Source organism: Piliocolobus tephrosceles, chromosome 10 (assembly GCF_002776525.5).
Source record: "Piliocolobus tephrosceles isolate RC106 chromosome 10, ASM277652v3, whole genome shotgun sequence".
Lineage (NCBI taxonomy): Eukaryota > Metazoa > Chordata > Mammalia > Primates > Cercopithecidae > Piliocolobus > Piliocolobus tephrosceles.
This window is the reverse complement of record NC_045443.1, coordinates 60,831,268-60,903,356: the sequence shown is the minus strand read 5'-3', so window position 1 is coordinate 60,903,356 and position 72,089 is coordinate 60,831,268. Positions and strand designations below refer to the sequence as shown.

The 72,089-nt window shown below is 40.1% G+C and overlaps 2 protein-coding genes and 1 pseudogene across 9 annotated transcripts in view; 1 reads left to right on the top strand and 2 right to left on the bottom strand.

The window, feature by feature from the left end:
* Window positions 1–393, top strand: part of LOC111551241 (histone H3.3-like) — a 516-nt gene extending 123 nt beyond the window's left edge. The window contains exon 1 of the mRNA XM_023225116.2: window positions 1–393. This exon is cut by the window's left edge and continues 123 nt beyond it. Within this exon, the coding sequence (XP_023080884.1) occupies window positions 1–306 (306 nt within the window). The 3' untranslated portion in view covers window positions 307–393.
* Window positions 394–19,850: 19,457 nt separating this feature from the next.
* Window positions 19,851–22,082, bottom strand: LOC111551236 (annotated as a pseudogene).
* Window positions 22,083–37,907: 15,825 nt separating this feature from the next.
* RXYLT1 (ribitol xylosyltransferase 1) lies at window positions 37,908–70,349 on the bottom strand. 8 transcript variants are annotated; one of them, XM_031936346.1, is made up of 8 exons: window positions 70,026–70,301; window positions 68,978–69,133; window positions 67,462–67,625; window positions 65,071–65,173; window positions 45,397–45,711; window positions 44,490–44,522; window positions 41,611–41,781; window positions 37,908–38,350 (listed from the first exon to the last, which is right to left on the bottom strand). In XM_031936346.1, the coding sequence occupies exons 3-8, from the start codon at window positions 67,475–67,477 to the stop codon at window positions 37,933–37,935; spliced, it is 1,056 nt and encodes a 351-aa protein (XP_031792206.1). In that variant the 5' UTR covers window positions 67,478–67,625; window positions 68,978–69,133; window positions 70,026–70,301; the 3' UTR covers window positions 37,908–37,932. The 8 variants fall into 8 exon arrangements, with proteins under 8 accessions (XP_031792206.1, XP_031792204.1, XP_023080879.1 ...); XM_031936344.1 differs by lacking the exon at window positions 67,462–67,625 and having other exon boundaries at window positions 70,026–70,349; XM_023225111.1 differs by lacking the exon at window positions 44,490–44,522.
* Between the last annotated feature and the right edge of the window lie 1,740 nt (window positions 70,350–72,089).

Here is a 72,089-nt window from a genome sequence, read left to right as displayed (position 1 = left end):
GTGAAGAAACCTCATCGCTACAGGCCTGGTACTGTGGCGCTCCGCGAAATGAGACGTTATCAGAAGTCCACTGAACTTCTGATTCGCAGACTTCCCTTCCAGTGTCTGGTGCGAGAAATTGCTCAGGACTTTAAAACAGATCTGCGCTTCCAGAGCGCAGCTATCGGTGCTTTGCAGGAGGCAAGTGAGGCCCATCTGGTTGGCCTTTTTGAAGACACCAACCTGTGTGCTATCCATGCCAAACGTGTAACAATTATGCCAAAAGACATCCAGCTAGCACGCCGCATACGTGGAGAACGTGCTTAAGAATCTACTATGATGGGAAACATTTCATTCTCAAAAAAAAAAAAAAAAAAAAAATTTTCTCTTCTTCCTGTTATTGGTAGTTCTGAACGTTAGATATTTTTTTTCCATGGGATCAAAAGGTACCTAAGTATATGATTGCGAGTGGAAAAATAGGGGACAGAAATCAGGTATTGGCAGTTTTTCCATTTTCGTTTGTGTGTGAATTTTTAATATAAATTCAGAGGTGTAAAGCATTAATGCAAGTTAAAATGTTTCAGTGAACAAGTTTCAGCGGTCCAACTTTATAGTAATTATAAATAAACCTGTTACATTTTTCTGGACAATGCCAGCATTTGGATTTTTTTAAAACAAGTAAATTTCTTATTGACGGCAACTAAATGGTGTTTGTAGCATTTTATCATACAGTAGATTCCATCCATTCACTATACTTTTCTAACTGAGTTGTCCTACATGCAAGTACATGTTTTTAATGTTGTCTGTCTTCTGTGCTGTTCCTGTAAGTTTGCTATTAAAATACATTAAACTAAAAAAAAAAAAAAAAAAAAAAAAAAAACCTGACTTGATCAGTTTTTTCTAATTTTTGAGAATTGTGGAATTGTAAATACATATAACATAAAATTTACCATTGTCAATTTATCATTGTCAAGACCAGTGTCAAGAAACATTTACTCCATGTTTTCTTCTAGGAGTTTTATGTTTTAGATCTTACACTTAAGTCTTTAACCCATTTTGAGTTAGGTTTTTGTAAGTGATGTAAGATGAGGTAGACAGATTCTGCCAGTGCCATTGTTGTGTAGGAAAAAAGACAGATTCTTGGTGCTTCTGCTCTGCCATCTTCTCAGAGTCCTTCCCTTAACTAATTTTGATGAGGTTAATATAGCAAAATGAAGAATGATGAACGAAAGTAAAAGACAAAGAGCTATGACATGCAGGATGAAGGTAAGATGGATTGCATCTACTGAAATGCCTTTAGCTGAAGTCTCTGAGAGTGAGATCTGTGATGTGCTAGGCAACTGTGGTGTAGGAGAAAGACCCCCTCATTGGAAAGCAGAAGATCTGAGCTTCGCTTCCAGCTCTGTCGCTTTACTCTTTGACCCTTTGTATTCTCGCCTATGAAATAGGGAAAGAATATGTAATTTAAGAGCTATAGACAGAGAAAATGTATTTGAAATGGCACTGTAAACTTCAGAGCACTGTACAGAGTGTGAAGTGATTTGTGAAAGCAGCACAGGAGAACTTGATTTAACCAGACACAGAAGTACCCATCTTTCCAGGCAGTGGAAGCATTTTCTGTGAAGGTGCCTGGGGAGACATCAAGCCCTTCGGTAGTTCACTTGCTGGGAATGCACTCTTACTTGTTTTTTTCTTCTTTTTTTAAAATTTCAATAGGTTTTTTGGGAAAACTGATGTTTGGTTACATGGATAAGTTCTTTAGTGGTGATTTCTGAGATTTTGACCCACCTATCACCTGAACAGAGTGCAGTGTACCCAATGTGTAGTCTTTTATCCCTCACCTGCCTCCCACCATTCCCCCTGAATCCCCAAAGTTGCGTCCTCATAGCTTAGCTCTCACTTATGAATGAGAACATATGACGTTTGGTTTTCCATTCCTGAGTTACTTCACTTAGAATCATGGTCTCCAATTCTATCCAGGTTGCTGCAAAAGGCATGATTTTGCTCCTTTTTATGGCTGAGTGGTATTCCATGGTATATACATATACCACATTTTCTTTATCCACTCGTTGATTCATGGCATTCTTGGGCTGGTTCTATATTTTTGCAATTGGGAGTTGGGAATGCACTCTTTCAATTTAAATTGGAATCACTGGTTTGCTGCAAGTTCTAGCTGAGTTGCATAAACCCAGGACAAGCAAGCTGTCTGAGTGAAACTGGGGTTTCCAGTTCCATTTGTTTTCTGCGTATAGGCACAGCCACAAGCTGTGTATTAGTACCTGAGATCGCAGTGGAGTATGAGGAGGTAGAGCAAGTAACTGCCAAAGTGGCATGACTCAAGGGTCGCTGAGGGGCTCTTCCACCAAAATGGCTCTCCTATTGGCCTTTCTTCAGTGCTTGGAATCCCTACATTGCTCAATCTCTTTGGTAGGATCCAGCATCCAATTTGGAATAAGAAATCTGGGGCTGTTTTCTACAGAAATTTTCTTATTTTTATTTTTTAGAGACAGGGTCTTACTCTGTCACCCTGGCTGGAGTAGTGGCACAACCATAGTTCACTGCAGCCTCGAACTCCTGGCCTCAAACAATCCTTCTGCCTCAGCCTCCCAAGTAGTTGGGCCTGCAGGTGTACATCACCACATCCAGCCTACAATTCTTAACTAAGGCTCCACAAGAATCTGTCCTTTCTGTCACAGAACAACAAAAATAATAACAGTGAAGATTCATATAGATGTACAGAAGTGTACCTGTGCAGTTCCAAGTAGTTTATATACATTAACCCATTTCATCTTCATTACAGCCCCATGAGTTCAGTGTTACCTTTGTCACCCCATTTCAGGGAGGAAGACATAAAATATGGATTTTATTCATCCATCATTTAGGTCAGGGTCTGCGGGCAAACCCCCGCAGCTAATGCCCTCTTGTGAGGAACAATACCTCAACTGGTGCGCCGTTGAGGAGCAATACCTCAGTATGGAATGTGACAAGTCTTTCCAAAGAACATATAGCTAGTAAGTAGCAAAGCTGGAATCAGAACCAGCTCTTGAGTCTAATACCTAACCACTAATACAATTGTGAGAATGGAACAGAATACGTAACTGTTTGTTAATTTCCTGTGAACAGTTGGTCCGTGCTTCCCCACGCTCCTTCTTATTTAAGAAACTGTGTTTGCTTGCTTTTTAATGTTTCTGTTACAGAGTGAGGGGAACTAAACATTTCCCTCCAAGCTCCCCGTGATTAGATTGTAATTAGATGTCACTATTAGCCCACAAAGTCTCCTCTGAAGGAAGAAAAAAAAAATAGACCAGAACATCTCCCTTCCTCTGCAATGCCCAACAGTTTGCTCCCTTTTTAGTAGTTACCCATTTGTGTGGCAGTGGCTCAGCAGAAGGTACAGGGCAGTCCCTCTGTCATCCACCCCCAAAGACCCCATGAGTGGAGCCAGTCCTGAGCCCTGGGCCATTTGACTCACTGGAGGCAGAGGACAAGAACAGAGCAGACAATAGTCACGATTTTGGCTACTCTTGTTTCAAGAAGTAAAGGGAGGTTCAAACCTTTATCTAATCTGCGCATTTCTGTATCTCTTAATCTGTATCTAGTTGCAATTTAAAAAAATCAAAGCAAAGCCTGGCTCAGAGTGGAAAGGCAGCCCTAAGTGTGGCAGATCCTGAAATACTTAGATTAAAGCATAAGAGATCGTTTTTAAAATAGAAGTGTCATTACATAGGAGCAAGATACTAAGCCATGACAGCTATTCATAGTTACTAGAGCTTAGCTATAATTCTTTTATCATACTGCAAAGTCTTTGGGGTGAGGACAGATCTGGGGGGCAGTGCCCTTTGCCTGGAGAGCAGCTGTGGGTAGACTCTTGGCTTGGTTTTTGCTAGGCAGGGGCAGCAGGCTGGTTCCACCCACGAAGAAGACATGTACTCAGGACAGCAGGAGGTGCTGTTAGCCTTCTTATCCTGCAAGGGCTTAGGTGGGCCTGCCTAGAAGTCATTTTGGCTAAAATAAACCAAATTAAATGAGATAATGTACATGTAACCCTTTGGAAATTTAAGTTCTGGTCATCATCATCATTAGATAAGACACGATAGATAGATCCACAACAACATAAAAGGGAGATTCTGATATAGACACACACACACAAATTGGAAATTTGATTTAGACAGAATTAAAATTTTATTCTCTCACTCTTGCAAATGTGATGTTTTAAAATGTGGGCTTAGGATGACAGTGCATACTAGAGAAACTTACGTAGGGAGACAAAGAGGTGCTTATTCTAACAAGATTTCAGGAAAACCTAAGACCAGGGGCAGTCAGAAAAGCCATTTGTCTGCTTGGCATTTTTCTTGAGAGGCACATTGTTGATCCTGTGTTTCATTTCAGGTCGTTGGTTTGTCTGGCTTGCTGTCTTATACCAGAGGAATTGATGACAATGTATCTTGGCTATTGATTGCTGTGCAATCCTGACAGTCAAACAGAGCTGCCCGCTGGAGGGGCAGGAAAACAAAAGAGGAATGTTCTTCTTTCACTTACAACATTGCCAAATTTACCCATTTTCTTAGAATTGAATCTATTACTGAGATAGTAAGGGAAAGGATTTCTAAGAGAAGCAAGAAAGGGAATAAAAAGAGTAGGAGTTGGGGGAATTTGAATGGGGATCTAGAATTTTTTCTTTTTTTTTTAGACAAAGTCTCACTCTGTTGCCCAGGCTACAGAGTTCAGTGGCATGATCTTGGCTCACTGCAACCTCCACCTCCTGGGTTCAAGCAATTCTCATGCCTCAGCCTCCCAGTTTAGCTGGGATTACAGGTGTGTGCCACCACAACTGGCTAATTTTTGTGATTTTAGTAGAGACAGGGTTTTGCCATGTTGACCAGGCTGGTCTCAAACTCCTGAATCTCCTCGGCCTCCCAAAGTGCTGGGATTACAGCTATGAGCCACCACACCCAACCGTAGAATTCTTTTCTACTAGTCAGGGTGGAAATGAAGTATAAAAGCATGAATAACCTTTTTATTCCTGGAAACACTTGTCACATCTTGTTCCAAGTTACCATTGACTGGATGAATGAGGGTGTCTTTTTACAGGCTGAAGAAAATTCACTCATCTATTCATTTATTTAGTAGATATTTATGGATATCTTGCTGAATATGTCCCAGCATTTAATATCAGGCACTACATTAAATGCTGGAGCATATGTAGGTGAATAAAACAGATCACTTCCTGCCTTCAAGGAGCTTACAGTCAAGTGCAGGAGATAATCTATGAGCAAGGAAATCCATTCCAATGAACTTTACAGGGTTCTGTGATGGAGAATTAGGAAGCCTTAGATAGGATAGTTGCTGAAGGCCTTTGAGAGGAAATGACATTTGAGCTGAGGTCAGAGCATGGAGTGATTACTGGGTGGGGGTTCAGTGGATGGTGACATCCGAGTCAGAGGGAATGATGTACACAAAAGCTGAGATGTTGAAAACATCTGATGAATCTATGAAGGTCTACATTTGATTAGGGTCTTGCTTTTGGCACTAACCAAGGAGCGGGACTCCAAGAACACTAAAATCGTAGTGACAAATAGAAACCTTTCCTACTTTTGGGAAATTCAGCTAGCACATTAGAAAATTCAAGTGATGCGCCAGGTGCAGTGGCTCACGTCTGTAATTCCAGCACTTTGGGAGGCCAAGACTGGTAGATAGCTTGAGCCCGGGAGTTCAAGACCAGCCTGGGCAACATGGTAAGACCCTGTCTCTATAAAAAATACAAAAATTAGCTGGACATGGTGGTTCACATCTGTAGTCTTAGGTACTTGGGAGGCTAAGGTGGGAGGATCACTGGAGTCCAGGAGGTCGAGGCTACAGTGAGCCATAATTGCACCTCTGCACTCCAGCTTGAGCGACAGAGTGCCACCATGCTCAGTCTTCTTCAGATGATTTTTATTTTTTTCTAAAATACAATAGGAGTTAGCATCAATTCTCTTTCTATTTTTCTTTTGCTTCTGACAAGTTTAAGAGCTAAAAAATCTTTTTCACCTAAATAAGCGTAAGGGGAATGGAATGGCTTTCAGTTCTTTGAATTCATTATGAATTAACTGTATGACAGCTTTGTAATTGGACAGACTTAATAGTCTGTCAACTGAAAACCAACTTTGATCCTCAGTCAATAAGAGTAATCTACGTTCTCAACCCTGGCACTAGTACTTCCGGTTGCCTCGTTTTTGGAAGAGGTTTTTACACTGGTGGCCAAGGCACCAGAGGAAGATTCTGGATGGAGAGCAGTGCACCTTTGGCTGAAAGGTGACTGTGAAAAGCTCAGTGGTAAAGGTGAGCCTGAAGCTCCAGCACTGGCATACGCTTCAGGCAAATGACTATAGGAAAGAGTGTATGTGGAAACTGAGAATATGAACGTTGATTTCCTTAAAATTCTCTGATGACACCCACAGAGGTACCTGTGGCCCAGCATGAAGACCACTGTCCAGAAAAACCTTTGCTCATGAGTGTCATGGTTAGGAATATTCTCAGCATCCCTGTTTGTACCAGCGCCAGACTAGAAACAAGCCAAATACTCCTTGTCAGGAGAGAGCAAAAATACATTTTAATCTGTTCATATAATGCAATTAAATATAAATACTGCAGTGAAAAACAAATGGATGTCTGGGTGTGGTGGCTCATACCTGTAATCCCAGCACTTTGGGAGGCTGAGGTAGATGGATCACCTGAGGTCAGGAGTTCAAGACCAGCCTGGTTCACATGGTGAAACCCCGTCTCTACAAAAATACAAAACTTAGCCAGGCATGGTGGTGTGTGCCTATAATCCCAGCTACTCAGGAGGCTGAGGCAAGAGAATCACTTGAGCTGAGATTGTGCCATTGCACTCCAGCCTGGGTGACAGAGCAAGAGACTCTATCTCCAAAAAAAAAGAAAAGAAAAGAAAAACAAATTAACTATATTTATATTCAATGATATGATAACTCAACAAGATGAATCTTGGAGACATGATGTTGAGAAAAAAACAAACAAACAAAAACCAACTAACCAACCAAAACCCAGCCACACGAGTCCTAGAAGACTATGACCTGACCTTGTCTGACCTTCAGAGCATTTCTGGAAACCATCCTTAGAAAGCCCGAAAACATGGTGACTCATGCCTGTAATCCTAGCACTTTGGGAGGCCAAGGTGGGTGGATTGCCTGCCTCTACCATAAAATACAAAAACTTAGCCAGGCGTGGTGGTGCATACCTGTAGTCCCAGCTACTTGGGAGACTGAGACTTGAACCTTGGAGGAGGAGGTTGCAGTGAGCTGAGATCTTGCCACTGTACTCCAACCTGGACAACAGAGTGAGACTCTGTCTCCAAAAAATCACCCCACAAAAAAACAAAAAAAGAAAGCTCAAAAAAAAAAAATGTAAAATCAACAATATGTGTTTAGGCATACATGCGTTAAAAAAAAATTTTTTTTTTTGAGACAGAGTTTCACTCTTGTCGCCCAGGCTGGAATGCAATAGTGCAATCTTGGCTCACTGCAACCTCCACCTCCTGGGTTCAAGCGATTCTTCTGCCTCAGCCTCCCAAGTAGCTGGGATTACAAGGCCCCACGCCCACACTTGGCTAATTTTTTGTGTTTAGTAGAGATGGGGTTTCACCACATTGGTCAGGCTGGTCTCGAACTCTCGACCTCAGGTGATCCACCTGCCTTGGCCTCCCAAAGTTCTGGGATTACAGGCATGAGCCACCACTTCCAGCCTAAAAAAATTTTAAAGACAACAAAATGATAAAATTTGGAATATTGCTTGCTTCTGAAAAGGGGAAACAAGTATCAGGAAAAAGGAGAAACGTATTGGTAGATGCAGCCTATGCCATCCCAAAATATGCTACTTTGGCTTAAGGATTACCTTGAGCTAGAGGCACTTGTAAAACAGTAGGTACAAGGAGGACACTCTCACCTCCCTGTTTTTTCGTGAAAGGTGATAAAAATCTCATGTGAAAGATGCCCTCCCTACATCAGGAGGAAGGAAACATCACCAAGAAATGGGGAGTCTAGGCCGAAAGATATCTAGACAAACACGATGTTAAAGTAACTCTCATCTTCCTTTGGTCTTCTTGTATATGGTAGGTACTTTTCTACAATTGTCTCTCTTTGTTCAACCAAGGATGTAAGCACTTAGTTTTTGCTATTTCTTTGGGTTTTTGTTTTTCTATGGGGATTCCCAAGTACATGTAAAAATCTGTATGCTTTTCTCCTATAAATCTGTCTTATGTCAATTCAATTCTCAGGTCCAGCCAGAAACAGTAAGAGGATGAAGATGAAGTTTTGCCTTCTCTATGCAAAAATTATTCAGGCGGGCAGATCACGAGGTAAGGAGATTGAGATCATCCTGGCTAACACAGTGAAACCCCATTTCTACTAAAAATACAAAAAATTAGCCAGGAGTGGTGGCGGGAGCCTGTAGTCCCAGCTACTCCGGAGGCTGAGGCAGGAGAATGGCATGAACTTGCAGTGAGCAGAGATCAGCCTGGGTGACAGAGCAAGACTCTGTCTCAAAAAAAAAAAAAAAAAAAAAAAAAAAAAAGTATTCATGGGGTGATTAGTTTGCAAATGATAATTATAGTATTATGCATTATAATTTAAATATAAGTTACATATGTACTACATATATATGACCTGTATTTATCTTTAAACACAAATGAGGAAAAGTTTTAAAAAAAGAAAGGGGAATACATGAAGTTAGACTTGATTTAAAAACAAAAAGAAATGCAAAGGAGTAGATTTGACTTCTTTTTCCTGTTTCTTTATTCTCTGAGGCAAGAGCAAGTTAGGTAGATACATTCTTATCCCTTTATCTTTGCTATTTATGTATGTATTTATTTAGAGAGAAAGTCTCACTCTGTCTCCCAGGCTGGAGTACAGTGGTGCCATCTCAGCTCACTGCAAACTTTGCTTACTGGGTTCAAGCGATTCTCCTGCCTCAGCCTCCCAAGTAGCTGGGATTACAGTTGCCCGCCACTAGGCCCAGCTAATTTTTGTATTTCTAGGCAAGACAGAGTTTCTCCAAGACAGAGTTCAGTTGAACTGCTGACCTCAGGTGATCCACACCCCCCTCAGCCTCCCAAGGTGCTGGGATTACAGGCGTGAGCCACTGTGCCTGGCTTATCTTTGCTATTAAAAAAGAAAGAAAAGTTAACAGTGATTCAGGGTGCTCAGTGAAAGACTTTAGCCATAAGAGAGAAAACAGACTTTATATTGTAGGTGCTCAAAACATTTTTATATAACAGATTGCATTAGAAACCCCATTTTCCTGCTATGTCGACACTAATCACATATATACATGCCATGTTGTAAGTAAAATATAGTCAAACTTTATGGGAACTTGAATTATGCAAATTTGAAACAGTATAAAACAAATTATTGAGTTTTATTTTATATGCACGATTTAAAATAATGCAAATCTTTCCCCCTCCAAAAATATTATCAAGAATCACATACTGTAATTCCAAAGCCAACAGGCAAAGGCAGCCAGAGATAGGAAAAGTGAATTGGAAACCATTTACATTATATGTTGCTGTCACATGGAAATATTACTTTATTACAAAACAAATATATCAATTTTTTTTAACTTTAAGTTTGGGATGCATGTGCAGAGTGTGCAGGTTTGTTACACAGGTATACGTGTGCCATGGTGGTTTGCTGCACTATCAACCCGTCATCTAGGTTTTAAACCCCGACTGCATTAGGTATTTGTCCTAAAGCTCTCCTTCCCATTGCCCCTGACAGGCCCCAGTATGTAATGTTCCCCTCCCTGTGCCCATGTGTTCTCATTGTTCAGCTCCCACTTATGAGTGAGAACATGCGGTGTTTGGTTTTCTGTTTCTGTGTTAGTTTGCTGAGGATGATGGTTTCCAGCTTCATCCATGTCCCTGCAAAGGACATGAACTCATTTTTTTTATGGTTGCATAGTATTCCATGGTGTATATGAGCCACATTTTCTTCATCCACTCTATCCTTGTGGGCATTTGGGTTAGTTCCAAGTCTTTGCTATTGTAAATAGTGCTGCAATAAACATACGTGTGCATATGTCTTTATAGTAGAATGATTTATAATCCTTTGGGTATATATCCCGTAATGGGATGGCTGGGTCAAATGGTATTGCTGGTTCTAGATTGTTGAGGAATCACCATACTGTTCCATAGTGGATGAACTAATTTACACTCCCAGCAACAGTGTAAAAGCATTCCTATTTCTCCAAAGCCTCGCCAGCATCTGTTGTTTCCTGACTTTTTAATAATTGCCATTCTAACTGATGTGAGATGGTATCTCATTGTGGTTTTGATTTGCATTTCTCTAATGACCAGTGATGATGAACTTTTTTTCATATGTGTGTTGGCCACATAAATGCCTTCTTTTGAGAAGTGTCTGTTCATACCACTTTTGATGGGGTTGTTTGTCTTTTTCTTGCAAATTGGTTTAAGTTCCTTGTAGATTCTGGATATTAGAGCTTTGTCAGATGGGTAGATTGCAAAAATTTTCTCCCATTCTGTAGGTTTCCTGTTCATTCTGATGGTAGTTTCCTTTGCTGTGCAGAAGCTCTTTAGTTTGATTAGATCCCATTTGTCAATTTTGGCTTTTGGCAATTGCTTTTGGTGTTTTAGTCATGAAGTCTTTGCCCAAGCCTATGTCCTGAAAGGTATTGTCTAGGTTTTCTTCTAGAGTTTTTATAGTTTTGGGTTTTACATTTAAGTCCTTAGTCCATCTTGAGTTAATTTTTGTATAAGGTATTAGGAAGGGGTCCAGTTTCTGTTTTCTGCATATGTCTAGCCAGTTTTCCCAGCACTATTTATTGAATAGGGAATACTTTCTTCCCCATTGCTTGTTTTTGTTAAGTTTGTCGAATATCAGATGGTTGTAGATGTGTGGTGTTATTTCTCAGGCCTCTGTTCTGTTCCATTGGTCTATATATCTGTTTTGATACTAGTACCATGCTCTTTTGGTTACTGCTGCCTTGTGGTATAGTTTGAAGTCAGGTGATGCCTCCAGCTTTGTTCTTTTTGCTTAGGATTGTCTTGGCTTTACGGACTCTTTTTTGGTTTCATATGAAATTTAAAGTAGTTTTTTTCTAATTCTGCGAAGAAAGTCACTGGTAGCTTGATGGGAATAACATTGAATCTGTAAAGTACTTTGGGCAGTATTGCCATTTTCAAGATATTGATTCTTCCTATCCATGAGAATGGAATGTTTTTCCATTTGTTTGTGTCCTCTCTTATTTCCTTGAGCAGTGGTTTGTAGTTCTCCTGGAAGAGGTCCTTCACATCCTTTGTAAGTTGTATTCCTAGGTATATTCACTTTGTAGCAATTTGTATTCTCTTCGTAGCAATTGTGAATCAGAGTTCACTCCTGATTTGGCTCTCTGCTTATCTGTTGGTATATAGGGATGCTTGTGATTTTTGCACATTAATTTTGTATTCTGAGACTTTGCTGAAGTTGCTTATCAGCTTAAGGAGATTTTGGGCTGAGACAATGGGGTTTTCTAAATATACAATCATATCATCTGCAAACAGAGACAATTTGACTTTCTCCCTTCCTATGTGAATACCCTTTATTTCTTTCTCCTACCTTATTGCTCTGGGCAGAACTTCCAATACTGTGTTGAATAGGAGTAGTGAGAGAGGGGATCCTTGTCTTCTGCTGATTTTCAAAGAGAGTGCTTCCAGCTTTTGCCCATTCAGTGTGATACTGGCTATTGGTTTGTCATAAATTACTCTTATTATTTTGAGATATGTTCCATCAATACCTTTTATTGATAGTTTTTTGCATGAAGGGGTGTTGAATTTTATCAAAGGCCTTTTCTGCATCTATTGAGATAATCATGTGGTTTTTGTCATTGGTTCTGTTTATGTGATAGATTACATTTATTGATTTGCGTATGTTGAACCAGCCTTGCATCCCAGGGTAAAGCTGACCTGAATGTGGTGGATAAGCTTTTTGATTTGCTACTGGATCCAGTTTACCAGTATTTTATTGAGGATTTTTGCATTGATGTTTATCAGGGATATTGGCCTGAAGTTTTCTTTTTCTGTTGTGTCTTTTTGGTTTTCGTATCAGGATGATGCTGGCCTCATAAAAAGAGTTATGGAGGAGGCCCTGTTTTTCGATTGTTTGGAGTAGTTTCAGAAGGAATCATACCAGCTCCTCTTTGTATTCCTGGTAGAATTCAGCTGTGAATCTGTCTGGTCCTGGACTTTTTTTGGTTGGTAAGCTATTAATTACTGCCTCAATTTCAGAACTTGTTATTGGTCTATTCAGGGATTTGACTTCTACCTGGTTTAGTCTTGGGAGGGTGGGTTTATGTGTCCAGAAATTTATCCATTTCTTCTAGATTTTCTAGTTTCTTTGCATAGAGGTTTTTTTTTTTTTTTTTTTTTTTTTTTTTTATTGAGACAGATTCTCTGTTGCCCAGGTGGAGTGCAGTGGTGCAATATTGGCTCACTGCAACCACTGCCTCCCAGGTTTAAGCGATTCTGTTGCCTCAGCCTCCCGAGTATCTGGGACTACAGGCATGTACCACCATGCCTGGCTAATTTTTGTTTTTTTGAATAGAGATGGGGTTTCACCATGTTGGTCAGGCTGGTCTCGAACTCCTGACCTCAGGTCATCCATCCACCTCAGCCTCCCGAAGTGCTGGGATTACAGGCATGAGCTACCACGCCCAGCTGAGGCTTTTATAGTATTCTCTGATGGTAGTTTATATTTCTGTAGGATAAGTGGTGATATCCACGTTATCATTTTTTATTGTGTGTATTTGATTCCCCTTTATTAGTTTAGCTAGTGGTCTATCTATTTTGTTAATCTTTTCAAAAAAACCCAGCTTCTAGGCTTATTGATTTTTTGAAGACTTTTTTGCATTTCTATCTCTTTCAGTTCTGCTCTGATCTTAGTTATTTCTTGTCTTCTGCTAGCTTTTGAATTTGTTTGTTCTTGCCTTTCTACTTCTTTTGTGATGTTAGGGTGTTGATTTTAGATCTTTCCAGATTTCTGTTGTCAGCATTTAATGCTATGAATTTTTCGTCCCCAGCTAATCAGCAGCACCCATTCCCTATCCACATGCACACCAAATTATCCTTAAAAACTCTAGCCTCTGAATTACTGGGGAGCAGATTTGAGAAATATCTCCTGTCCTTCTGCTCAGCTACCTTGTGATAATTAACCTCTTTCTCTATGGCAACTTCTGCTGTTCTCTGTATCATCTTTTTTCGGCAGCAGAAAAGAAAAATCCATCAGACAGTTACACCCTTTTACCCCCCATCCTGCAAAAAAAGTTAACATCCTAATCCCTTGAATCTGTTGTAGGGGATCAGAATTTTCCACCCCCAAATATTCTACCCTGACGTAAGTATTATTTCAAGTTGAAGACAATTGAGAAAAAGTTCACTGCCCTCCTTCCATCTTCCTAAAAACAGGGTATAAATTTTCCTTGTGAAGGTATCCCTCCCTGTCCTGTAGTAGAGAGAACAACCCTCAGTGCCATAGACAGAAATGGTACCAGAAGAGTCACATAAAGAAACCTTACTGGCTAACCCTGGGGGGCTAACATTAATGATTCTCCTACATTTACCTTTTCACAAGTTATCACTGCTAGAACATTTAGAAACCTCTTTCCTTTGTCTTGTCATTTCTCTATACATTTGTCATCCTTGAAGTGGTAAAAAAGCCTCCAAGTCTGGCTACTTCTTTGGGGCGGGTTGAGAGGGTTCTCTTTTCCATAATTTCCCCTTCCCATTTAAAACTTTTAAGATCAAATAAAATGTGTATGCTTTTCTCTTCTTAATACGTCTTTTATCAGTTTATTTCACAGACTCAGCCACTGACCCTAAGAGGGTAGAGGGAAATTATTATTATTATTTTTGCCCTGCATTGTGAATATGTTACCTTATATGGCAAAGGGGAATTAAGGTTGCAGATGGAATTGCTGGCTTTGAAGATGAAAGGAGAAGCCACAAGCCCAGCAAGGCAGGTAGCATCTAGAAGTTGAATAAAACAAAGATATGAATTATCCCGTATAGCCCTCAGGAAGAAACACAGCTGTCTTAGTCCATTTTGTGTTGCTATAACAGAGTAGCACAGATCGCGTAATATATAAAGAAAAGAAATTTATTTCTCATAGTCATGGAGGCTGGGAAGTCCAAGATCAAGAGACCTGGCATCTGGCAAGGGCCTCTGGCTGTGTCATGCCATGATGGGATGTGAGAGGGCATGAGGGGTGAAAGACAGAGAGACAGAGTGAGAGAGAGAGAGTGCAAATTCACAGCCTCAAGTCCTTTTCTAATCTGCATTACCCTATTCATGAGGGTGGAGCCCTCATGATCTAAACATTTCCTATTAGGCCCCACCTCCTGACACTATTGCATTGGAGATTGAGTTTCTAACACTTACTTCTTGAGGGACACATTAACAACACAACAATCCTTCTGACATCTTGATTTTAGCTCAGTGACTGCCATTTGGGATTTCGAATCTCTAGAAAGGTAAGAGAATAAATTTGTATTGTTTCAAGCCGTTAAGTTTTCAGTGATTGTTTTTGAGACAGGGTCTTGCTCGGTTGCCCAGGCTGGAGTGCAGTGGTGTGAACATGGCTCACTGTAGCCTTGAATTCCTGGACTCCAGCAATCCTTCCACCTCAGCTTCCTGAGTAGCTGGGACTACAGGCATGCACCACCATGCCTAGCTAGTTTTTTCCTTTTGGTAGAAACAAGGTCTTGCCATGTTGCCCAGGCTGGTCTTAAAGACCTGGGCTCAAGTGATCCTCCTACCTTGGCCTTCCAAAGTGCTGGAATTACAAATGTGAGCCACTGCCTCGGCCTATGGTAACTTTTTTTTTCTTTCTTTGAGATGGCGTTTTGCTCTTGTCACCCAGGCTGGAGTGCAATGATGCAATCTCAGCTCACGGCAACCTCCACCTCCTGGGTTCAAGTAATTCTCCTGCTTCAGCTTCCCGAGTAGCTGGGATTACTGGCACCCACAACCATGCCCAGCTAATTTTTATATTTTTAGTAGAGATGGTTTCTAGTAGTAGTAGGTTTTTAGTAGTAGTAGGTTTCACCATGTTGGCCATGCTGGTCTCAAACTCCTGACCTTAGGTTATCCACCTGCCTTGGCCTCCCAAAGTGCTGGGATTACAGGCATCAGCCACCGTGCCTGGCCTGGTACCTTTTTAAATAGAAGCTGTAGAAAACTAGCACAGGATTTATTTATAGGTTTAGTTTATTCATTTTAATTGCTATCTAGAATCCCACTGTATGTGTCCTTTGCCTATTACTTCTCAAAATTGTATTTGAGAGATTCAATCACGCTGCATGTGCCTGTATTTTCTATAGTTTTATTAGTTTTCTGTTGAATGACTATACAACATTTTATTTCTTTATACTCCTGTTGATGGACATTATTTCCATTTTTTTGTTATAAGCAATGCTATGAAAATTTTTGAATTTGTTTTCTATGTATATGTACAAGAATTTCTCATAGGGGCTGGGCACAGTGGCTCACACCTGCAATCCCACATTTGAGAGGCCAAGCTGGGAGTATCACTGGAGCCCAGGAGTTCAAGACCAGCCTGGACAACATAGCGAGACCTCATCTCTACAAAAAATTTCAAAGCTAGCCAGGCATAGTGACATGCACCTGCAGTCTTAGCTACTTAGGAGGTTGAAATGGAAAGATCTCTTGAGCTCAGGAGGTCAAGGCTTCAGTGGGTGTTGATTGTGCCACTATACTCCAGCCTGGGCAACAGGGCAAGACCCTGCCTCAAAAGAAACAAAAAGATTTTCTTAATAGGCCGATGGGTTGATAGCCCACTGGGATAATGAATCTAATGTGCAGCCAGGTTTTTAACTGAAGGGGAGTGGAACTGCTGGATTGTAGGGAGTGTGCATCATTAACTTCATTATATGGACTAAATTGCTCTCCAAAGTGCTTCTACCAATTTAACCTCCTCTGGCAATGCATAAAGGCATCCATTTTCCTATAAATTCAAATTTGACTTTAAACTTTTTGCCAATATGATGAACATAAATGGCTTCTCCTTTTTATTTTAATGTGCATTTCCCTGATTACTAGAAAGGATGAACATGTTTACATATGTTTATTGGCCATCTGCCTTTCCTGTTCCTTGAATTGTCTGGATAATGTGGAACAATATAAGAGACAGACCCGACATGCAGGACAACGCCAATGTGAAAATGCAATTGAACTTCCACAGGCCTTGATGGTTATTTAAGTAGTATTTATTAAATTTAAGTAACTTTAAGTGAAATTTATATGAGGAACTCATGAATGTATTATTTAATAAAATGTATCATGAATGTATCACTTAATAAAATCTAAGTAATAATATTTGTCTTTTCACGTGAAGAGTAATTTAAAGCTATTGAAACTCTGAGAAACTTTAATATGGCTCTTTTGACAAACACTTCCTACTTTTTTATTTTTTATTTTTTGAGATGGAGTCTCACTCTGTTGCCCAGACTGAAGTGCAGGGGCGTGACCTCGGCTCACCGCAACCTCTGCTTTCTGGGTTCAAGCAATTCTCCTGTCTCAGCCTCCTGAGTAGCTGGGATTACAGGTGCCTGCCCCCATGCCCAGCTAAGTTTTGTATTTTTAGAAGAGACAGTGTTTCACTGTGTTGGCCAGGATGGTCTCAATCTCCTGATGTCAAGTCATCCTCCCGCCTTGATCTTCCAAAGTGCTGAGATTGCAGGCGTGTGCCACCGCATTCGGCCAACATGTCCTACTTTTTGTTTCTGATTTAGCACTCAAATGTCAAGAACAGGAACCCATTTTTCATTAAATAATGAACACATTTTAGATTCTAACCAGTTTATTTAACGATGAACACATTTTAGACTCTAACCAGTTCATTTAAGCAGAATTAAAAACTTCTAGAAACAAGGATATCATCTTGATAATTATTGAATGTTTAAAAGTATTTAATTCTTAGGTTAAAGGAAAGAACTTAGGAAATCACAGAGGGGCATTGGTGGCTGGGTGTTCTGCTCAATGGCTCTAAAGCTGCAGTGTGCGAGACAACCGCTTACTCCAAAGATTTGTTCATCCAACTGGTGATACTCTCCTTTCCCAGTTCCCTACTCTCCTCTGGTTCTTAAGTTGAGAAATATCAGAAGCAAAAAGTCAGAAAAACCATGATGCTATCTGTGATTTCACTGCTCCCTCTTTCGGACATAGACTGCACCTGCATCATGAGAGTCATCCACTTTCCACTGCATAATAAAATAAGTGACTTTCGTTTCTGTATTTCTACTTTGTAACCAAAACTATCAAAAGGTATTTAGCACATAAAGACCTCAAATTGATATCTTTTTATATATTTACCTATTTAATTTAGATATATCTCTCTGCCATAGCTATATAAATATAGACAGGTAGATGGATGATAGAGAGATGGAGATATAGCTAGAGATATAGATAGATATAGGTGACAGGCTTGTTTTCCTTCTGTTTGTTCTTTCTAAGTCTTTGTGACATGGAATTTCCCTCCACGAAGCATTTAAAAATATTGTTATCAATTGACAATTTACCCTTGACTTGATGTCTTTTTATCAAATTCTATTTCATACTTTTTTATTTGTTATTTTTTATTTATTTATTTATTTTTGAGACGGAGTCTTGCTCTGTCGCCCAGACTGGAGTGCAGTGGCCGGATCTCAGCTCACTGCAAGCTCCGCCTTCCCAGTTCACGCCATTCTCCTGCCTCAGCCTCCCCAGTAGCTGGAACTTCAGGCGCCCGCCACCTCGCCCGGCTATTTTTTTGTATTTTTTAGTAGAGACGCGGTTTCACCGTGTTAGCCAGGATGGTCTCGGTCTCTTGACCTCATGAATCGCCCGTCTCGGCCTCCCAAAGTGCTGGGATTACAGGCATGAGCCACCGCGCCCGGCCAATACCTTTTAGTCATAATATTTATCTAGTTTTCTGATGTGATGCCCTAAAAGAGAAATTGGCTCAGCACAAATCACCGACTTTGTATGACTATTCTTTTAATTTTATTATTATTTATTATTATTATTATTTTGGACAGAGTTTTGCTCTGTAGCCCAGGCTGCAGTGCAGTGGCATGATCTCAACTCACTGTAACCTCTACCTCCTGGGTCCAAGCAATTCTCCTGCCTCAGCCTACTGAGTAGCTGGTATTACAGGCACATGCCACCACTCTCAGCTAATTTTTTGTATTTTTAGTAGAAACAGGGTTTCACTATGCTGGTCAGGCTGGTCTTGAACTCCTGACCCCAAATGATATACCCGTCTCGGCCTCCCAAAGTGCTGGGATTACAGGCATGAGCCACCACGCCCAGCCATATTATTATTATTTTTGAGACAGGCTCTGTTTCAAAGGGCTGGAGCTGCAATCACGGCTCACTGCAGCCTTAACGTCTTGTGCTCAAGTGATCCTCCCACCTCAGCCTCCTGAGTAGCTGGGACTGCAGGTGTGTGCCACCATGCCCAGCTAATTTTTGTAATTTTGCAGAGATGGGGTTTCTCCATGTTACCCAGGCTGGTCTCAGAACTCCTGGGCTCAAGTGATCTGCCCGCTTTGACCTCCCAAGGTGTTGTGATTACAGGTGTGAGCCACCACGCTCAGCACCAACTTTATTATACCAGCCTATATTTTATTCCTTTCCTTTCTATTCTTCCCTCCCTCTCTTCCTACCTTTCCTGCTTTCTCCACTATTTTCTGTGATCTTCTGTAACTGCTGAAATGATCACAAGTATTCTTTGCTACAGTGCAAGGTATATTGGGATAACAAAATATATGGGGAAGATAATAGCCATATATAAGTCAGAGGGTCCCTCTATTACTTTTGTTATTCATTAAGTTGAGCCAAGGTTTTGTTGGCTTTACAATTAATTGGGAGATACAAGCATATGATGCAAAATTCATGTGGTATCAAAATGTACACAGTGAGGGAAAAGTCTGTTTTACACATCAGCTTCCTGCCTAAGGGACAATCTCCGTTGTCTGTTCCTTAACACATGTATTTTAAAGGCGAAATTCTCTGCACATGGTTAACAAAATGAAGTGGAATTTCAGAGTGATATTATGTTCCTCATTTAATGGAGAGAAAAAAGAATATGCCCTCAAATGCCCTTCTGCCTCCCCTCCCCTCTCTCCCTTCCTTTCTTCTTTTTTGAGATGGAGTCTCGCTCTGTCGCCCCATCCCTCCCCTCCCTTTCCCTCCCTCCCTCCCTTCTTTTTTGAGATATTTATTTATTTATTTATTTATTATTATTATTTTTTTGAGTCTTGCTCTGTCGCCTAGGCTGGAGCACAATGACGCGATCTCAGCTCACTGCAACCTCTGCCTCCTGGGTTCAAGCAATTCTCCTGCCTCAGTCTCCCAAGTAGCTGGGATTACAGGCACAGGCCACTATGCCTGGCTAATTTTTGTGTTTTATTTTTTATTTTTTTTCACTGTTTAAGGAATTTTTATTAAAGCAATAATTTTATAATCCAAATTAGGTTTCCTTGCTCAGTTATCATTTCTGTTACTTAAAACAGAACTGGCCGGGCGCGGTGGCTCAAGCCTGTAATCCCAGCACTCTGGGAGGCCAAGATGGGCGGATCACAAGGTCAGGAGATCGAGACCATCCTGGCTAATACGGTGAAACCGTGTCTCTACTAAAAATACAAAAAACTAGCCGGGCAAGGTGGCGGGCGCCTGTAGTCCCAGCTACTCAGAAGGCTGAGGCAGGAGAATGGCTTAAACCTGGGAGGTGGAGCTTGCAGTGAGCTGAGATCCGGCCACTGCACTCCAGCCTGGGTGACAGAGCGAGACTCCGTCTAAAAAAAAAAAAAAAAACAGAACTGACATTTTGAGCTATTCCACAGTAAAGAATTACAAAATTAAAGAAAGGAATGCTTTAAATTGTTGTACTTTACTGAAAATTCTTTTTCCCAGAGTCTGTAAAACATTAATGTGTTTTCACATTTTACTATTTGTGTGTGTGTGTGAGTGTGTTTTAATTTTTAAATCAGTAAGTAGTCTAGGACTAGCGTTGTTTGCTAGACCTGGCATTTGCTTGGTACATAAGGTTCAAAGTTTCTTTTCAAATTTATTTTATAATTTGCAATGTTTTTTCCATAATGTTTACATTTTTTGATATTTAGATATTTTTCTTCTGTGAAGTAAAAGTTTCTTTTCGTGGTCCCTGATCAATTTTAAACTGTTGGAACACAGGTGGCACTGTTAACTGCATTCTGGGCAGCCTCTTTAGCTTGGTGGGCTTGTAGTACAGCTACAGCTTCATCAGCCTTAGAACAGAGTGACTCAGGAGACTCCAGCATATGAAGAAGTTCTGAATTACCAATCTCCAACAACATGCCAGTGATTTTACCAGCGAGAGAAGGGTGCATGGCTTGAATAAGAGGAAACAGCTGTTCACCCAACATTTGCTTTTGCTCTTGAGGATGGGCAGACACCAACATGGAAGCAGTCAAAAGGTTCCTGACCTTGTACATGGACAGCAGGCTGTTGCATTCTAACTTGTGGCTGTGCATTACGATGTTTCTGAGGATTTCGAACTCCCGCAGCATAGTTATAATGTGGAGTTGCACAGCAGCAGCTGCAGAACATGGACAAATTGTCTGTGTTAATGTGTTAGCAACACGCTGTGTTGACATGATTCGTGTAACCTGTGAAGAAGCTGGTCTCATAGTACCAAATGGTGGTCTAGGGGCAGCTGGGTGGATAGCACTGGGCATATTTTGGAATGGATGAGGTCTGGCCCCCTAGGCAATCCAGCGAGGACTTGGTCTTAGTTAAGCAATTTGGCTAGAAGGATGGTATGCAGCACCGTTCTGAGTCTGTGGGAGAGCTCCATGAAGTAACCTGAAGGAGGTGCTGGCTGGTAGGGGTTGATTACAGGGTTGGGCGTAGCTCATACACTTGCCATTCTCTGCATATACTGGTTAGTGAGGTGAGCCTGGCACTCTTCTTTGCGCTGAGCTAAATCTACATACAATGGCTTTGTGGCCACAATTCTACCATTCATTTCTGTAACTGCTTTAGTGGCTTCTTCTGGTGAAGAGAAACATACAAAACCAAACCTTTTGCTGCAACCACCCTCCATCATAACCTTTGCACTAGTGATTGTACCAAATGGAGAAAACTCTTTCCGGAGACGTTCATCATCACTGCCATCATCAAGATTTTTCACATAAAGATTAACACCCTGGTATCTGGTGATTCCATCTTGCTTCATCTGTTCAAACTTGCGCTTAAGTTCTGTCTGCCGTTTCACTTTTTTCTGAGCTCTACCAACATAAATTTGTTTTCCATTGAGCTCCTTTCCATTCATTTCATCCACAGCTTTCTGTGCATCTTCAAGCCTTTCAAAGCTTACAAATTCAAATCCTTTGGATTTTCCACTTTCATCAGTCATTACTTTCACATTTAAGGTAGGCCCAAACTTGCCAAAGAGATCCTTAATGCGCTCATCATCCATGTCTTCTCCAAAATTCTTAAGGTAAACATTGGGGAACTCTTTTGCCCTAGCTCCAAGTTCAGCTTCTCCTTCTTTACGAGACGTAAATCATGCAACAACTACTTTGCTATCATTTAGGAGCATTCCATTCATTTTTTCCATAGCTCTTTCAGCTGCTTCCTGTGTCTCAAAGTGTACAAATCCACTTTGTCCTTGGAATCATTCTCATCACAGACCACCTTACATGAAAGGATGTTACCAAAAGGAGAAAATGTATCATACAGTGTTTATTATCAATGGATTTGTCCAGATTTTTAATATATGTAGCCCACTCCACTTCTGCAAAGTGATGGATCACGCTGAGACCACACGATGCCTACTGCCTTGCCCTTTATAACATCAAAATTCACAGTGTTCACAGCATGCTCCGCGTCCGCCGGCTGCTGGAAGTTCACATACGGGCAGCCCAAAGAGCAGCGGGTGTTCATGTCCCTGCAGACCCCGATGGAGAGGATGCGCCAGGCCGGGCTGAACTCCTAGAGCATGGCGTGGGTCACGTCGGGATGGAGGTCCTGCAGGTAGAGCGAGGACGTGGGGTAGCTGGGGGCACCGGGGTTCATCTCGGCAGGGCTGCCCGCAGGGCCACGGGCCGCGACCTTTCCATGAGAGGAGGAGAGGGAGTGCCGGGGCTGGGAGCCGGAGATGGGAGGAGGTGAGCGGGGGCAAGCACAGAGGGCCAAAAATCACCCGGAATCGAAAACTACTCAACCGCCCAAGAGCGGTGTTGATCCGCTGCCGCTGGCTGCGGGCGAGGGTGGCGGTGTCAGTCCGGGCAGCGGGAAGGCCTCGGTCTCTTGGTTTCTCCTTGGAGCTGCTGCGGGCGGGCGGGTCGGCCTCGGCTGCTTCAAGGCGTTATTTTATAAAAGAGGAAGAAATAAAAATAAAAGTCTACGGCGGGGGAGAGGCAGATTTTTTGTACATTTTGGGGAAGTTTTAAAAACTTTTTTAGTTTTTTTTTTTTTTTTTTAAATAATAAGTGTATGTTCCGAGCCTGGAGCACATACTCCGCACTCTCACCACTAACCGCCCGGGAGAAGGGGCTAACTTTGTATTTTCAGTACAGACGGGGTTTCGCCATATTGGCCAGGCTGGTATGGAACTCCTGACCTCAGGTGATCCGTCCGCCTAGGCCTCCCAAAGTGCTGAGATTACAGGCGTGAGCCGCCACACCCGGCCAGTTTTTCTTTTTTTCTGATGTAGGCGCTTGTAGCTATAAAATTCCCTCAGTACTTACTGCTTTTGCTGTATCCCATAGATTTTGGTATGTTGTGTTTCCATTATCATTTGATTCAATAAATATTTCAATTTCCTTTTTAATTACTTCATTGATCCACTGGTTGTTCAAGAGTATATTGTTTCATTTCCATGTGTTTATATAGTTTCCAAAATTCCTCTTGTTATTAATTTCTAGGTTTGTTTCAATGTGATCAGAGAAAATGTTTGATATTATTTCAGTTTTTTTTGTTTTTTTTAGACCAAGTCTTGCTCTGTCACCCAGGCTGGAGTGCAGTGGCGTGATCTTGACTCATTGCAACCTCTGCCTCCTGGGTTCAAATGATTCCCTTGCTTCAGCCTCCCAAGTAGCGGAAAATACAGGCTTGCGCCACCATGCCTGGCTAATTTTTGAATTTTTAGTAGAGATGGGGTTTCACTATGTTGGCCAGGCTGGTCTCAAACTCCTGACCTTGTGATCTTCCTGCCTTGGCCTCCCAAAGTGTTGGGATTACAGGTGTGAGCCACCACACCCGGCCCAGTATTTTTTTTTTTTTTTTAATGTTTTAAGACTTGTTTTGTGACCTAAGAGATGGTCTATTCTTGAGAATAATCTATGTGCTGAGGAAAATAATGTGTATTCTGCAGCCATTGGATGAAGTGTTCTGTAAATACCTATTGGATCCGTTTGTTTTATAATGCAAATTAGGTCCAATTTGTTAATTTTCTATCTGGAAGATCTGTCCAGTGCTGAAAGTGGGGTGTTGAAGTCTTCAGGTATTATCATATTGGGACCTATCTCTCTCTTCAGCTCTAATAATATTTACTTTATATATCTGAGTGCTCCAGTGTTGGGTACATATACATTTAAAATTGTTGTATCCTCTTGCTGACTGAACTGACTCCTTTATCCTTATATAGTGACCTTCTTTGTCTCTTCTTATAGATTTGTCTTGAAATCGATATTGTCTGTTACAAGTATAGCTACTCCTGCTCTTTTTTGTTTTTTATTGGCAGGGAATATCTTTCTATCCTTTTATTTTCAGTCTATGTGTGTCTTTGTAGGTGAAGTGTCTTTCTTGTAAGCAACAGATCATGGGTCTTATTTTTTTTTTTTTTTTATCCATTTAGCCACTCTGTGTCTTTTGATTGGAGAGGTTAGTCCATTGGGGAGTTTGCATTCAATGTTATTATTGATAAGTAAGAACTTAACTTTTGCAATTTTGGGACTTGTTTTCTGGCTGTTTTGTGGTCTTCTTTCTTTCTTTTCTTCCTGTTCTCCCTCAGTAAATGTTATTTTCTCTGGTGATATGATTTAGTTCCTTGCTTTTTGTTTTTTGTGTATTCATGGTATGTTTTTTGGTTTGAGATTACCATGAGGCTTGCAAATACTCTTATAACCCATTATTTTAAGCTGATGAAAACTTATCACTGTTTGTATAAACAAACAAGCAAAAAGAAAGCTAATAAAAAGTTTACACCCTAACTTCATCCCCCCTTTTTAATTTTTTGTTGTTTCTATTTGTATCTTATTGTACTGTTCATGTCTTAAAAAGTTGTCATAGTTATTATTTTTGATTGATTCATCATTTAATCTTTCTGCTTATGATAAGAATAGTTTACCCACCACAGTTACAGTGTTATCATAGTCTGTGTTTCTCTGTGTCCTTACTATTACCAGTGAGTTTTGTACATTTTCTTTCAAATTGAAGAACTCTCTTTAGCATTTCTTGTAGGACAGGTCTGGTATTGATGAAATCCCTCAGTTTTTGTTTGTCTGGGCAAGTCTTTATTTTTCCTCCATATTTGAAGGATGTTTGCACTGGATATACTATTCTAGGGTAAAAGTTTTTTTTTTTTTAATTCAGCATTTTAAATATGTCATGCCACTCTCCCTTGGCCTATAAGATTTTCACTGAAAAATCTGCTGCCAGATGTATTGAAGCTCCATTGTATGTTATTTGTTTCTTTTCTCTTGCTGTTTTTAGGATCCTTTCTTTATCCTTGACCTGTGGGAGTTTGATTATTAAATGTCTTAAGGTAGTCATCTTTGGGTTAAATCAGCTTGGTGTTCTTTAATCTTCTTGTCCTTGGATATTTATATCTTTCTTAATGTTTGGGAAGTTCTCTGTTACCCCTTTGAATAAACTTCCTACCCCTGTCTCTCTACCTCCTTCTTAAGGCCAATAACTCTTAGATTTTCCCTTTTGAGGCTATTTTCTATATCCTTTAGGGATGCTTCATTGTTTTTCTTTTTCTTTTGTCTCTTCTGACTGTGTATTTTCAAATAGTCTGTCTTCATGCTAATTCTTTCTTCTGCTTGATTCATTCTGCTATTAAAGGCCTCTAATGTATTCTTCAATATGCCAATTGCATTTTTCAGCTCCACAATTTCTGCTTGATTCTTCTTATTTCAATCTCTTTGTTAAATTTTTCTTATAGAATTGAATTCTGAATTCCTTCTCTGTGTTATCTTGAATTTCTTTGAGCTTCTTCAACACAGTGATTTCGAATTTTTCATCTGAACATTCACGTATCTCTGTTTTTCCAGAATTGGTCCCCAGTGCCTTATTTAGTTTATTTGGTGAAGTCACATTTTGCTAGAGTGTCTTGATACTTAAGGATGTTTGCTGTGTGTGGGCATTGAAGAGTTAAGTGTTTATTGTCTCACCTGAAGCCAGCAAGTCCCAGAGGTTCACTGTCTGGGCCAGACTACTGCAAATGTTCCCTTAAGGCTCGAGGGCTCTTAAGTCAGCTTTTTTTTTTTTTTTCTGATAGTTCCTGGCCTGGGACTTGTCCTTCATGGCGATGTTCTCCCTTTGGCCCAAGGCAGGTCCAGAAATGCCCACCAAGAGTCAAGTCCTAGAATTGGGGACCTCATGAGCCAACTTGGTGCTCTACCCAGCTGTGGCTGTGCTGTTATCTAAGGCACAAGACAATGTCCCCTTCACGTTTTCCTTTGCTTTTCACAAGCAGAAGGAGTTTTCCCTGTAGCTACCACAGCTGGTAATATGCTGAGTCTCACCTGAAGCCAGCAAGTCCCAGAGGTTCACCAAGGCCCTTGATGTAGTACCTGGGTATAACTGGTGGTTATTCAGAGCCCAAGGGCTCTTCAGTTAGCAGGTGATGAATGCTACCAGGACTGGATCCTTCCCTTCAAAACAGTAGGCTCCCTTCTGGCCCAGGGCATGTCTAGAAATGTTGTCCAGGAGCTATGGCCTGGAACAGGGGCCTCATGACCCTGATGCTTTGTCCTGCTGTGGCTGACCTGGCATCCAAGATTCAAGACAAAGTCCTCGTGGTTCTTCCCTCTCCTCAAGTGGAAGGAAGGGGTCTTTTTGGAGCTGCAAGCTGTGCATCCTGGAGTTAGGGGAGGGGCGATGCCAGCACTCCCTTTGCTATGCCAGCTAATGTCTCAGTAGGTCATGTGCCCCCGAAGTCCACTGTCTCTGGGCCTAGTTCAGCCCTAGGACTCACCCAAGAATTGCAATCCTGTGGCCAAGACTACCTTTCAAGTTTATTTAGAGACCTAGAGCACTTTAGCCCTCAGTGGCAAGGTTTGTGGGAACTCAAGTTCAGACTCCTGGGGTTGGCAATTCGCCTCTGGCTAGGGCTAGTTGAAAGGCTCCCTCTGTGGGTGGATGCCAGCTGAGTTTGGTCCGGTTTTCCTTTCTGCTCCAACAGGAGAGCACGGAGTTTAGTGCCTCATAATTGCTGAGTTTTCCCTCCCCCAGCACTCATAGATGCTCTTTGCACCATGCCACCAATGCCACGGAATGAGGAGGGGTGGCACTGATGATTCAGAACTGTCTTCTGTATCTCTTCATTGCCTCTTTCAGCAATATAAAGTTAAACCCAGGTATGATGAGGGCTTGTCTGATTTTTGGTTCCTATGAAGGTGTTCTTTTCTGTGTAGACCGTTGTTAAATTGGTGTCTTTGCAGTGTGGGGTGGGAAGGAGATCGGTGGAGACTTCTATTCCACCATCTTACTGTGCCTTCCCATATCCCATTACTGATAATGTATTGATCACTTGGTTAAGTTGGTGCTTTCTTGACTGTAAACTTGTATGTTTTTCCTTTGTAACTAGTTAAGTATATTGCGAGGCAATACTTTGAGACTATGTAAATCTCCTGCTTCTTATCAGACCACTAATTTTAAAAGAATTGGTTAACCTATCAGAGAAGAGTGATTATCTTTCATTTCCTAGAAATTCATAAGCCAGACAATAAGGGGAAGCATCCCTGAAAGCCAAATGTGCTAGTCAGGATGGGCTGGGTTATGCTGTGACAAAAAACAACCCTCAAATCACAGCGACTTAATACAGTAAAAGTTTATTTATCTCGTTTTTCATGTTCATTGTGAGTTGCTGGGGGTTCTTCTCACTCAGGGATACAGGCTGACTGAGGTCCATTTGGACACAAGCTTCCCTAACTGGTGAGGTAGAAAAAGAGAATGAGAGACCGGGCATGGTGGCTTATACCTGTAATCTCAGCACTTTGGGAGGCTGAGGCAGGTGGATCACTCGAGATCAGGAGTTCGAGACCAGCCTGACCAACATGGTGAAACCCAGTCCCTGCTAATAATACAAACATTAGCTGAGCATGGTGGCACATGCCTGTAACCCCAGCTACTTGGGAGGCTGAGGCAGGAGAATTGCTTGAATCAGGGAGGTGGAGGTTGCAGTGAGCCAAGATCTCACCATCGCACTCCTGCCTGGGCAATAAGAGCAAAACTCTGTCTCATAAAAAAAAAAAAAAAAAAAAAAAAAAGAAGAAGAAGAAGAAAAAGGGAATGAGGTTGATCGCACTTTGGCTTCTCCCAAGGATTGAAACACATTACCTACAGTATACTCTGTTGGCTAAAGTAAGCCACAACAATAGTCCTAGCTTCCAAGAGGTCCACTGAGTGTAATCCTAGTATGTGCTCAAGAGAGTAGAACTGAAATGCTTGTGAATAGCCTCCAGGACTTTAACATCATGTCTCCTGTACTTCAGGTTTCACTAGTAGGGTGTGGTAACTCAGACTATTTCCAATATTTTCTCTCTTTCAGAAGATGGAGTATACACCTCCACCTCTTTGAGTTCAGGCTTGACCCTGTGACTGCTTTGGCCTTTGGAAACTGGGCTGAAGGGACAGGGTGTCAATTCCAGGGAGAAACTTTAAGATCCAGGGCATGACTCATCACAAGGTACATCAATGATTGTCCTGTCCGGTTTTGACACTTCACCATGAGAATAAAATATTTCAGAGAGGGGCTACTCCTTCCTCACGGGTTTTGGAAAGACTAAGACATGTGGGACCAAGTTGAGCAGGGCCCAGCCGTGCCCTGCACAGTTGCAGCAGACAGGCAACCTCAGTGTAATGAGGACAAGAAATACATGTCTGTTTTTGTACGCCACTGAGATACTGAGGTTGCTTATTATCAGGCCAGGACTAGGGTACTGCGAGTAAAGCACTCTCCTTGGGGCAAGCTTCAGGGGGCACCAAACAGCATAGTAATCAAGGTGAGTGATATTTTCATGCAATTACTACCACCAAAAGTAATGTAAAATAATCCACGATGAACAAAATATCCAAAGTCGGAATCAAGACCGGATGAGCAGTATAGCTTAGCAAAAGCTCACTGAAGAAGAGTTTTTATGCAACTAAAACAAACTCTAGCTGGAGTTTTAGCAAGAGAAGGGAAGGAACAGAAAGCTGTTAGGAAATAATAAATTGTCAACAGCAGTTAGAAATGTGTTTCTGAGTTAATTATTCATTATTACGTTTTCTGTTTTGTTTTTAGTGAATTTTTAAAAGCTTTAAACATGTAAAGCATCTCAAACAACAGATTGCAAAAAGAGAGTAAATCAAAGAGAGAAAAACACAAACAAGGAATGTTTTAGAAATTTAGGCCCAAGACTGGCACAGTGGCTGACGCTTGTAATCCTAGCATTTCGGGAGGCTGAGGTGGGTGGATCACCTGAGGTCAGGAGTTCAAGACCAGCCTGGCCAACATGGCAAAACCTCTGTCTCTATTAAAAAAAAAAAAAAGTAGCCAGGCGTGGTGGCACATGCCTGTAATCTCAGCCACTCAGGAGGCTGAAGCAGGAGAATTGCTTGAACCCAGCGGGCGGAGGTTGCAGTGAGCTGAGATTTCGCCACTACACTCCAGCTTGGGTAGAAGAGCGAAACTCTGTCTAAAAAAAGAAAAAAATTTAGGCCCAAACTGCACCTCCCTGGAAAGGGTTAGGAGCCAATTTGGAGCCAAGTAGTGATGGTTTAGTGAGGCCCCTCCAGCCTGGCAGGGGAATTCCTCTTCTGCTATGTGGTTTTTAAAACCAAGGCTTTACTACCCAGGAAGTTAAGTTGCAACAATAGTGTTTTCCATTTTCATCTCAGAAAGGTAAATAAGATAATTTATTTAAAGCAATTCAAATCTATCTCAAGCAAGACAGACACATAGAAACCATAGTTGAATCAAAGATAAGTTTAAATACCAGGTTGATTTAGCCATCTGGATATTTTGAGCAATCAACAAATGGAAGCTTATTTGACTAACTTCTTTCAGTAAACAATCTGAGAATCTGTCATTTGTGTTGGGATTGATACAACCAGTTATCATAATGAAAAAGGCAAAATGTGTATTCTAGAAAGTAAATAAAAGACAAAGGCTTCAGCATCTGAGAAGATTTTCAAGTGCTTAATGTGTCAATGTGTGACTTTTTTATTTTTGTTTTTAACCATTACAGACTCTGCAAAATTTAAAGGCCGACAATGGGTTTAAGTTCTAGAAACTGTGGTTTGCTGCCTAGAGCAGTACCTGCAACACAGTAACTGTTCAACAGGTTTGCATAAAAGGAATGTTTTCGTGAAACTTTAGTGGAAGTTTGCCATACACCAGACTGTAAAAAATGTACTATATTCACTTGCATAATTTGCTCCTTTTTGGAAAAAGTTATTTTAACAGTAAAGCAGGACACATATGAATCTTTGCAGTAAGATGTAGTTCAACAAAAACGCATCTTGACAGTTGAACACCCTAAACCGTACTGTCCCCTGTTTTGGCTGCTTTAGCAACAACTTCACCTCTAGCACAAATGTAGGACTCCTAGGGAGTGAGATTGCAAGTCAAAAAAAAAAGAATGCAGTTTCCTTTCAACTGGTAACTTTTAAAAAATCTGTATTTCTGCTACAGGAAATAACCCAACTACAATGTACAAAACTAGAAGACACATTTTTGCCTAATTAGCTTACTTAAATAAAATAACTGTAACTTTTAAAATAGTGTTTTAGGCCAGGTGCAGTGGGGTCACCTGCAATCCCAGTACTTTGGGAGGCCAAGGTGGGTGGATCTCTTGAGGTCAGAAGTTTGAGACCAGCCTGGCCAAAATGATGAAACTCCGTCTTCACTAAAAATAGAATAATTAGCCAGATGTGGTGGTGGGCACCTGTAATCACAGCTACTTGGGAAGTTGAGGCAGGAGAATCGCTTAAACACAGGAGGCAGAGGTTCCAATGAACTGAGATTGTGCCACTGCACTCCAGCCTGGGTGACAGAGCGAGACTCCATATTAAAATATACATATATAGTGTTTTAATTACTGCTTTCATGGTAACAAATATAATGAATGACTATCAATGTTTGGTGATGCTCGTGAATACTGATTTTTCATAGACATTTAAGCTGTTGTTTTATATTTATGAAGGTCTTATGTTAGAAACTATTGGTACTGTATTAAACTTTATATTTCAGAAGTTCTACTTGCTAGTTATGGCTTTAAATCTCAAATTGTTTTGTAGATTAAATAATATATCTCATAGGTAAGATTTTTTTATACAACACCTGATTATTTCTTTAATTTGTAATTAATCTCAGTACCATCAAGTTGTTTTTGCGGTAGAAATTTACTACCTGAAAAAAAATGTTACTATGTTATTTAAAAATTTGCTTTAAAAAATATAAATTTGAAAAACAGTACAAGATTTCATGATTTTATTAAGATTTCATGAATTTATTTATGTAATTTTTTTTTTTTTCAGACAGGATCTTGTTATGCTGCCTAGGGTGAAGTGCAGTGGCATGATCATGGCTCACTGCAGCCTCGACCTCCTAGGCTCAAGTGATCCTCCTGAGTAGTTGGGACTGCAGGCATATGCCACCACGCCCGGTTAACTTTAGCGTTTTTGTAGAGATAGGGTTTCATCATGTTGCCCAGACTGGTCTTGAACTCCTGGGCTCAAGCAATCTGCCCACCTTGGCCTCTAAAACTGCTGGGATTACAGGCAGGAGTCACCATGCCTGGTCGATTTCATCAATTTAAATGTATGAGTGTTAAAGAAAAGCAAGGGTGCTGTTTAAGTTCTTCAGCTTTATTGTTACAAATAATCAAAAGGGAGAGTCATTTGATTCATTCTTTCCCTCCAGGACAAAACATAGTCTCTGTTGTGAAATAAGAATTCACTCATGATGTGGACACACCTTCTTGGCACCATGCCGATTAAAACATACTTTTAGAATATAATACCCCAAAAAATATGTTTAGATGTATTTTCTATGCTATGGATTCCATTACTTTGTTAGAGACTCAAAATTACAGTGGCTTATACATGATAAAGCTGAAAAAAAAGTTCAAAGCTCCTTTTCTGCTAGTTTTATATTACAGTGGAAGGAGGTAAACTAACAAAGAAATATATCTAGTAACTGAATGAAACAAATGTTATTTAGCTACTAAAATAGTGGTATGAATGACACATTTTTATTTCAGAAAGGGAAAAAAGCTTATATAAAAGTATGCCCAAGAGAGCATGTTTACTGAACAGATACTGAGGGAAGGCTAGAGCACTTGTTGAGGGGTGAAAGAAGACAAGGCTGGAGAAAGAGGTTGGAGTCAGATTGTGAAGGATCTTGGAATAACAATTTATAAAATGTTAATTTTAGCTGGGTGCAGTGGCCCATGCCTGTAATCCTGGCACTTTGGGAGGCTAAGGCAGGTGGATCACTTGAGGTCAGCAGTTTGAGACCAGCCTGGCCAACATGGTAAAAACTCCATCTCTACTAAAAATACAAAATTAGCTGGGCATGCTGGTGCACGCCTGTAATCCCAGCTACTCAGGAGGCTGAGGCAGGATACTTGCTTGAACCTGGGAGGTAGAGGTTGCAGTGAGCCAAGATTGCGCCACTGTACTTCAGCCTGGGCGACAAAGTGAGTCTCTGTCTGAAAAGAAAAAAAAAAGGTAATTTTACGTTATAGGCAACAAAATGCCACAGGTGCCTTTAATTAGGATTGTGACCTGATAGTATTTATATTTTAGGAGAATGTATGTGTGTGTCTCCTTCTCCTCTTTCTTCTCCTTCTCCTTCTTCTTCCTCCTCTTCTTCCGCTTCTGCTTCTTCCTCTCTTCTCCTTCTCCTCCTTCTTCTTCTTCTCTTTTAAATACTGGATCTCACTCTGTCATCCAGGCTGGAGTGCAGTGGTGTGATCATAGCTCATTACTGCTTCAGTCTCCCAAGTAGCTGAAACTACAGCTGCGTGCCACAAAGCTTCACTAATTTAAACATTTTTTTGTAAAGATGGGTCTCACTGTGTGACCCAAGCTGGTCTTGATTTCCTGTCCTCAAGTGATCTTCCTGCACTAGCCTTGCAAAATGCCTGGATTACAAGGCACAAGCCACCGAGCCTGACCTATTATTATTCTTTCATGGCATTTTTCCTTCAATGAACTTGACATTTCAGATTTAAAGTTTGTTGAAACTGGAAATGATTAACTTGCACCCATGAAACTAAGGCAGTGCTGGGACTTGGAAAGGCAGGGAAGACACGCTGTTGTGGTTGTCCCTCTGAGAGGAGACACCATCTGCAAATGAGGGAGAGGTGGGGATGGAGGGAGAGGCCTTATTCTAGGAAGACTTGAGGGTAAAAGGCACAGAATTTGGTGATTAGTTGGAGGAATAGGGAGGAATAAATATGATGTTACAGATTGTAGCTTGGGAAACAACTAGTGAAACCATTTACTGAGATTAAAAATGTTTGAGAGGAAATAGGTTTGTGTGTGTGTATTTTGGAAAAAGGCAATAACGAATAGTTTTAGTTATGTGGTTTAAGTGCCCAAAAGACATATAGGTGGGGCTAAAAGAGCCATGTGAGGGCCTGTGACACACTGAAGATGTCAAGTCTTATGCCAGACAACTTACAGCAAGCGGGACTCTAATTCTTATGAAGATGCTAAAGAACTACAGTCATGCGTGGCTTAATGATAGGGATATGTTCTAAGAAATACATCCTTATATGATTTTGTCATGCAAACATCATAGAGTATACTTACACAAACCTGAATAGTACAGCCTACTACACACCTAGGCTACATGGTGTAGGCTATGGCTCCTAGGAGGCAAACCTATATGTACAGCATGTCACTGTACTGAATACCATAGGCAGTTGTAACACAAACGTAAGTATTTGTGTAGCTATACATAGAAAAGGCACAGTAAAAATATGATATAAAAGATTAAAATGGCACATGTGTGTAGAGCTCTTATGAACGGAGCTTGCAGGCCTGGAAGTTGCTCTGAGTGAGTGAGTGAGTGGTGAGTGAATGTGAAGGTCTAGGACATTACTGTAAACTACTGTAGATTTTATAAACACTGTGTATTTAGCCTATGCTAAATTTATAAAAAAAATACTGTTCTGGCTGGGTGTGGTGGCTAACGCCTGTAATTCCACCACTTTGGGAGGCCGAGGCAGGTGAATCACCTGAGGTTAGGAGTTCAAGACCAGCCTGGCCAACATGATGAAACCCCGTCTTTAAAACACATAAAAAATTAGCTGGGTGTGGTGGCGGGTGCCTGCTATCCCAGCTACTTGGGAGGCTGAAGCAAGAGAATCGCTTGAACCTTGGAGGCGGAGGTTGTGGTGAGCTGAGATGATGGCACTGCACTCCAGCCTGGGCAATAAGAACAACTCCGTCTCAAAAAAAAAAAAAAAAAAAAAGAGAGAAAGATAAAAGAAAGTATTTTTCTTTCTTGATGAATAAATTAATGCTAGCTTACTGGCTTACTGTAAATTTTTACTTTACATACTTTTTAAACCTTTTGATTATTTTGTAATAACACTGTTGAAAACACACATTGTACTGCTGCACAAAAATATTTTTCTTTTTTATATCCTTATTTTATAAACTTTAGTCTATTTAAAAATTTAAAAAATTTATTTTGTTACTTTTTATTGTCTTACTTTTTGTTAAGAATGAAGACACAAACACCTGCATTAGCCTAGGCCTAGACTGAGTAAGAATCGTTAACATCACTGTCTTCCACCTCCACATCTCACCCCACTACAAGGCCTTCAGGGGCAATAGGCATGGAGCTGCCATCTCCTGTGATAGCAATGCTTTCTTCTTCTGGATACCTCCTGAAGGATCTGACTGAGGCTGTTTAACTTTTTTTTTTTTTTAATAAGTAAAAGCAGTACACTCGAAAATAATGATGATATAGTTTGGATCTGTGCCTCACCCAAACCTCATGTTGAATTGTAATCTCCAGTGTTGGAGGCAGGGCCTGCGGGGAGGAGAGTGGGTCATGGAGGTGTATTTCCCCTATGGTGCTGCTTTCCTGGTAATGAGTGAGTGCTTGTGAGATCTGGTTGTTTAAAAGTGTGTAGCACCTACCCTCTTTTCCTTCTGCTCTGGCCATGTGAAGACATGTCTGCTTCCCCTTCGCTTTCTGCCAGGATAAGTTTCTGAAGTTGTCATGCTTCCTGTACAGCCTGTGGAATTGTGAGCCAATTAAATCTCTTTTCTTTATAAATTACTCAATCTCAGGCATTTATTTATAGCAATGCAAGAACTAATACAAATTGTAAAAAGTATAGTATAGTAAATACATAAACCAGTAACATAGTCATTTATTGTCATTATTAAGTATTATGTACCGGACATAATTGCTGTACTTTTACTTGACTGGCAGTGCAATAGATTTGTTAACACCAGCATCACCACAAACACGTGAGTGATGTATTGCACTACATATGTCATCACTAGGCTATGACATCACTAGGCGACAGAAATTTTCCAGCTCCGTTATAATCTTATGGGACCACTATCATGTATGTAGTCCACCATTGACTGAAATGTCATTATGTGGCACATACATGTGTACACATGTGGTGCTACCACAATCAATCAGTTTTTGGTGATCTCCTCCATGATAAATTCATCCTCATGGATGGGGATGACTACAATTCTGTGCCTGCACAGATCAATGGTTCTACAGACCTAGAGGCAGTTAACTTGAATATCCTATTCTCATCTCCAGGAGCCTCAGTCTCCCAAACCAATGTACCTGTGGCTGGAAGTGCTCAGTCCTAATTAATTAATTTTTAATAAACAGAGTCTTGCTCTGTCATCTAGGCTGGAGTGCAGTGGCACAGTCATAGCTCACTGCAGCCTCAAACTCTCGGGTTCTAGCAATCTTCCTGCCTCAGCCTCTTGAGCAGCCGGGACTACAGGCACATGCCACCACACCTGGCTAATTTAAAAAATTGTTTTCTTTTTGTAGAGACGGGGTCTCACTGTGTTGTGCAGGCCTTGAGCAATCCTTCTGCCGTGGCCTTCCCAAGTGCTGGGATTATAGGCATGAGCTACTGCGCCCGGCGCCAGTTGATTTCAGAGAAGAGAAATATTCTGCTCCAATATCTCTTTGCTGGTACTGAAAGATGCAACCAATTTATTCATCCTTTAAATTCCACTCAGGACAAGTCTGAAAGCTGTACCCCTGAACAGCCATTTCTCTGAGTTCCCACAGCCCTTCATAAATGTCTACATAAATTCTTAGAATGAACATTCTGTAATACATAACGATCTTCCCCATCAGGCTGTGAGTCCTTGAGGACAGGACTAGTTTTTTTCTTTTTTAAAAAATTCCTAACATTTAGCTAAATTCCTGGTACATAGTGCGTATTATAAAATATTCAAAAATTAGCCGGGCATGGTGGCACATGCCTGTAATCTCAGCTACTTGGGAGGCTGAGGCACAAGAATTGCTTGAACCCAGGAGGCAGAGGTTGCAGTGAGTCCAGAGCACTCCAGCCTGGGTGACAGAGCAAGACACTTGATCTTAGCCAAAAGGCCAGGAAGAGATGAGACATATATTCTAAATAGCCATTAGATTTGAACCCAGATCTTAATAAGTTTTAGCGCTTCAAACTTTACGGACTCTGATTTTGTAATAAAACCACCAAAACTATGCAGGCAGATTTCTCACTAGTTTTAGAACCAACGGATGGCCTAGAGTTGGCCTCTTAGTTACCCAGAATCTTCATATGGTAAGAAAAGATGTTAGAGAACATTGGAAAATTTCTTTTGATATAATTCACTTTCTCTTGCCCCATGGTCTTGACATACCAAAGACTTTGCTGGCAACCAATACATCAATGCAGAAAGCATTCTTGAAAAGATTATAGGCAACAGTAAGTCTCATATAAAGAGAAAGATGGTACAATCTTGTTGGTGAAATACAGTACAGGGACTCCTAGTCAAAGAACTGTATTAAAGCCTTGGACCCGGCACACATCCCTGTTCCAGGTGAAGGCAGAATGGAGACTCTGGAAGATGGAACATATGGTCACTGTGTTGGACTCTTTTGGTTTGGAAGTCAGCTCAAGTAACCAAGGCAAGGAGGGATAGAAAACATAATTCAGATGACTCGCATGGGGGTAATAAAAATGCAGTCTCAAAACTCACGGGGGCTGGGGTAGTAAACCCATGGGGGCAATTCTGGGCACAGGATTGTCCCTCTCCTTGACCTTGTTGCTAATATCTTTACTTCTCTCATAGCCCTGATGCTAGTTCATAGCTCCTACTCCATTGCATCCTGTTTTGCTCTTACAGTTGATTCCCAGGTCCTCAGTATTTCCTAGTTCAAAATGCCTTGAACTTGTTTGCCTCATTTCTTTTTTGTTTCAATATCTGGGATCACTAGGAAGCCTATCAACAGGATGCCCTGCATCAGTGCCCACAGCTGTGACGTAAGGTGGGGACGGAAGCGGAGAGTCATCTGTGTGCATTGCCATTAGCAGGAGCTGTAGGTGGGGCAACTTCCCTTAGAAATGGATAGGGTTGCAGCAGGCTCTCTGACTCTCCAACAAAGTTAAGGTCTTTTGCATCCAGGCTTCCAGACCTTCTGACGATGGGACACACTTTTTTTTTTTTTTTTTTTAAAGACAGGGTCCTGCTCTGTCCCCGAGACTGGAGTGCCTCTTAGTGACATGGCCATAGCTCACTGTAACCTCAGACCCCTGGGCTCTAACCCTAACCCTAAAATGGATTAAAAATCACTATTTTAGTTACATGTGTGTGTATACACACATAAAGTACCTAGTGTATGTGCCTAGTGTGTAATACACACACACGAGGTACTTTATATTTCATTTCATATTTACAACCAGACCTGTGAAGATAAATTATCTTCATTTTATAACAAAAGGAAGTAAGACTCAGAATGCTTAGATGGCTTGCTCAAGGTCCTTGCTTAGAAGGTACAGAGGCAATGTTTTAACACAGATTTTGTCTGACTCCAAAACATGGCCTTTCAACTACATAATGCTGTGTCCTAGAGTGGGTTTATTTGTATTCTGATAGTTATTTATAAATTGACAGATAAAATAGTATGATTTACCATGTACAATATGATGTTTTGAAGTATATATATAGTTGATTGACTACAGCTAATTAACATATGCATTACCTCACAGTTCTGTGGTGAGAACACTTAACATCCAATCTTAGCATTTTTCATAAATGCAATATATTGTCATTAACTATAGTCATGACGTTGTATAACAGATTTCGTGAACTTATTCCTCCTGTGTAACTGAAATTTTGTATCCTTTGACGGACATATCCCCATCTCTGCAACTGTTTCAATAACCCCAGCCCCTGAAGCCCCCATTTTATAGAATGGGTATGCATCGGTGAGAATAGTTGGTAAATGCTGACTCATTCAACTCTGTAGAAGTGAATCTCAGTAACAGTTTAACTACATTTTTAGCTTGTACGCAGGAGTGGCCTAATAAGGGAGCACTTGGTCAGCCTGACATACATCATCTAGAGTTTTCAAGGCTACCTTAAGGAATATCTATAAATACACAAAAACACACTTATACACTTAGTAGTCAAAATGATTTTAAAAATCACATCTTAGCTCAAACAGATAATTAAGTTAACTTTTATTTTTCATTAAAAATGAACTTTCTAAAATATTACTAAATTTCATTTTAAGCTCTGCCTTGAAGTGCTGATACCACTGAAGTAACATTTTTCTTCTTTCAATTTTTTCTTGTAAAATTATAGTTTTCTCTTTTTCTAAAACAGCAGGGAGTTCCTTCCAGTTCTTGATAAAGATAAAGGGAGCGCCCATGGACTTGAGTAACTGCAGAGGAGCACTGTGGTGCACAGATGTATTCCCACAGCTGCCAGCTGTCATCACGTCTTCCACCACAGGAATGGAGCCATAGGAGCAAGCCTCATAGATTCGATAGCATTCTGTGTTTACTCCGACTGGGCACAATGTGAGATCACTCTGAAGCAAGGCATCTTGGTAATTCTTAAGACTTTCATTTGTTTCCTGAGGCTGCCAGCTAAAAAATCAGAAAAACAACTGTAGTTTTCACTTTACTAAGTATGTATTTTGTGAACAGAAATACCTTATCTTTTAATAAAATCAGTTTCAGGAAATGGTGAAACTTATAGAGATGATAGGCATAAGAGATATCCAAAATCCTGGCCCAAATAGATTTCTTAAAAATGTTGAAGAATTTGAACATTTTACAGTTGTACATTTATAAAATCCAATAGTCACCGTAACACTTCTGAATGGATAATGATAATTCAACCTATACTTTCGGAGTGCTAGGTCCTCTCTTCCCTACCTTACCCTCATGGAGCATATATTCTAGTTCTAGTGGTGGAGATGGATAGTGACCAAGTGAAGTCAGTAGATTATTTAGATGGGGTAGAATACTATGAGAAAAAAGCACAGGAGTAAGTAGAGCAGGAGTTTCTGAGGGGGTAGGGTTGCAATCTTAAATAAGTGATGAGGGACTGTCTCACTGCGGCAGCATCTGAGCACAGAGTTGGGGATGAAGGAGCAAGCCATGTAGATCTTGGGGGATAAAAGAGCAAGCAAGAGTGAAGGCCATGAGACAGCATGTGCCTGGCACGTCAAGGAGCTGCGGGGAAGCCAGGGTGGCTGACGTAGGGTAACTGAGGAAGCAGGCGCAGAAGATAAAGTCTGAATGGTCACACCGGACTCTATCATGCAGGCTTTTGATCATGGGGTGACACGACCTGATGTAGGTTTTATCAGAATCAATCTGGCTATTGTGTTGAGAATGGACTGTACAGGGGCAAGGGTAGAAGCTGAAAGATCAGTAAAGAAAGATAGATGTGGCTGGGCGCGGTGGCTCATGCCTGTCATCCCAGCACTTTGTGAGGCTGAGGCGGGTGGATCACCTGAGGTCAAGTTCGAGACCAACCTGGCCAACAAGGTAAAACCCCATCTCTGCAGAATACAGTAATTAGCTGGGTGTGGTGGTGGGCACCTGTAATCCCAGCTACTTGGGAGGCTAGGGCAGGAGAATCGCTTGAACCTGGGAGGCGGAGGGTGCAGTGAGCCGAGAATGTGTCACTGCACTCCAGCCTGGGCAACAAGAGTGAAAGTCTCAAAAAAAAAAAAAGATTTCTCCTGACTATTCTCAGTGAAATAAGCAATAGGGTCATAAACTAAGAAAGGTAGAGGTGTTAAGAGTGGAGAAAGAAGGTATAAAACAATCTTCTAGGAGAGTGGGAGAATATATGGACAAGGGAAATATAAGACTGCTGGGCACCTGAGGTTCAAAGTCATGTGTTTAAATCAAGGTCAATTAGCACCTTTCTCCAATTATGTTTAGCTGTATGGGTGCAGGCATGGAGTAGGCAGACAGCTGGATTTAACCAGAGTTATGGTTTGCCAGATTAGGGGAATAGGGAGCTGAAAGTATAGGCAATTATGATTGACCATTGTTGACCATCTTAAATACCAATTTAAGTTGGGTAAAGAATAAAATGAAGAGAGGGGAGTGAAGGACAACAGAAGGGCAGTAGGAACAATAGATTCTAAGGGCCAGCTGAACTGTCAGAGTCAGATTATTACAGGGAATGAGCTGGAATGAGAGATGATGGTGTTTGTAGAAAGAGATGCTGGGACTTGAGATCATGTTCAGAAGGTACAGTATATGTAATGATCAAGTCTAGGAAATGACCATGAGAGAGAATGGCTGAGGTTGGGTGGAAGCCCAGATCATTGGAGGAGGGAAGGTGAAGGAACTGCAAAGACCAAAATGATAGAAAGACCATCTATGCAGATTTGGCAGTCACTAAGAATTGAGAACAGAGTAGTGTCAGACAGAGTTAGAGAGTACCAGGAGCTAAACTCTTCGAAGAAGTAGGGGGATAAACCCAAGGGTAAGTGCATGATTTCAGAGAGTAAGGGTGATGGATGGTTTTGTCTGTTGACATGAGATTCAAAATTGGGATTATTAGGGAGGGAAAGGGGAGAATAGTCTAGAAGCAACAATGAGAAACAAAGAAAACATCTACTTAACTTCTGGCTAAATGGTATCAGAGGAGTTACAAGAATTATTCCCATAATAACCTTTGTTATTTTATACTGTCCTCATTCATTCTACTCCAGACATACTGGCCCTGTTGTTCCTGTAACATAGTAAGCACAATCCTGCCTCAGGGCTTTCACTCTTCCCTCTGTCTGGAATAGTCCTGTCCCAAATATACACAAGACTCACCCGTGCACATTCTTAAGGCCTGTGCATAAATGAAACCTTCTAATGAATGCCTTCCTTGGCTATTCCAAAATAGCAAATGCTCCACCACCAACACCCAAGCCCTCTCTATGCCATTCTTCTGCTTAATTTTTTACAGGGCATTTATCATCTTCTGACACACAATATATTTTACTTGCTTATCTCCTCCAACAAGCATTTAAGTGCCAGGAAGGCATGGACTTTGTTTTGTTCACTGCTGTATTTACTGTGGGTAAACAGTTTCTGGCATAGAGCAATTGCTTGGTAAACACTGACTGAACGAATATGATATGGTTACATTAGCAATAAAGAGTACCTGTTATCATTTAAAAAGTAAAATTCCAGACCTAACTGGACATTTTTAAAGGCATTACTTCCCTGATGACTCTGCATTATGCTTTATTTGAAAACTTGACTTGCCTATTTAAAAACAAAATAAATGATTGCAAATTTACTTCCTTCACACCATGAATACCTGTTTCCTGGTTACTACACAAAAGAAGAAATTTAACCCTATCAAGTCTCCCTATCCAAACATTCATCCACTCACCATTTATTCTAGGCTGACTTGGTGCAAGGTCCTATGTTAGATCTGGGGATTCACAGAAGAAGAATACAATGTCCGTGTCCTGAAGATGGTGTCAGATTCCTGAATTCCTGAATTTGTGAGGGGTGTTGCACACCAGTCTTGGAACACTGAATTGGTCCATTGCACATCATCTCAGGGATGAACCTAAGTATCTCGTTAGCATTTATAATTTCCTGTGTGACTAACAAATATTACTGAGGAAACCCTAACAACTGAAATTTGCAAATGACAGTTGCCAGTGTTCCTCTTCAAGATGGACTAGTCATAGGAGGTTCTCCGTATTTTAAATGTGTACAACCCAGTCTCTTCACAGTTTTAATTACTAATGTATCCTCTGGGGAAAGACTGGTACACAGAGTTACCCATGCCTCTTTGGAAACCTGTGTTTCTACATAAAGCAACTCTCAGACTGGACAACAAAATGAATGAATTAAATAAGCATAGAACTTACTGTTCTCTTGCTGAAACCCAACAAAGCTTATCGTTCCCATCTTTTTTCAAAATGTTCATTAGTGCCTGTCTGGATGAATTTTCATAAATTGTTCCTAAGAAATTACATAAATATGGCCTCTCATCATGCAGCATTGACCAACTTGCCTCCACCACAGGAAAATTCCTGTATCTATAAAAATAAATACACATGAATTAATATATCTCCACCAAAGGAAAATTCCTTGTATCTCTAAAAATAAATACACATGAATTAATATATGATATAGAATTGGCAAAAAATCCCCCTAACCCAACCTCTTAGGTAGCAAGAAGTACATAAAAGAGGTTTAAAATGTGATTTCTAAATCTCAAATTGTAATTTTCCATGCATACTTTGGAAAACTCCCTGAATCTAGTAACTTAAAAAAATGAATTTCACATTGACATCTCTTATAAAATTGTCACAGAGATTTTGTGCCTAAAGTTCTTTGTTTTTGACATTCTTTAACTTGCATTACTCATCTGCAGCTGTTAGGCATGTTACATTCAAAACCTTCAAATTATAAAGACTCTTCTGTATTCATGATGATCGTGATTTAAGCAACATTTTAGCCAGGTGATGAAAAGATTACAGAATGCTCCAGGGGAGGCAGATGGATGGGGAAAAGGAAGATGTTGATCAAAGGGTATGAAGTTTCAGTTGGACAGGAGGAATAAGCTTTAGTGATCACACAGAATAGGGTGACTATAATAAATAATAATGCACTGTATATTTCAAAATTGCTAAAACAGCAGATTTTATGTTTTTACCACAACAATTGTTAAGTGAAGGGGTGGCCTGCCCCTCCACACCTGTGGGTGCTTCTCGTTAGGTGGGACGAGAGACTTGAGAAAAGGAAATAATACACAGAGACAAAGTACAGAGAAAGAAAAGCGGGACCCAGGGGACCGGCGCTCAGCTTACAGAGGACCCACGCCGGCACCGGCCTCTGAGTTCCCTTAGTATTTATTGAGAATTATCTTTACCATTAAAAGGATAAGGGAGCGGCTGGACAATAGGATTATTGTAGGGAGGAAATCGGCAGTAAGACATATGAAAAAATCCTTGCAACATGAATAAGTTTAAAGGAAAATGCTGTGCCTTGAGATGTATATGCGACATCTCCATAAACCTTTTAGCAGTATTGCTCCAGCAAGTCCCACCTTATTCCAGCAAGTCCCACCTTATTCCTAAAGGCGTTTTCTCCTTACTCAGTAAACAAGGCACACAATGGGTATTACCCGGAGATGTTCCATTGCCCAGGGAGGGGCAGGAATTTTAGCCAGCAAGCTGCCTTCAGGTACTTGTTTAACAAAGACACATCCTGCACAGCCCAATATCCTTTTAACCTTAAATCACCTTCGCACATGTCTCTTGCAAGGACAAAGTTGGGGGTAGGGTCACAGATTAACAGCATTTCAAATACAGAACTAAATGGAGTCTCTTATGTCTACTTCCTTCTATATAGACACAGTAACAGGCTGATCTCTCTTTTTCCCACATTAAGTATATAAGGTGATGGATTTGTTAGTCTGATTTAAGCATTCTACATTGTAAACATATTTCAAAACATCATTTGTACCCCATTAACATATACAATTACTATTTGTCAGTTTAAAAAAAAGGAAATATTTTATATTTCGCTATTGCAAAGGGCTCTGATAAATTAATCCCAAGGGCTTTTCAAGTAGATTAAAACAAACTGACAGATAAAAAAACATGGTATGCCATACAGGAAAAGTTACCTATTTTTATAAGCATTTGGAAATCCCAGGGATTAAAAATGTGTACCTGAAATTAACCTTCACACGAGAACAAAATTTTACCTAACAGTTAGTATATAACAGGGTTTCTTAACCTCAGCATTACTGACATTTTGGGTTAATTTTTTCTTGTGGAGGCTGTCCTATACATTGTGGGGTGCTCAGCTGCATCCCTGGGCTCTATCTGCTAGACACCAGTTGTGACAACCTCTTTCCTCCAGTTGTGACAATCAAAAATGTCTCCAGGCCAGGCACAGTGGCTCATGCCTGAAATCCCAGCACTTTGGGAGGCTGAGGCAGGCAGATCACTTGAGGTCAGGAATTTGAGACCAGCCTGGCCAACATGGTGAAACCCCCTCTCTACAGAAAATACAAAATTAGCCAGGAGTGGTGGTGCCCACCTGTAATCCCAGCTACTTGGGAGGCTGAGGCAAGAGAATCGGTTGAACCTGGGAGGCAGAGGTTGCAGTGAGCCGAGATTGTACCACTGAACTTCAGCTGGGATGACAGAGCAAGACTTCATCTCAAAAAAAAAAAAAAAAAAAAGTCTCCAGACACTGCCAAATGCCTCCTGGTCAGCAAAATTGCCCCTGGTTGAGAACCACTGACCTATATAAGAAATATACTGGCCTAGTGAAACAATACCATGATTACCAAGAGGTTCCATCTTATACTGTATGAAAACATTTTACAAATGCAGGCTCTGCTCAAAAAATAGATTTTTAAGAGGGTCTTAACCCTGGCTTTACTTAACAAAAACCTTTTTGTCTGGCCCTACCCCAAACCTACTGAGTCAGGATATTATAGGAGTAGGCCTGATAATACATCTCATTACTGGCACAGATGTGCCAGTGACATCTGTGTGGCTAACTAGGCAGCAGTCTAAGGCCACATCCAGCAACCAGTGACAGAATAATGAATAATGAATGTATGATTCAAAAATCATGTCAGTGAGATTTTTCATAATTCATCCACTCAACAAATACAGAATGTCTACTCTGTGCAGGTGCTGTTTTAGGCTCTGTGGATAGAGCAGTGAACAAAAGAGAGAAAAATCCCTGCTCTCAGGAGGTTTATATACTAGTGGCAACTTACCTTAAAGTCAACTTGCTCTTAATTAAAAACATCCTATTAACAGAAAGATAAAAATATGTTTTTCATTTTATAGTTGGAGAAAGACTGTATCTTTTTGTTTTTTGTTTTTTTGAGAGACAGTCTCATTTCACTCTGTTGCCCAGGCTGGAGTGCAGTGGTGTAATCTCATCTCAGCTCAATCTCCTGGACTTAAGTGATCCTCCCACCTCAACCTCATGAGTAGCTAGGACTACAGGTGCCACACAGGAGTTTATGCCACCATGCCTGGATACTTTTTGATTTTTTTTTTTTTTTTTGTAGAGAGAGGGTTTTGCCATGTTGCCCAGGATGTTCTTGAACTCCTGGACTCAAGCAATCTGCATACCTTGGCCTCCCAAAGTGCTGGGATTACAGGCAGTGAGCCACTGCGCCTGACATAAAAGACTGTATCTTAAGAAACCTTAGCTATCATTTAATTAATCCCTCCTTTTATAGAAGGGATTTGTATAAATCCAGCCAGTCTCAAACACAATGGTACAGTATATTCCTGATATAATAATAATGCCTTTTTTTTTTTTTTTTACTATAAATAGATACTACAATTGGTTTTTAAAAAAGTCTATCCTGCCATTTCTCTGCTAAATATCTTTTTATGGCACTCCTAATGAGCTTGAAAAATCCACTCTATGCCTTGGGATTTTAAAAGAAAAAAAGTAACTCATCTCCTCATTAAAGAATAAAATACTCTTAAAAACATCATAATTGTTATTGAAGGATGCAACCACACCCTACTTTTATCACTGAGAAAGACTGTACCTGGCCTCAATAATCCCGGAAGAACTAAATTTATTACAATTTTGAATAAGTCTTCCTGGTTCAGAAATTCAGGTGTTAGGGCCTAAGAATGTTTCATCATATTTTTACTTACGTTGCTACTCCTAAAGGCCACTGAAAAACATCCACGTCATTAATCCAGGGGCTGTCATATATTATGAAAAGCAGCTCCACGAAGCCTCCATTTCTTTTGAGGAATGGGTTTATCCACTCATTATTACAATGTTCATTTCCAAGCAAAACAACAGCAAGATGCTGGAGTTTTTGAATTTGCACTAAATTTTGTGCATAAAGTAACCACTGGGTGGCATAAAAGATCTTTGCTTTTTCTCTTCCATTTAAAATGAGTACCACATTATTCACATCAACAGAGAAGTACCCTGGTATTACAGCTGGACCAGTGATGAAGCTGTTAAAAACAACACAACAAAAACAAGAGACAAAGCCTGAACAAAGGTATTTGGTATCAGAAGTTCATCATTTTATATAAAATCTACAATGAGATTTAATCCATATTCTTTCTAGAAGTACAATTTCTATAATACAATTTCTTTTGAATAAGTTTGAATGATGGGGCATAGCTGTAGATTAATGGTAAGCTTTAGTTGTAGACAGATCAATTTGCATATAATACAAAATGTGTTTTTTTTTTTTTTTTTGAGGCAGTGTCTCAACTCTTGTGGCTCAGGCTGGAGTGCAGTGGTGCAATCTTGGCTCACTGCAGCCTCAACTTCCCTGGCTCAAGGTGATCCTCCCACCTCAGCCTCCCGAATAGCTGAGACTACAGGTGTGCACCACTACATACAGCTAATTTTTTGTAGAGACGGGGTTTTACCATGTTGCCCATGCTGGTCTTGAACTCCTTGGCTGAAGCAATCCATCTACCTCAGTCTCCCAAAGTACTGGGATTACAGGCATGAGCCACCATGCCTGACCTTTTTTTCTGTTGTTGTTTTAACCACAGTGAAAATGAATGCTGGCTAGAATTTAAACTCTTAAGCAAAGAAATATAATAGCATGGAACTCTTAAAATAATGGTGTAGTTCAAACCAGAAAGGTATTTAAAGTCAGTAGTTCTCAACCCTTTTATAGTGTGAGCTATTACACTCTTCATCTGAATCAATGGATGAGAAAGTGTTGACAAATTGAGAAATGAAGAATGGCATTATAAACATTCCATGAATGTTATATCTCAAAAATATAATGTTATAAAAGCAAGGATTAGGACACTCACGAAATATAATTATACATAAACTTGAAAGTATAGTCATAAAAATTATTTACGCATATATATTTAGGATCAGTATTAATATAAAAATTTGAATGAGAGGATCCACATCAAATTCATAATAGCGATTCTATCTGAGGAGGAAGGAAGAGGAAAGGGACTAGAAAACAGTATAAAGGGAGCTTTACCCTTATTGAAAGTATTTAATTCTTTTAACAGGAAAGTTAAATATCTGAAGCAAATATGACAGAGAGATGAAATTTGTTAGTTTTGAGTAAATGGGAATTTGTTGTATTACTTCTTTTTTTTCTTGAGAGAGTCTCACTCTGTTGCTCAGGCTGGAGTGCAGTGGCATGATCTCAGCTCACAGCAGCCTCCACCTCCTGGGTTCAATTCTCGTACCTCAGCTCCTGAGTAGCTGAGACTGCAGGTGCATGCCACCATGCCCAGCTAATTTTTGTATTTTTAGTAGAGACAGGGTTTTGCCATGTTGGCCAGGCTGGTCTTGAATTCCTGACCTCAAATGATTCACCTTCCTTGGCCTTCCAAAGTGCTGGGATTACAGGTATGAGCCACCGCACACAGCCTACTCTCTTGTTTAAACTGTATTTAAAAAAAGTTATCATTAAAGGAATATGTATTATAACTCATTTTTTTTCATATTAAGTGCTGCCTAGAACAATCAGTACCATTGAAATATTTTCACTAGTATGAATTAAATGTAACAAATACCATTTAATTCATCTTAAAATCAGTCACTCTTATCCTGGATTCTTTACAACCTGCTTAAACCATTTCTTTATATCCTGATAGAATATTTTAATTTTCAGCACAAATATGCCCAAATCCTGCTTTCATTGCTTCTTACTACTGCTGGGGATAAAAACTAACATTTGTTCAATGCCTTTTATATACATGATACATAAGCACTTTGCATGGGTCATCATCAACCCCCACAACAACTCTGAGGAGTCCATTATTCTCTCACTGGCATTTGTGAAATTGCACTTTAGCTGCACAGCTTGGAATGGCAATGCTGAGTTCTCAACCAAGCTCTGTCTCACTTCAGAGCTTAAGCTTTTCCATAACACCATGGTTAACAAATACTAGAGTAAATAGGTATTAGTTAAAACACAAAATCTAAATATATATTTTACGATGTATACATGTACCACATGATTTATATGACATTATTCTAAAATTATATAACATACAGGGACCAGGACTATGTTTTGAGGACTATATTTGCCTTGGACAGTATCTAGCACCGGCAATGACTAATGATTCAGTGATAATTTAGTAATTTAAGATAATACGCAGAATCTGAGGGGCTAGAAAAACTAGCAATGATGATGATAATTATGGTATGCTTAAAATATTTATTATTGATAGCATTTGAATACTTAATATTTCTCTTTTAGAAATATAAGCAGGTATAATTCTTAGAGCATGAGAAAGTCTTCCAGTCCTCCTTCCCCATGTTAGGCCAATTTTATGAAGGAAAAAAAGGAAACCGTGAGAGAGGTTCTATGACTTGCATAAAGCTAGCTGACACTAGATAGGAAATGGTACAGGTTGAACTCAAATTTGATTGACATTAAGCCCATATATATCATGTGCCCAAACAATTTTAGAGTGCCATACAGCTGGGTGTGGTGGCTCATGCCTGTAATCCCAGCACTTTAGTCGGCTGAGGTAGGTGGATCGCTTGAGTCCAGAGTTCGAGACCAGCCTACACGATATGGTGAAAACCCACCTCTACAAAAAATACAAAAATTAGCTGGGCATGGTGGTGCATGCCTGTAGTCCCAGCTACTCAGGAGGCTGAAGCAGGAGGATCACTTGAGTCCAGGAAGTTAAGGCTGCAGTGAGCTGAGATCACGCACTGCACTTCAGCCTGGGTGACAATGAGACGTTGTCTCAAAAAAAAAAAAAAAAAAAGGTTTTAGTCAACGTATTAAAATAAAATATATGAAGATATTCTCAAATGTAACTTTCATGTGAAAGGAATATCTTTCTAATTTTGTTGATCCACACAAATTAACAAAATGAAGTATGATTCGTTCAAGGGCACATTTATACTGTCTTGGTCTTGGATGTCTACAGCTCCCTGTGTTTTGGTAATGGTGAAAGCCAAGGGATCAATACTGGGAAGCTAAGGTGTAGGTCAGAGGTTCTCAGCACCTTTAGTGTTCCTGTAAATTTTTCAGTGTCTCCCAAGCTAAAAGAAATGCTTAACAGTTCAATTTTTAAAGTCATTAGGTCTAAACAACCTAGTAAGTATCTATGTCCTAACAGCTTAAAAGTGACTTAAAAAATAATAGACACTAAAAGAAAAAATCATATTCCTATTTCATTCTTAACTAATCACAAGTATTTAATAGCATGTGTGCACCTGCTGAGCACTATACAACTTCTCAAACCTTGGAATTCGTGGACACTGTGAGTGTCATTTCCTATTCCACACTGATTTTTGTGCAGTACATGCATTTTATCACGGCAACCATGGAAAACCCAGCTTCACAAAGTCCTGACATTGCTGAAATAAATGCAGGGTGATCTAATGTTGAAACTGTACTACTTTGAACTTGCAGTTTGCACGGGGCATGACAGATGTCAAGTATCAGTGTTTCCCGTATTTGTGATGTCCCACAGTGCCTCCATCAAGGAACCACAGATCTAAAAGATGAAACTTTAAGGCTCAAAAAAATTTCATTAGACTTAGATACTTGGTTAGTATATATGTATATATGTATGTTGGGAAGTCTGTTAGTCAAACTGCAATGGGTTGAGAAGTAAGGAAGTGATTACAATGAGTATAGACAACGATTCTGAAAGTTTTGAAGAGAAGGCGATAAAGCAATAATGGATGAAGAAGTAGAGAATAAAGGAGAGCAAGAAAGTAATGCATGGAACAAGGTCCTAGAAGCAGATGGGATGCATAGGTGGTGGGCTTTACTTGAGCCAGGAAAGATCACTCAATGTTTGAGAGCTTGGAAAGAGATAAGGATGCGTGAGGGACCAGATAGAGAGTAGGTACATGTTAGAACAGCTAGTTGAGAGAGATCATTATGATGTCCTCAATTTTCCTGATGAAAGAGGAGGCAGGGTTGTCTGCTGAGACAGAGGAAGTAGGTAGATCTTGGATGGTGGGCTAGAGAACAGTGGACAAATTTGCTCATGTTTTTGTATTTTCTATCTTTGTGTCACATTAGGTACCTACTCATGCAGACTAGAAACTAGGGACTTGTCAGATGTTTCTCTCTCTCATCTTCCCATCTAATTAATCCCTAAATTCTGACCATTTTGCTCCTAAATATTTCTGGAATTTGTCCCCGGCTCTGACCCACCAACACTTCCCTATTTCATGCATTAGTTTTATCTCTGTTGGATACTTCCAATATCCTACTTGGTCTGCCTGCAGTCAGCTGTATCCTTCAAATCACTTTCCCCCAAGGCTGCTAGGGAAATCTACACACACAAACACATGACAATACCACTATCCTGCTTAATCATCCTCAACTGCTTTTCACTACCCTAGAATAAAGTCCAAGAGCCTTAATGTGGTACATACAAGGCCCACCATGATCTGGCCCTTGCTCAATCCTCCCAATCTCAGCTACCCTACCTTTTCTTCATGCTCTAGGAATACTAATTGGTTTGCAATTCCATGCACAAACCCAAGTTGATCAGTTACGAGCCTCTGATGTCACCTGTGCTGGGAATATAATCTTTTTTCTGCCTTGCTAACTTCTACTCATTTTAAAGACTGCTCAGCTATCACCTCCCTTAGGAAACCTTTGTTGATAGGCCCCACACCTCTAACTCTACTCAGATTGAGTTAATTGCTTTTCTTCTGTATTTCCATAACAACAAACACGGTAGAGTATGCATATTCTTATCATTATGCTTTCTATATGGTATGAAAATAATTTATAAGGCTGGACACGGTGGCTCACGCCTGTAATCCCAGCACTTTGGGAGGCTGAGGCGAGTGGATCACCTGAGGTCAGGAGTTCGAGACCAGCCTGGCCAACATGGTAAAACCCCGTCTGTACTAAAAATACAAAAATTAGCTGGGCATGGTGGCGGGTGCCTGTAATCCCAGCTACTTGGGAGGCCGAGGCAGGAGAATTGCTTGAACCTAGGAGGTGGAGGTTGCAGTGAGCCAAGATCGTGCCACTGCACTCCAGCCTGGATGACAGAGCAAGACTGTCTCAAAAAAGAAAAAGAAAAAGAAAATATAATTTATGTGTTTGTCTCATCCACTAGTCTGTGAACTTCTTGAGGTTAGGAGAAGGCATTTTATTCATTATGAAAATCTTCAGAGCCTACTATGAACTAAACAGTAGGCACTCAGTAAATACTGAATGCATAACCAGTAATTTTCTTTAAGAAAGTTATTTGCTCTACCAGTTTACCTAAGTTCTCCTACTGCATTGAAAATATAAATCAAGTTACAAAAATCCAATTTAATAACTTTCTTGCTATACATTTATTTTGCAAAGTGAGGCTTATGTATGAGATATAGTACACTTCCACATGATGAATGCTACACTTTCATTCCTAAGGTTATTAGTCAAGCATCAATCATAAAATTCAATTAACTGAAGAATAAATATATATTAAGAACTCATATCCAGAATTTTAAAAGTGATTTGCTTTTCTCGATGTCTTGACATATATTTAATAATTAGAACTTATAATTTTTAGTATTCTCTCTTCTGCTACTGATGTAGTTAAAAACTTTGCTCCTAATAAGTACTTTTCGATACTTAGAAAGTCCAGAGAAATCATTCAAATATTGAGTTTAATGCTGATTGTGGAAACAATGTATTTTTGGAATCCAATATACAGGTGACCCTTAACACAGGTTTGGAATGAACAGGTCCACTTATACACTGATTTTCTTTTTTCAACCAAATTGATGGAAAATACAGTATTAGCAGGATGCAAAACCTTACTAAAAGGTAGGACCAACTGTTCCTATACTGCAGAACTTGATTATGTGCAGATTTTGGCATACTGCCCCCAAATCAGTCCCCCACATACACCAAGGAATGACTATATTGATTCATTCTTTTTTTTTTGAGATGGAGTTTTGCTCTTGTTCCCCAGGCTGGAGTGCAATGGTGCGATCTCAGCTCACTGCAACCTTCGCCTCCCAGGTTCTAGTCTGCCTTAGCCTCCCAAGTAGCTGGGATTACAAGCGCGCACCACCACACCCAGTTAATTTTTTTTTGTCTGTGTTTTTAATAGAGACAGGGTTTCACCATGTTGGCCAGGCTGGTCTCGAACTCCTGACCTCAGGTGATCCGCTCACCTCAGCCTCCCAAAGTTCTGGGATTACACGCGTTAGCTACCACACTTGGCCTGTTACTTACTTTTTAAAAAAATTTTTGCCTCCTAAACTCCTTTTTTTTTTTTTTGAGATAGCATTTCACTCTTGTCACCTAGGCTGGAGTGCAATGGTGCAATCTCTGCTCACTGCAACCCCTGCCTTCTGCGTTTAAGCAATTCTCCTGTCTCATCTCCCAAGTAGCTAGGACTACAGGTGTGTGCCACCACACCTGGATAATTTTTGTAGTTTTAATAGAGACAGGGTTTCACCATGTTGGCCAGGCTGGTCTCAAACTCCAGACCTAAGGTGATCTGCCTGTCTCAGCCTCCCAAAGTGCTGGGATTACAGGCATGAGTCACTGTGCATGGCCAGCCACCGCACCCGGCCTTAAACTCTTCTAATAGTTGGCTTTTTTATTTTATCAATTTCTTTTTTTTTTATTGACAGGACTATTGCAGTAGCCTTTTTTTCTAATGAATAGTCAACACTAAAGTCTTATTGGGATTACACTTTATTTTTAAATTTTTATCCCGTAATTCTGGGGATTTTTATGAGGTTTTCTTGGTTGTTTTTTATGTATTTACTTGCTTATAACAAACAATTTAATTCTTTGTTCCAAAATAATTCATATATTCAAATTATGTGCTCCTTTTATTTTGTTTCTTGAAATTCAAACGTTTAAGACTACTAAACATTTTACTCCTTGTCCTGAAGATGAGGCCTAATTTAAGAGATGAATAATCAGCTGATGACTGATTCAATGAATGGCATTTGTTTCATTATTTGTCTTTGGGTATTTATGTGGGTGCTAAAATTTGTGGGTGAAAAGGAGATACTCTGGGACCTTGTAATCATATTGAAAAACAGGTTATTTACACAGTCCCAGAGAATCTCCTAGTAAAAATGACAATGGGAAAAACAGTAACTTTACAGTGAACAAACCAGGCAGACTGCACCTTAGCCAAGTGATCAAAGTTAACATAATCAGTAATGGGAACAAATATGACACACCGAGGATGACACAATGTTGTTTCTGAGGTATTCGGAACCAAAATACATAACCTGAATTGAACTGTGAGGAAACATCAGACAAACCCAAACTAAAGGACATTCTACAAAATAAATGGGCAGTACTCTTCATAAGTCACAAGGTCAACAAAGACTGAGAAACTGTCACAGACTGGCTGAAGCCAAGGAAGATATGAAACCAAGCACACCATGTGATTCTGGATTGGAAACTGGGCCAGAAAAGAGACAGCAGTGGGAATGTATGTGTAAATTAGATAATAGTTTTATATCAATGTTGTTTTCCTAAAAAAAATAATTATACTGTAATTATGTAAGATGTTAGCATTTGAGGAATCTGGATGAAAGGTATAACGGATTTTTTTTGGTACCATTTTTGCAATATTTTTGTTAAGTCTAAAATTATTTCAAAAATAAGTTAAAAAATTAAAACATTAAAAAACAATTTCGTATAATTTTATAGGAAATAATTTGGGTATATTTAAATATTAGCAGTTTAAATGGCTGTAGATTAAAGTTCATATAGATAAATGCTCAAATAGAGGAGAAATGAGTCTGGCGTTATATTTAACATTGGGTTCAATTATTATACATTTTGAATGATACAGCCTATAAATTCAGCTCTCATTAAGGAAAGGTGTTATAAACATAGAAATAGCCCAACTTTTATATTTTAGTAGTATTTTTTTTTTGAGACACAGTCTCGCTCTGTCACCCAGGCTGGAGTGCAGTGGTGCAATCTAGGCTCACTGCAGCCTTGACCTCGCAGGCTCAAGTGATCCTCCCTAGTAGCTGGGACTACAGGTTTGTGCTGCCACACACACAGTTTTTGTGTTTTTTGTAGAGACAGGGTTTCACCATGTTTCCTAGGCTGGTCTTGAGCCCCTGGGCTCAAGCAATCCTCCTACCTCAGCCTCCCAAACTGCTGGGATTCCAGGTGTGAGCCACTATGCCTGGCCCTTCTTCTTCTTTTCTTTTTCTTTTTTTGGCACAGGGTCTGTCGCCCAGGCAGGAAAGCAGTCACGTGATCACAGCTCACTTGGAGCCTTGACCTCCCAGGCTCAAGCTATTCTCCCACCTCAGCCCCAAAAGTAGCTGGGACAACAGGCGCTAATTTTTGTATTTCTTGTAGAGATACAGTTTCTCCATGTTGCCTAGGCTGGTCTCAAACTCCTGAGCTCAAATGATCTGCCTGCTTTGGCCTCCCAAAGTGCTGGGATTACAGGCGGGAGCTACCACGCCCAGTCTATATTTTGATATTTTAAAAATAAATTTTTAGCCTCCTCTGCAGCTTGTTCTATCACCCATATATTAACATATCAAAATACAGGTATTTTTTACTTCCCAGGTGAGGGTATCATAAGATCTTGCTTTCACATATTTTGCTGACAAATCAGATATTTATTTATTCTACTACAGTGAAAACTATGGAAAGGCCCTCTGTTTTATTTTTAATTTTTTTTAAATGAAAAAACATGGGGTTTCACTATGTTGCCCAGGCTGACCTCAAACTCCCAGGCTCAAGTGATCCTCCTGCCTTGGCCTCCCACAGTGCTGGGATTATGGGAGTGAGCCACCATGCCCAGTCGAAAGGCCCTTTAGGAATAAGATATTACTTATGTTGCTCCAAGCAGTACATAAATTAATAACTTTATAAATAAATCCACTACCCCCTTCAGCTATTAGTTTGTCTGAGTTTGCAAGGAGATACTAATGCCCATTTCCATAGACTAGGAAGGAGGAAAGGGGAAATAAATTAAACATTAGGAGGTGCTCAACAATTATTTAGTAGAAAATGAATTAATGGATACTTTGACCTCTCAATTTATTTAATATTTTAATTTTTGAGAATTATACATTTAATGCCAGTATAAATACATTTTCCCAAGCTAGGGAGCAATGATATTTTGGTGGTCAAAGTTTTAAGCAATATGACTGACAACTTAGTAAGAAACTGAGAACAAGAACTGTGGAGAAACCATTTCCTTGGGTAATGAACAGAGCAGAGTGGACTATAATAGAGATCTGAGTGTCCTACAGCAGCTACACATCAACAGAGAGAGGAAACGGGAGTAAGGGCTAGACCTCCAACTGTGAATAATCTACCTTATGATGTGGCATTTTGGAATTCATGCTAGGTGGATTTAGCTGGCCCCAGAAAATCCTACTGGAGTGTACCAGTAACATGAAAAGTTATCACTTAAAGGCTACAAGAAAGACCTTTCACTGATGGCGACCTCCTTTCTCTTATATCATACATAACCCTCCAAGCAAGGATCTCTTTGCTCTGTAGTTGAGGCCTAATTTAAGAGATGAGTCATCAGCCGATGACTGATTCAAGCAATAGCAATTCTCTTATTAAGTAGGCTTCAGTATTGTAAGAAGTTGTTTACTTGATATTCTAATTTTTATCTATACCAAAGTTCTTTTTAGGTAAGGGCGATAATCTAAAAAAATTATTCAGTGTTCATTCAGACTATTTATGATCCATTCTATGACAAACTGTGTTCTGAAGAGAAAATAATATAATACTATCCTATGTGAATCAAATTTATCTTTTCAAAGACAGCTAAGTTGTTATTCCTTTTGGTCGTAAATATTTGTTTTCCATCCCACTTCTCTCCATTTCTACTACTATTTAGGCAGCTTACCTGTAGCTAAAGGCAATTTTAGTTTCCTAAGTATATAAAATCTCCTAAATGTATCACCAAGAGATGAATGTCTATTGTAGAAATATTATATATTAGATTTAGGGGAGAAAAGGTTTTCTTTTTTATTTGCTTCTATTATAATTTCACGCATCAGGTATGCTTTTATTGCAAGACTTCACTCTTTTTTTTCATAATTATGAGTATAGCAAAAGGGGGCTATTAATTTAGTTTGTGTAAGCAAAAGCATCAGAGAACCCTTCAAGTATATACATGCACTGTGCACCCTATGCCTAAAATTCACTAAGTAGTAAACATAACCCTGAAAAGTCACACAGTTAAAAAAATTAAAAACTTTGAAAGATAATCAAGAATTGGGCACATTAGATGTGCAACAGTTAAATCACAGTTAACAGGGATTATGGCAAAATTATAATTAAATTACTATAAAGAGGATATTAAAATCTAAAAACATTTAAAAGTCAAGATGAGGTTATAACTGGGTTATAGCAGATTAGGAAAAAAATTCTAGACCCAAAGCATTAATAAGAATTTCTAAAAATGACTCCATTTAAGAATTCAGCATGATGCCAGGCCAGTGTTGCATACCTATATTTCCAGCTACTCAGAAGGCTGGGGCAGGAGGATCTCTTGAGCCCAGGAGTTCGAGGCTGTAGTATGCTATGATCTTGTCTGTGAACAGTCACTGCACTCCAGTCTGGGCAACATAGCAAGACCCCCATCTCTTAAAAAGAAAATAATTCAACATGACATTATAGAATCGAGTATATTTAATATTGGAGGTGACTTCTAGATCATGTGGATTAATCTATCATGTTAAAGGAAGGACCATGGCTCAATCCCATCTTTACTGTTTACTAGTCATTTACTCTCTCAGAACATCAAGGTTTTCATTTGCAAAATGGGAGTAATACCACCAGCTGCACAGGGTGGTTGTGAGGATTAAAATTCACTGAGCTAATATCTGTAAAAGCCCCTGGAACACAGCAACTACTTCAATGTTGCTGTTGACTCAGGATTCTTTCCATTTTAAAATAAGACAATAAGACCCCAGAAGGCTGGGAAATCTCATAGCACGCCAGCAGCAGAGCTGGGACAAGACTGTGGGCCTCAGTGTTTACTCTGCTTGGCTGGAAGCCAATCTCACCCACAGCTGGATGCCTTCTAAGCAGCCTGAATGCTCATTAATCTTTGAAGAGGCATAAGAGCCAAGAGCTGGCAATTTATCATTTCTTTATCTTGACTACATGGGTTTGGGTGAGACTTTGGCTGAACAGGAGTGATGAGAGTTTCAGCAGCTGTCTTCTGTCAAACCAAAAATATATCAAAATAGTGCATTTTTAAAACAAGGTTTCTAAATATTACACTGGATAAGGTGTGAACTCAGAGTTGTTACTCTAGGACACTGCTTAGTTCATCAGTTCTTAGATTTCAAGATTCCACTTACTACAAAAAACTGAAAATGATCTTTAGGGACCAATACAGAATCATCAACTTTTTAAGACATTAAAAATAAAAATCCCGACTGCCTCTTACTCAGAATAGTCCCTTAGTCAAGAGTGTAGTGCTTGACTTTTGGCTTTACCCACTAATTAGAAGTATGTAACCTTAGGCCAGGTACTTAGCCTTTCAGTGCTCAAACGAGGTAAGCACAGTACCCGCTTCATGGATCCTTGTGAGCACTGAATAATAGAGTCTCAAGCATAGTAAGAGCTAGGTAAATGTTAGATGTTATTTGTTATAATTATTAGTTTGTGGCTGTGGGGAAGTTATTTAATCTCTTTGTGTCTTAGTTTCCTAACTTGCAAAATGTAAACAATGATACTTCATTGGGTTGTGGTAAGGATTAAACAAATTAAGTTATTAAGTGTATAGAACTGTTTGGCGCATAGTAAGCTCTTTATAAGCACCGGCCATCACTATCACTACTATTTTTTAAAGGATATTTTAACATTAAAAGAATAAATGTGGCATTCTGAAAAACTTTTGTCTTTGTTTACCAATGAAAATTTTATTTGTGAGGCCGGGCGTGGTGGCTCAAGCCTGTAATCCCAGCACTTTGGGAGGCCGAGACGGGTGGATCAGGAGGTCAGGAGATCGAGACCATCCTGGCTAACACGGTGAAACCCCGTCTCTATTAAAAATACAAAAAACTAGCCGGGCGAGGTGGTGGGCGCCTGTAGTCCCAGCTACTCGGGAGGCTGAGGCAGGAGAATGGCGTAAACCCAGGAGGCAGAGCTTGCAGTGAGCTGAGATCCGGCCACTGCACTCCAGCCTGGGCGGCAGAGCGAGACTCCGTCTCAAAAAAAAAAAAAAAAAAAAAAAGAAAATTTTATTTGGGATCTGCACTGATTTATGCTCCAGCATTTGACCTAAATAAATGTCATGTCATTAACCATTAATGTTATCTATAAACACTTTCATTCATAGTGAGCTAACTTCTTACGAAAGTAATGTCTGGAAATTCTAAAAATGCCATCCGACATGTTTTATTCTATCATGATCTTTGGAAATAAGTTCAACTCTTTCATAAGCAGCAGATGCTCATTGAAGATGTTATAATCGAATCTTGATAACAACTAATAATTTATGATCTACCTTTTGTTTTACCAAATGGGTAGACATTTATAAGCCTGTGGTAATGACTATACAGAGAAATGATAGGATTCTGAAGGCAGTCTTTGGGGGATGAGCAAAAGCCACGCTCAGTAGAAGTAAGTTTCCTCCTAAGAAATTAAAAATAAAATTGTCCTATGAGATTAAACTGTAAATCAACATATGATGGTTTTGAGTAGTGGTAGGCAAAGTTCCTTCAAGAGACAGAATGGGTCTCAGGCTAGCTTAAAACTGAATTGAACATATTAATATAAAGAATGCATCAATAAGGCATTTGTGGGCAGGTACATGATGGAGGGATAAGAGACAGTAATGGAAACAGAAAAAGGAGAACTGCTAGTAGGAAGATGTTGCAGTACTTAGTTAAGTAACACTAAAAATAAGAAAATAGCAACAAGACTTCTATAGTGATTATTACGTGTTAGATACTATATTGTAAGCCCTGTAATTTATTAACACATTTAATCTTTGGAATAATCCTGTGAAATATGAACTATTATTTGCCTTAAACGTGAGGAAACTGAAACAGGTTAAAAAACTTGCCCAAGGTCAGACAGCAAAGTGACAGAAGAATTTGAACTAGGCCAGGTGCGGTGGCTCACACCTGTAATCCCAGCAGTTTTGGAGGCCGAGTCAGGCGGATCATGAGGTCAGTTAGCCGGGAGTGGTGATGGGCGCCTATAATCGCAGCTATTTGGTAGGCTGAGGCAGGAGAATCGCTTGAACCTGGGAGGTGGAGGTTGCAGTGAGCCGAGACTGCACCACTGCACTCCAGCCTTGGTGACAGAGCAAGACTCTGTTTCAAAAAAATAAAAGAATTTGAACTAAGATAGTCTGGCTCCAGAGTCTGTGCTCTCAATAACTGAGTCACACGCGACGCTGCCCAGAAGTGACAGGGCTTCATCAGGCTCATCCAGAAGTTCAGTTTGCCCTGTATGTATTCATGCATTAATATTCTGAGCACAGCCTACGGATGACGTTACTGATTCAGTGGTGAATAAGGAGTCATATTTCTGTCTTTCTTTCTGAAATAGAGTTAAAAGCACTACATATAATTAAATCCCATATTATGGTTCCATATGTAATCAACCCTCAAATAATTGGTTATCACTTGTAGCCTGCCTATAATGAAAGAATGTGTCAGTCAAACCAATACAAACACATGGCCTGACTGGCGGCTCTCTCTCCATTCTATATCATTTATTTGGTATGCTGGAATTCATTCTTTGGGGCCTATGTGTTGATGAAAATCAGCATTCCTGAGCCTGATGAGCCCTGCAACACTGATGATATCCTTTCTACTTCTGTCTTAGAATTGTCTCGAGGCTACAATTAAATGATATAAGCTCATTTGTTTATTTAAACAAAATATATTTACACTTATTTTCAACAAGTATCTTAACAGTACTTAGAAATTCTTCCAGTATCTTCAAGGTGAGCCATTACTTCTGGTTCACTTTTGGTCAAATAAGGATGGTGAATGTGTGGAAACACTTAAGTTAGTACCCATGTAGCTGATTCAACTCAAGAATGCATAAAAGCTTATTAATTTTGGATAAATTATGTATGCTATTTTTCACGAACCTAACACTTTAATAAGCTGTTTAAAAAAACCTCATACAATGGTGACCTTTCTTGCATATAGTTCTCTTAAATTCTAAGAGGAAACGGTATTACTCTTTGGCCATAATACCAGCACACCTTATTTTATTGTGCTTCACTTTATTGTACTTTGCAAATAGTGTTTTACAAATTGCAAGTTTGTGGTGATCCCCAGTCAAGCAATTCTATTGGTACCATTTTCCAACAGCATGTGCTCACTATGAGACGGTGATATGGTTTGGCTGTGTCCCCACCCATATCTCATCTGGAATTGTAGTGCCCGCAATTCCCACATGTTGTGGGAGGTACCCGGTGGGAAGTAATTGAATCATGGGGACAGGTCTTTCTTGTACTGTTCTCATAATAGTGAATAAGTCTTACAAGATCTGATGGCAAACTTAATAGATACATGCTGTGTGTGTGGTCTTACTGCTCCACCAGCCAGTATTCCCCCGTTTCTCCCCATCTCCTTGGGCCTCCCTATTCCCTGAGACACAACACCATTAGGCCAATTAATAACCCTATAATGCCCTCTAAGTGTTCCCTATAATTAATAACCCTATAATACCCTCTAGGTGAAAGGAAGAGTCGCAAGTCTCTCACTTTCAGGAGTGTCCGAGGGAGAGAACATAGGCATGGATTCTTAGTTTCTGTTTCTGGTAGGACCAGTAAAGCCCCTTCCTTATCTCTCTTTTCTGCTTATTACTAAAGACAGATACTAAAAACCATGGCTTCAGGCTGCTAAAAGCCTAAGACAAAACAAAACAGAACAACAACAACAACAATAAAATAAAGTGGGTTAGAAAAGCTTGCAACCAAAAGCTAGAAATAATTAAGCTTAGTGAGGAAGGCATGTCAAAAGCTGAGGCAAGCTGAAAGCTAGGCCTCTTGTGCCAAACAGCCAAGGTGGGAATGCAAAGGAAAAGTTATTGAAGGAAATGAAAAGTGCTACTGCAGTGAACAACATGAATGATGTGAAGGTGATATAGTCTTACTGCTCATATGGAGAAAGGTTTAATAGTCTGGATAGAGGATCAAACCAGCCACAACATTCCCTAAAGCCAAAGCCTAATCCAGAGCAAGGCCTCCACTCTTTCCAATTCTATGAAGGTAGAAGCTGCAGGAGAAAAGTCTGACATTACCAGAGGTTGGTTCATGAAGTTTAAGGAAAGAAGCCATTTCCATAACATACAAATGCAAGGTGAAGCAGCAAGTGCTAATGTAGAAGCTGCAGCAAGTTATCCAGAAGATCTAGCTAAGATCTTCATTGCTGAAGGTGGCTACACTAGACAACAGATTTTCAATGCAGATGAAACAGCTTTATATCAGCAAAAGATGGCATCTAGGACTTTCATAGAAGTCAATGCCTGGCTTCAAAGCTTCAAAAGACAGGCTGATTCTCTTATTAGGGGCTAAATGTAGCTGGTGACTTTTAAGTTGAAGCCAATGCTCATTTATCATTCTGAAAATCCTAGGACCTTTAAGAACTATCCTAAATCTACTCTGCCTGTGCCCTATAAATGGAACAAAGCCTAGATGACAGCAACATCTGTTCACACCATGGTTTACTGAATATTTTAAGCTTACTACTGAGAAGTACTGCCCAGAAAAAAGGATTCCTTTCAAAATATTACTGCTCATTGACAATGCATCTGGTCACCCAAGAGATCTGATGGAGATGGACAGATTCATGTCCTCATACCTGCTAACAAAATATCCATTCTGCAGCCCATGGATCAAGGAGTAGTTTCGACTTTCAGGTCTTATTTAAGAAATACTTTTTGGGCCGGGCGCAGTGGCTCAAGCCTGTAATCCCAGCACTTTGGGAGGCCGAGACGGGCGGATCATGAGGTCAGGAGATCGAGACCACCCTGGCTAACACAGTGAAACCCCGTCTCTACTAAAAAATACAAAAACTAGCCGGGCGAGGTAGTGGGCACCTGTAGTCCCAGCTACTTGGGAGGCTGAGGCAGGAGAATGGCGTGAACCCGGGAGGCGGAGCTTGCAGTGAGCTGAGATCCGGCCACTGCACTCCAGCCTGGGGGACAGAGCGAGACTCCGTCTCAAAAAAAAAAAAAAAAAGAAATACTTTTTGGCCAGACACAATGGCTCATGCCTGTAATCCTAGCACTTTGGGAAGCTGAAGCGGGTGGATCACTTGGAGACAGGAGTCCAAGACCAGCCTGGCCAACATGGTGAAACCCCATCTCTACTAAAAATACAAAAATTAGCTGGGTGTGGTGGTGTGTGCCCATAGTCCCAGCTACTTGGGATGTTGAAGCACAAGAATCACTTGAACTTAGGAGGCGGAGGTTGCAGCAAGCTATTACAACACTGCCCTCCAGCCTGGGTGAGAGAGCGAGATTCTGTCTCAAAAAAAAAAAAAACAAACAACAACAAAAGAAATACTTTTCATAAGGCTATAGCTGCCACAGACAGTGGTTCCTCTGATTGGCAAAGTAAATGAAAACCTTCTGGAAATGATTCATTATTCTGGATACCATGAACATTCATGATTCATGGGATGAGGTCAAAACATCACCATTATAAGGAATTTGGAAGAAGCTGATTTAAACCCTCATGGATGACTTTGAGAAGTTCAAGATTTAAGGGGAGGAAGTCACTGCAGATGTGGTAGAAATGGCAAAAAAAAGTAGAATTAGAAGTGGAACCTGAAGGTGTGACTGAATTGTTGCAATCTCATGATAAAACTTCAACAGATGAGGAGCTGCTTTTTATGAATGAGCAAAGAAAGTGGTTTCCTGAGATGGAATCTACTTCCGGTGAGGATACAATGTTGTGAACACTGGTGAAGTGACAATAAAGGATTCAGAATATTCAAAAAATGTAGTTGATAAAGCAGCAGCAGGGTTTGAGAGAACTGACGCCAATTTTAACCTTTTTTTTTGAGACAGAGTCTCATTCTGTCACCTGGGATTGGAGTGCAGTGGCATGATCTTACCTTACTGCATCCTCTGACTCCCAGGTTCAAGGATACTTTTGCCTCAGCATCCCAAGTAGCTGGGATTACAGGTGTGTGCTGCCACTCCTGGCCAATTTTTGTATTTTTAGTAGAGATGGGGTTTCATGATGATAGCCAGGCTGGTCTCGAACTCCTGACCTCAAGTGATCCACCCACCTTAGCCTCCCAAAGTACTGGGATTACAGGCATGAGCCACTGCGTCCGGCCTAGGATTGACTCCAATTTTGAAAGAAGTTCTATGGGTAAAAATGCCTCCAAATAGCATCATATGCTACAGAGAAAACTTTTGTGAATGAAGAGTCAACTGATGTGGCAAACTTCATTGTCGTATTTTAAGAAATTGCCACGGCTACCCCAACCTTCAGCAACCACCACCCTGATTAGTCATCAACACCCTGATTAGACATCAACATCGAGGCAAGACCCTCCACCAGCAAAAAGATGATGCCTTGCTGATGGTTCAGATAACTGTTAGCATTTTTTAGCAATAAAGTATTTTTCACTTAAGGTACTTTTTTTTTAAGGCATAATACTATTACACACTTAACAGACTACAGTACAGTGTAAACATAACTTTCATATGCACTAGATAATCAAAAAATTCATATGACTTGCTTTAATGCAATATTTGCTTTACTGCAGTGGTGTGGAACTAAACACCCAATAGCTCTAAAGTATGCCTGTAAAATCTCCCGCAAATATTTCAGAAGTAAAGGATACATTTGGCTTTCTTTTGGGAGTTAATGTTCTTTGCTCAAATCTGTCACTATTATTACAGCAACAATGTATAATTTTAACCTTAAATTTAACCTTAAAGATGCTAATGTCTTTATGAATTTTTAATAACTTTTCTGAAAATGTTATATATTATGGATTAGACTAATATCCCTAACATACATTTACTTTTCAAATACCAAAATATTAGATTTATATACATAATACACATTTACTTTCAAACACCCAAATCCAACCATTGTAAGTTTAGGTCTATACTTAAGCTCTTGAATGGGATGAGATCAACAGAAGCATGAAGATGAAAGGAAAAATAATCATTACCAATGATAATTTTAAAAACCTGTTTACTTGTTAAGTATAACTGTGAAAAGATATATGCAATAAAATTGCTTTCCAAGTGTATATAAAGTAAATAAAGAATTAAAGCTGTAGCAAAAATTAGAACAAAACTGACGCTAACTATAGCTTTTCCTTTCCTGATTTCTGTAAATGAAATTCCAATAGAAAGCAGAATCTTTAGTTCACATTTTCCCCCTAATAATACAACTGTTATATAAAATAAGCATTTAAAAATAATTTTTTATTTTTAATTTCAATAAGAAAGCAAAATCTAATAAAATAGCATTTCATATAAAATTATAGTTTTCCTTTTTTTTTTTTGAGATGGAGTCTCACTCTGTCGCCCAAGCTGGAGTGCAGTGGCCAGATCTCAGCTCACTGCAAGCTCTGCCTCCCGGGTTCATGCCATTCTCCTGCCTCAGCTTCCCAAGTAGCTGGGACTACAGGCGCCCGCCACCTCGCCTGGCTAGTTTCTTGTATTTTTTAGTAGAGACGGGGTTTCACCGTGTTAGCCAGGATGGTCTCGATCTCCTGACCTTGTGATCTGCCCGCCTCGGCCTCCCAAAGTGCTGGGATTACAGGCTTGAGCCACCGCGCCCGGCCTATAGTTTTCCTAAATAAAACAATCCTAATATACTTAAAAACACTCAGAAAACATGCAGTCATAGATAAGAGTTATATAAAAAGGCCAAAAAAGTCTAAGCAATACATTGGTTTTATTAAATCTAAAATAAAAAATAAATAATCTAAAATAAAAAATAAATCCTGATAGAACTCATCAAATTTGTTTTAATAAACAAAAATCTAAAAAGTGACAGCAAGAGCTGTCTAAATATTTAAAATATTTAAAAAAGTGAACATGACTACTATATGAAAGAGAAAAATGAAAATACTTTTAGGTTTACATATTATTCCTCCAAGATACAGAATGTTTTAAATGGCTGTCACCATTCAAATGCTGTAAGATGTGGAGTATGAACTTTTCCATATAATTAGATGAAAATAAAACAGACATATGATTCCAAAAAAGGAGTATTCTGTAATATACAATTTCATAAGGTCCAAGTAAGCTTAATTATGAATACATATTCATGAGATTTACTTCTCTGTTCTTTACAAGTTGAAATAGAAATATTTTTATAAATATATTTTCCTATTATTTTTCTTTTAGTATTCACATAAAATATTGTAGAGCAAAACACCAAAGGTTAATGTTGCACAACTAATACCTGTATTGTGTTCTTCCTACGATTGACTTTCCTTCTCTCCATTGAGCAGTCACATCGCTGGGATCAAGTAAGCCTTCAAAAATATGCTCCCAGAGATACAAGCCTGGTAATTAACAACAAAAACAAAATCAAAACAATTTACTGTCTCATCTACTCTGGTGCATGAGACAAGTTTATGTTCTATTCTTTTACTCATTTGACTGTAAAACCAGAATGCCTCCCCTTTGGGCCGTTGGCAGGCAGTGCTACCAAGCAACAGCTCCAAATCATCAACATGGCAGCTAATGAGAGACACAGCTCAGAAGCTGTCAGTGTGTAAAATGTGGCAAAATGTGAGTTAATATTAAAGACCTCTCCTACTCTAGATTTGAGAAACCCCTAATTTATATAGATCTTTACACCTGTCTTATTCTGAAATGAAATGTATTATATTACAAAGTAAACTATACTATGTGGTTAGAACTATTTTTATAACAAATTAGGGGGAGTTGCCATTTTGTGCCAAATGGAGCCAGAGGAGCTCATGTATTTACATGTATTAATACATTCAATATGTCAAGGGGACATTACCTCCTTCTCACTTGAACACATATCCCTGAATGCATGATCCCCTTCACAGACAAATGCCACTACAGCTTTTCTCCTTATGGCAGCCCCTGATGTTTTATCATGATTTCACCTGAATGAAAGCTCTGAGAGTAGAGGAGAGCAGTGTTACTCAGTGAGGCACTATGGAGACCATACACCACTTCTGGGAACCCTGTTTTGGTTACACTCAAAGAGGTTTTTGTTTCATTCTCATTGTACCCTGGTACTAAAGGAAACCCAAGCCACCATGTTTAAAACGTGGCCAATTAGATAAAGCTTTCCAAATGTGATGGGTTGAATAATGTCTCCCTGCCCCACCAGCGAAGATGTCCATATTCTAATCTCTAGAATCTAGGAATATGTTACCTTACATGGCAAAAGACACTTTAAAAATATGATTGAGCTAAGGATGCTGAGGTGAAGAGTATTATAGATTATCTAGGCGGGCCCTATGTCATCTCAAGAGTCCTCACATGAGGGAGGCAGGAGGGTCAGAGTGAGGCAAGGGATATATAAAGATGGAAGCAGAGGCCAGAGTGATGTGGGGCCATAAATGAAGGAATGCGGATAGCCCCCAGAAACTCTCAACGGTAAGAAAACAGGTTCTCCTCTAGAGCCTCCAAAAGTAACACAGCCCCCACACATTTTAGAGTTCTGCCTTCAGAAAAGTAAGATACTAAATTTGTGGTAATTTGTTACGGTTGCAATAGGATGCCATGGATTATACAGTTAAGATTATGGTACCTGGAAATGGGGTGCTACTGTAACAAATACTTAAAAATGTGGAAGTGGCTCTGAAATTGGGTAATGGGTAAAGGTTGAGAGAATTGTAAGGACATGATTTTAAAAAGCCTAGATTAGACTGCCTTGAATAACCTGCAGATAGAAATATGGATGTTAATGACTCAGCTAGTGAAGACTCAAAGTGAGGCAGAGTAGAGAAAACCTGTATTGCCTTAGAGGATATCTAAATCCTCATAAGCAGATTGTTGGTAAGAATATGCAATTTTTTTTAATTTTTATTTTTTATTTATTTGTTTATTTATTTTTTTTGAGACAGAGTCTCGCTCTGTAGCCCAGGCTGGAATAAGGTGGCATGATCTTGGCTCACCACAACCTCCACCTCCCTGGATCAAGCAATTCTCCTGCCTCAGCCTCCTGAGTAGCTGGGATTACAGGCATGTGCCACAATGTCTGGCTAACTTTTGGTAGAGATGGGGTTTCACCATGATGGCCAGGCTGGTCTTGAACTCCTGGCCTCAAGTGATCCACCTGCCTCAGCCTCCCAAAGTGCTCGATTACAGGCGTGAGACATCACGCCTAGAATATGCATATTAAAGAAATTGTTGGTGAGGGTTCAGAAGAAAATCAGGAATGTGTTATTAGAAACTGGAAGGATGAGGATCCTTGTTATATAACAGTAAAAAGCTTAGTTGGATTGTATCCTGCAGTTACATGGAAAGTAGAACTTGTGATAAACTTTAATAATTAGCTGGAGTGTTCCAAGCAAAGTGAAAGGTGTGGACTGGTTTCTTCTTGGTGATTAATGAAATATAAGAAGAAAGAGATAGAAGGAAAAACTGTAAAGCAAAAGGGAACCAGAATTTGATGATTTGGGAAATTCTCAGACCATTAAGATTGCAAAAGAGGTGAAAAATTAGATTTACTGTCTGCAAAGGGTGTTCCAGAAAGAAGACCAAGGATGTGGCTGCACAACCTTTTGCTAGTGTCTCAGAAGGAACAGAAGATCTGAATATTCATTCACACAAAGGGCTCTTTGAAGAGATTACACGTGTGACTTACGGGTCTCCTCAGCCATCTCAGCAGAAGCCAGAAATGGAGATGGGATTACTCAGAAAAGATCTGCAGAGGAGGTTCCCATCTAACGGAGTGAATCCTGTGACATACACAGGAGGCCCACAAGGTTCTTCAGAATGTTATATGAGCAGAAACACTGCCAGCTTGGACTAAAAAAGAAAGAGGTCACAATGAAAGAAGGCTGATGGGCTCTGAAAATTTCACCAGCTGTCAACAGGCTGATTAAATTGCTAAGCTGCAAACTTGTGTTACTTTTTATGAAAAAGGAAAAGATGACTTCAAGAATATGGCTGAAATGCCAGAGGGCAAAGCTGTACAAGTCATAGATTATTCCTAGCCCTGCAATATAATCGAATGGAGCTGACCATTCAGATGAAATTTAGATTTCAAAATTGCTTGGACCAGTGACACTTTTTTACTTCCATTTTTTTCCCTTTTTGAATGGGAATGTCTATAACGGTATTTTATAACTGTGCCTAGAGAACAGGCTGATGAAAGTAGCATTTTTCCTGCCAGCAGAGGTGTTAAAAAAAAAAAAAAGGTAGCATTTGATGAAATTCACTTGGCCACTCTGCGCTTATCAGGATTGAAAAGAGAGAAGTCTGGAAATGAAAACCTGGGATTTAAAAGAAGAAATCAGTATTAGAGACTTTATTTAAAAAATAATGGTCAGAACTTGATGATTGAAGACCTGGTTTCAGGTACTTGAAATTTAGAGACTGGTAGTAATCTTCCAGGATGTATACTTGTATGTAAGTATGAACGAATTTATGAAATACCGTGAGCAGAGGACTATCCTCTGTACATTTTCCTCTCATCTGGTACTTTCTACTCATATCCCTTATTGTACATAAACCCAGCTCATGTTCAAAGGCCAAATAAAGTGCTTTCTAAGTCACTAAATTCTTTGTGACTCTTTGAACCCTCACAGCCCCATTCTCTAATTGAGCATAATATATATCTTAGAACACTACACTCTCATGATATTCACAGCAAAAATGCTTCTGTGCGATCAAGTTTAATCAACTACATACTATAATATATTCCTTTGCTGATACAATGAACACTGTCATATTAAAGGCTCTTGAGAAAGGCCTGCAATGAAGAACCTTAACTTTGTACTCTTCAGTGTTTCCCAAATGTGTTTGGCCCTCAAGGGCAGGGGCCACATCTTATATTTGTGTATCAAGTGTCCAAAAAATACAGATTCATGAAAATTCAGTTGACATATGTATTGCAATCTAATGACACTATACAGCCTACTCAATGTATCGATAAATGAAGCTGTGCTCTGCTAAAGACCAACAGTGGAACATGTATGTGTGTACATTTACAAATGTCTAATTGGAAGGAGAAAGGAATTACTGACAAAAAGTGAAAAAATATATCATGATGCCTTAATTAGCAAGTTATGAAATAAATGATATTAAAATGAATTTCATATCAATAAAGTACATTTTACAATGCTTTTTACATGTCTTCCTTCTACATATTAACTTACCAATGGCAGCTTTGCCCCAGATTTGTACACTGAGATCTGTTTTTCCTTTCGTGGATTTATTTAATACTTGAAGGCTAGTTTTAAATCTGTATTGTTGCTCATTTTTTTCATCTCCTTCCCAAGGATTCCATTCTTCACTTTCCAAAGTGAACTGTTCTGTTTTAAAAAGAGTAACAGTGTTTACCAGTTAGGTATTATTGCAGCTGTAGGTAAATTCAAATCACTTAAAGTGTTAGTTCTAATTTCATCTTAACTTTAATTTTTGAGAGATAGAGCAACTGAATTTAAACTGGTTGTACACAATGAAAACAAAAAAGAAACTATCGGCAATTTTTTTAACTGAACTTTTTTTACTCTGAAAGGTCTTAGAAATAAAATGCTAACTTGAAACAGGAAAATTCTCTTCCCCAAAACAAAACCTTTAAAAATAACAGGATAATATGTATCAAGTTACAGGTTTAACTTCTGCAATTCTTTTTATCTATTGTATACAGGTAACCTATGCACAAAAAACTGACTTCAGAGTGTAGTGTTCACCAGTCTTAGATACTATCGTGCAAAATTCTGAATAAAGGGAGAGAGAAAGCTGAGTCTGATCTTAACATAAATTAAAACACAGGACAGGGGACCAGAATTTGGAGGTAAAGCCTGCCTTATGGTCACTGCAGAATTAGAGAGGGTTTTGTTTCAACATGGAAACGGATGTCTTAAACCTTGCGGCGATTTTGAGGCCTTCCAGGAGCACTCCCGCAAATCTCTGGCATTTGAGACGACGTCTTGCATTTTAACACGTGTTTGAAAGGCGTTCGCGCCTGTCACCCCCTGGGATGGGGAGCTGGGACAGCGTGTGAGATCTGGGTAAGAATTAAGGACCATTCTCCAATCCCGAGCCAAGGGCTGGCTCGAGGGGTTGTAGGAGGCAAAGCGCGTCTCAGGCCCCACGGGTAACCCAGGACTTGAGAGCGGGGTGCGGGAACCCGGCCCCTGCCGCCCAGCAGCCCCTAGCCAGGTGCGCAGAGCCGGAGGGAAGCTGCACCCCCAGTCCTACCTCGGCCGCGTCTCTCCCGAGCGGGGGCCACCGCCCCCTTCCTAAGGCCCCGCGGGGACCCGGCCGGCGCCTGGCGGCGGCGCCCGAAGAAGACGTGGTAGGCAGCGTAGAGGGAGAATAAGCAGTACAGGGCGATGAGAAATGAGCAGAGCCGCTTCCGCGTCAGCCGCATCCCACTCGGGCTTCCAGTCAGGTAGCCACCGCCATGCAGCTGGGGGAAACAGAAGCTCGGGCCCCGGCGGCGTCCGGCGCAGGTCCAGGCACTTTCCAGGCCGTCCCCATCAAAGGCTCTTCCGCCCAGCGCCCAGTACAGCCCCGCCCCGGGCACGCCCACCTCCCGCCTCCCGCCCAGGCCCCGCCCCCTCCAGTCCCGCCTCATCCGCCGGACCCAGGGCCTGCCTGCCCACCTCCGACTCTGGAATAGGGGGTCTAGGAGCGGCTAGTACCCCAAGTGCTTCCAGACGCCGGGCTGGGTGGGAGCCTCTCTGACCTCTGCTGTGTAGCCATTACACCTTTCAACCCTGCCACTTTTCCCAAGTACATAAAAACTCGGGGGAAAAAGAGCACCCGTGGTGGTCCGTGAAGGCATGGACCGTGATGTTTTTTGCTCTACATGGAATCCCTAGCGCCTGGGACAGTGCCTACTACATTGATAGATAAGTGAATATAAACGTCCTTTAAAAAAATTGATGATGGTCGCTCAACATTGTGAATGTAATTAATACCACTCACTTGAATGCATAGAAATAGTTAAAATGTCAAATTCGTGTTTTATATACCTTACTGCAATAAAAATATTTTTAAAGTTCAATTTTATCATTATGATGTGAGTTGAACGCACATAGGCATACAGTATTTTGTCAAATAGAGGCTGTAAATGTGAATGCTTCAATAAACTTTTTGTCTAGCCTTGGAATATGGGCTACAATGTTCTGTCAGTTGCATCTGGTACTACTGCTCAAATTATCTCGCAGTCTTGCGACGGTGTGTCCACTAATTAGGGTGACCAGTGGTCCCAGTTTGCCCAGGACTATAAAGATTCTCCAGTTGGAGGATTTTTAGTGCTAAAATTGGAAAAGTCATAGGAAATCAGTAAAAGTTGGTCACTCTAGCATCGACTCTAAAGTATTAGGTCAAACACTTTACCCAATTCTCCAAACAGCCCTGACTCCAAAGACCTGTTTTAAACCATTTTTGCTCAGACTCCCTAAGTCCTATAAATATCACCCCAAACCTTCTCCTTCTGAGACTGCCAAGCGTCTGTCAAAGTGTGGCCTCCCTTACTGTAGTAGATTTAATAAATTTAGCTTTCCTTGATTGACAGGCTATTCTGGTGTCTTAGAGAGATGGCAGTTGTTTTATGTACACTGTATTGTTGGTTATCCTATTTTGTTGTGGAAATGACAATTATTTAAGGATAGGAAGTAATTACCTTATAATTACTAAAAAACACCCACTGTATCAATGTACATGGAGATGCTACTGACTAATAGTTTTACTATTGAGAAATGCATACAAGGTAAAACTAATATGCAGCTGATGTCATCTTGAATAGGGGAGAGGGCCATGAAAATGAAGGAGTTGTTTTACCTCAAGCTGCAAATGACTGCATAATTTGATTATAAACTTTTAAAAATGTATTTAGGTTACAAAGGAATCTTCTAATTGATCTAAGTCTAGCAGAGTTCATTTTCCTTTCTCTTGGTGTTTAATGATTGAGCTACAGCTGGGAGCTAATTTCTGTATATGCTCTCATCTCTTCAGGTGGATGGAAAGAGAGGGAAAGAGACGTGCTGGGGAATGCAGCAGTGTGGAGGGGGAGACAAGGTTAAATATCCTCTGGGGGTTGAAGCTCCGCATATAGGGAACCAGACCTGAGAAGGAAAGATGTGGGAGGAAGGATAGAAATAAAGGAATATAAGATGAATTAAACTAAAGCAGGGCTAAAATCTTTACTTGGTGATATTTTCTACTCTGTCTGCAAAGAGAAGAACTATTAATCAACACGATATTGAGAAAATAGCCATAATGTCCTAATGCCTTCTTCTAGCTGACTGCGAAATA

Excerpts from the sequence above, each read along its gene's own strand:
- RXYLT1 (XM_031936344.1), bottom strand. The coding sequence starts at position 70,197 with ATGCGGCTGACGCGGAAGCGGCTCTGCTCATTTCTCATCGCCCTGTAC. Across the intron at positions 69,134-70,025 it reads TCGGGAGAGACGCGGCCGAG|AACAGTTCACTTTGGAAAGT; the intron begins GTAGGACTGGGG and ends TTTTTAAAACAG. Across the intron at positions 41,782-44,489 it reads AAGAGCAAGTTGACTTTAAG|ATACAGGAATTTTCCTGTGG; the intron begins GTAAGTTGCCAC and ends TTATTTTTATAG.